Source organism: Anolis sagrei, chromosome 4, assembly GCF_037176765.1.
Source record: "Anolis sagrei isolate rAnoSag1 chromosome 4, rAnoSag1.mat, whole genome shotgun sequence".
Taxonomy (NCBI): Eukaryota; Metazoa; Chordata; class Lepidosauria; order Squamata; family Dactyloidae; genus Anolis; species Anolis sagrei.
The window spans coordinates 212,633,223-212,705,311 of record NC_090024.1 but is presented as its reverse complement, the minus strand read 5'-3'; positions in this window follow the sequence as shown (position 1 = coordinate 212,705,311).

Genomic DNA, 72,089 nt, shown 5'->3' with positions numbered 1-72,089 from the left:
TACATCCCACCTCAGACTTGAGATCATCCAAGGAGGCCTTGCTCTCAGTCCCACCTTTTTTGCAAACACGTTTGGGGGGACGAGAGACAGGGCCTTCTTAGTGGTGCCCTCCCACCTCTGAAGCACATTGTAAGCCACCTTTGGAGGTTGAGATGGATGGGGTACAAATGTTGGAACTAAAGGAAACCTCAATAACTCTACAGAAGCATTTCCTTCTCCTAAAGATGTGTATAATTGCTTATTTCACTTTAAAGGAAATGGTGGCTAATTTCAATAGTTCCTTCCTACTGCGAAGAGTCCTCAAAATTGCAGCTTTCTTAGCTTTCTCATAGTTCAGAAATGTTTGATGCAAAATCCTCACTGTTTTTGCAACAACAAAAAAGCCTTGTATTTTCTGAGCAGAATATCATCTTTTCTACAAAGATGACATGAAAGAATCATTCTCGTTGAAATTTCTAGATATTTGGGAAACCCATTTTTTGGACTTGGATCAAATATTTAAAGTACTGTATTGTCGAAGGCTTTCATGGCCAGAATCACTGGGTTGTTGTAGGTTTTTCAAGCTATATGGCCATGTTCTAGAACAGGGGTCTCCAAACTAAGGCTCGGGGGCCGGATATGGCCCTCCAAGATCATTTACCCAGCCCTCTCTCAGGGTCTACCTAAGTCTGAAACAACTTGAAGGCACACAACAACAGCAACAGAACCCTATCTCATCAACCAAAAGCAGGCCCACACTTCCCATTGAAATATTAATAAGTTAATATATGTTAAAATTGTTATTCATTTTAATTATTGTATTGTTTTTAAGTGGATTTTTTTTTGCATTACAAATAAGACATGTGTGGTGCGCAAACCATCTCTTGCATACCTCCACCCTTAATTGCTTTCACCCAAGAACTCTTACTTACAAACTACTCAGCCCTTTAGAACCAAAACTTACATTAACCCTTCCATCAACAACTGCTAGGTCTACCACCACCAACCACCATCAACTATGGAACATATGACACCTGGCCCTCTGTTTAAAAATGTTTGAGGACCCCTGTTCTAGAATATGGCCATATAGCCCAAAAAACCCTACAACCACCCATTTCAAATATTTTTTCATCCTCATTTTGTATGTGCAGGGGTCATCCATACTACGTCTACTCCATATTACCACATCTTTCTTAGTTTCAGCTCTTTGTTGAAAAGTTCTGTTCCTCTCTCTGAAATGTGATTCAGTAAATCTCTCTTCACGTGTAAGTGAACAAGATATTGCTTTCTCGATAAGGAGAAAATGAACTGTCATTGGTCCTCCACCTCCTGCTGGCATGTTTCAGCCCATTGCTCATGGCTGAAATTCAAGATAGAAAAGAAGTCTGTTTCCTTGTTCCAGTTTTGTCCAGTGACAGTTCTGTTACGACGGAGAATGAATATTTATATGTATAGGCAAGCCATTCTATGTGTGGCTATTGTAAAACAGAAAAAAAGAATGTAGAACTAAAGCCAGTCCTTTTGCCTTCTCCTGCTTCTTTTTTCTCTTAGAATTACTTTAGCACTGCAATTGCATTAGATTTCTCTGTGGCTTCCTTCACACCAGTTGTTTTTAAAGGGTTTTTTTTTTCAATTTTTACTCTGCCACAAACTGACATTTCATGCTGCCTCAGTATTCAGGTACTGATTGTGTAATTCCTTGAAAAATATCTAGTTAACCATTCCGTCTTTGACAGTTCACTAGTTCTAGATGGCTTATGAAAGAGTGAAAATATTGCTTTTTTCACCATAAAATTGGTATCTAGATTTGTCTACATGACTTTCTGGAATTTTTCAAAGAAGCAGAAAAAAATATCTTGTTCAGAATTCTAGTTATTTAAATCCCTTGAGGGATTAAATAACTAGACAAACTACATATGTCCATATAACTATTCCCACTTTTACCAGCAAGTATAATGTTTTACAAAATGGGAGTCAGCATTAGATTATAAGAGACAACCAGAATGTCTGTCTGTCCATAACCTTTGAACTGCACGGTTTCATGAAATGAAATGATAAACAAACAAAATGTATATAAAATATATTTACCACATAATTTAATTATTTGTTGAAGTACGGCAAAATATAACACTTTTAATATTTAAATGAGAAATCATTTGTGGGACTTGTTTCCAGAAGAAGCCAAATCCACCTGTACAAATTTTACTAGAATTGAAAAAAATGTGCTGAAGATATGCATTCTTTTGCTATAAGATGCAATTTTCCAAGCCCTGTACCAAAATAGTTTGATACATTTTGATAGTTTTGATCTGCACATATTATTCTACTCCTAGCCAACAATGTGCTGCTGCCTACTTTCTTTATTTCTTTTCTTTTCTTTCTTTTCTTTCTTTTTTTTCTTTTTTTTTTCTTTTTTTTTTTGGATTTGGTACCTTTTGGAAACAAACTCCACACTTGCATCATATTGTATATTGAACAAACCACTTTCACTATTGTAAGTGTAAGACCAATGTCTGAGAACAGCCTTGTTTGTCAACCTCAAATTTTTTTGAAATCCATGCTGTTATATACACATAAGAATATCTGGAAGCTTCAACCCAAATAAGAAACTGGGAATAGAGGAATGTATATACAGAACTGCTATTTATGTGTCTTCAAGCCAAATCTGACTTATGGGAACCCTATCACAGAATTTGCTTGCCAAGGTTTATTTGAAGAAAGTTTGCTATAGTCTTCCTCTGAGGATGAAGCAGTAGCCTTGCCCAAGTTCAACCAGTGGAGTTCCTTGGGCAACTGGAAATTTGAACACTTGTCTTCAAATAGTTTACTCTAACACTCAAACTACAGTGGTTTATTTATTTATTATAACATGGATTTTATAAATGGGGGTTTCTTCAGCTCAGAGTTAGAGCTATAGAACTGAAAATAACCGTTTACCTGTAGCTTTCTGAAAATGTCTACTTTTGAATTTTCCACTCTTAAGAAACTTAGCAATGCTGAAAGATGCATTCATATTTCATGCCAGGTGATGTGAATGCTCATGAAAACAAACAGAAGAGAGAAGTTCAAATCAATCATTTTCACAGGTGGAAAAATGTACAATAAACTGGAGACAATCTGGTATTTTTATTCTAACAAGCATGTTTTTTTTCTACCACAGCTGCATGGGAAGCTGGTCACCTACAGTAAAAACACCAAAAACTAGAGAAGTGGGGGGGGGGGGAGGAAAGAGTAGAAGAAATAGGACATGGAAAATGTCTTCTTAGCAGCAAATGTGTGCAGAGCTTTTCTGGCAAGATTTTTTTTTTAAATCCCTGCTGGCAAATGTAACGCTTCCTGAATTCAAGGGTTTTTTTTTTTCACTCTTTGAAAGCTTAAAAACCATATTATCCTGAAGAAGATTGCAAATACCTAAAGTAATTCATGTGAGTATAGTGACTTCTTTTCAGCCAATGTACAATCTACCTTTGACAGGCTAAGGACTAGCATTTGACTGTTTCCCTTGGCCAACAAGCATTCTCTGAAAATTCAGTTAGATTAAATGGTTATTTCAACCCCCTTCAATAATTTTCAGCAATAAAGGCAGGTCATCTCCATGGCAGGAAAATATTCTTTTCTGCCTTGGTCTCTCACTGGCTACCATTTGCATCTATATTTGGAATTTACATTTTCAAATCTGCAAATCTATACATCATAATCAAATTGGTAAAGTTATTTGTTTTTGTTATTATGAATACTTCTATGTATCCAGTTCAAAAAGAATGACTACTTAATAAACACCTGGCATCCTACATGGACATTTTAAGCTGATTTTAATTTCCTTTGCTCTTACATTAGAACTACTAGCAGATGTGATCTAGGTGGTATCTTGCATATATGATTGTGTTAGAACTCTATCACAAGTCAAATCCTCCAGGAAAGGGCTCTTAGATAATAAATAATATGTACATGAGGCAGTGCTGCAATTGTGTATATTCAAATGTGGGTAGTCATGATGCAGTACCCATAAGACATAGCCCCATGTAAAAAGCTTTGTTGATCCATATAATTATTTTTTTTCATGATTCAAACTTCAGACATCAAGGTTACTCAATAGAAGTAACTGTTCATCAAAAGGCAGGCAGTCTTCCATTCGAAGAGAGTTTTGAGGTTTTGACTAGTGAAGGCATATTTCAGGATTCCTGTTTACAACTGGCAATGATTCATGTATTACCTGAAACCCTTTCATATCAAACAATTAGAGCATTATTGCATTTTAACTGCTCTGGCAATAGCCCATAAAATATTTAAGTTTCCAGTTTAGTGATGTATTTATTTATTTATTTATTTATTTGCTATATTTCTACCCTGCTCTCTCTCATCCTGAAGGGGACTCAAAGCAGTTAACAGTGACAAATTTCCATGCCACATTACAAATACAAATACATAACTATAACACCTCTACATAAAAAAATAAAAACAGATAAAACATATACAGTTAAAGTATTAAAGCATAACCTTGTCCCATCATCATCATTCATGCTGCTACATTTATCTTGGTTCCATATTGCACTACTCCCCAAATGCCTAGTTCCATAGGCAGGTCTTGATTTTTTCCTTGATTTCCCCCCTGAAAACCAGGAAGGAGGGGGATTATCTGATATCACTGGGGAGGGAGTTCCATAGCCAAGGGGCCAACACTAAGGAGGCCCTCTCTCTCATCCCCACCAGTCTCGCTTGCAAAGGGGGTGGGACGAAGAGCAGGGCCTCCCCAGCAGATCTTAATGCTTTTACAGGTTCATAGGGGAAAAATATGTCAGGTAAGTTGGGCCAGAGCTATTATGGCTTTCTAGACTAAAGCCAGTACTTTGCATTGTGCTTGGTAGCAACTGGCAGCCAGTGGAGTTTACATAACAGAGTGATGTCCACTCCCTGTATGCTGAAAATTTACAATTTTTTGACATGGAGCTATATGTCCTATGAAACTATAGACCCCAGTTTTCCATAGGATAAAGCTATGGCAGTTAAGGTGGAATCATAGTACTATGGCTGAGAAGAAGATCACACTTTGCACCCAATAATGTCTGAGATATTTTCTTTTACAGACATTCTAGAATATGTAAGCCTTGTATTTAAGAATCTAGGATTGCTGTAGCTGGTGACAATCTCATTATTTAGAGAGCCAATGATTATTTCAAATGGTACTGCCATGAGCCAAGCCACTTGTTTACCTCCAGATGTCTTGGGCTGGACTCTGCAGCACTCAGAGATGCTGGCATGCACACTATCAGCTCAGACTCATGCATCTGGATCTCAGTATGGATTTCAAATGTCAGCCAGCACAGAATGAAATGGCTGTTAATCTTCTCCCTAGAAAGAGCTGATTTTTTGCTTTACTTCTCTCTCCATTGTCTTGTTCCTTGCACCAACTAGGAGAAAAATAATGGTTCATTTCCTGCAGATTTGTAAGCCAATAGACAAGCTGGACTGAGTTGAATATTTCAATACCTTCTCACATCAATGGATTTTGGTGCCAATTTAAAACTTGGCTTTTTAGCAAAGCCTTTGATGCCCAATGATTTCACTCTATGTGTACAGATACTCTATGAGTACAAGTTTCACATTGTTTTAATACTGCTTATTAATTTTGCATGGCATCACACCTTGGATTGTTTGGTATGTTGAGGATCATTTTATTTATTTATTTATTTATTTATTTATTTATTTATATACCGCTCCATCTCCCCGAGGGAACTCAGAGTGGTTCTCAGGTAACATCACAAAACATACAAAGTAAATAACAACATAACCATAAGATTAACAAAACAAAATATAAGCATAAAAATTGTCACCATAACAAACATATATTAAAAGAATCCTTCCTGTTTAAGGCAATTTGTATGATCTGTATTTTAATGTATTTTTGTATTAATGTATTATGATGCTATTATGTTTATTCCATATGTGTATGAATTTTCTGCTGTTAGCCGGCCTGAGTCCCTCTTCGGAAGTTGAGAAGACCGAGTTATAAAAGCTCTAAATAAATACATAAATAAATTTAAAAATTTAAAAAGGCCGGGCCAAGATTTGTGCAAGCCCAAAAATTCTAGGGGGCCCAGGAATGAAGTGCAATCCTATGGCAGGCAACAATAATATTAGGTACGGGTCTGTGGCTGTTCATTCTGGAGCCGCTTAGAGGAAATGATCTGGGTAATTGGTAGGAAGAATAAGGCTGTATTCAACAATGTGTAAGACTGAGTTAGAACTGGTCATTTTCAAAGGCTTGTTGAAACCACCAGGTCTTCAAGATCTTACAAAAAGAGGGGAGGGGTGGGGCCTGTCTTATTTCCCTTGGAAGGGCGTTCCAGAGGCAGGGGGGGCACAACTGAGAGGGCCCTCTCTCTCGTCCCCACCAACCACGCTTGAGAAGGTACAGGGACCGAGAGGAGGGCTTCCCCAGAAGATCTTAGAGCAGTGGTTCTCAACCTTGCTAATGCTGTGACCCCTTAATGCCATTCCATATGTTGTGGTGACCCCCAACCATAATATTGTTTTTGTTGCACAAATACCCAAAATGCCCAAATGTGAATGCTAGTGGGGTTGGGCGGGGGGAGGATTGATTTTGTAATTTGGGAGTTGTAGTTGCTGGGATTTATAGTTCACCTATAATCAAAAAACATTCTGAACTCCACCAGCGATGGATTTAAACTGAACTTGGCACAAAGAACTCCCATGACCAACAGAAAACACTGGAAGGGTTTTGTGGACATTGACCTTGAGTTTGGGAGTTGTAGTTGACCTATATCCAGAGGAGCACTGTGGATTCATGCAATGATGGATCTTGACCAAACTTGGCATGAATACTCAGTATGCCCAAATGTGAACACTGGTAGAGTCTGGGGGAAATAGACCTTGACATTTGGGAGTTGTAGTTGTTGGGCTTTATAGTTCACCTACAATCAAAGAGCATTCTGAACTCGACCAACAATAGAATTGGGTCAAACTTCCCACACAGAATCCCAATGACCACCAGAAAATACTATGTTTTCTGATGGTCTTTGGCAACCCCTTTGACACCCGCTCAAGACCCCCTCAAGGGTTCTGACCCCCAGGTTGAGAACTGCTGTCTTAGAGCTCCCTGGAAGATCTTAGAGCCCCTGAGGTAGCACTGGTGAAAACACCAGTGCTACCTCAGGGGGCAGCTATCACTTGCCACTACTACTTGCATTTTCCTGCAAAGGCATTACAAAAGGCCAGAAGCTGAGTTGCAGTAGAGAAAGTAGAGGAGGGTCAATGCTTCATATGCATTCTCCCAGAATGGTCTAAGCTGTCACATCTTGTCATTCTACTAAAAGAGGAAGGTTCCTTTTTTGATAAGGGTTAAGGTACAATACTTAAAATGAGCCATTTATTGACCCAGGTCTTGCTCAGGTCTTGGAGACTCAGAATCATTGCTTTCTTGATAGAATTCATCCATCTGAAATATTGTCTCTCTGTTGTATATATTTATAAGTCCGGAAAATCAAACTGGAATATTTTTGAAACTCAGAGGTCATATATGTTATGTTAAATTAATCCAAAGTCTGTCATCAAAGTCACTGATTTCATTATAAATAAATACATCACAGTCTTGGCCATACTTAAACTTTGCTAGCACTCACTATCTGGAACCAGTCTTATTTTGCCAATACTGATTGCTACATTTAAAGAGGCAGCATTTTCATCATAAAAGGAATACTAACCATGTGCCGTTTTTATCATTCTATTCACTAAACCGGGTGCCATTTAAAAAGAGAAAATAGGCTTTCAGTTTGTACTAGATAAAATAAAGAAAAAGATAAGACAATTAAAGCACTCAAAAATGCCTTTAGCAATTAAGCAGGACAGCCAAAACTCCTCTGAAAGCCCAAAGCATGCTGAAAGCCAAATCTTCTGAAAAATGGTTAACGACTCTTTTCCCTAGACAGTGTTGGCTTTAGTGAAGTACAAGCTGTTCAATTACTTAGTGTAGTTCAAATTTTCTGCTTCCTAACATTTGTAAATTTAGATCAAAAACTGAATGTTGATCTTACCCCTAATGGTTAAGAATTCAGTTCACCCTTCCCCCCTCTTATAACATTCAATTGGATATCAATAATTTCAATATGCCCTTTTCATTTCTTAGTAATTCCACTCAGTCATTCCAGTGGTGATTATTTCCAATTAAGGTTAATTATAGACTGCTGGTCCATATGGAGATAACAAAATTGAAATATCCTATTCCTATAAATATAGCAGCTCTATAATTATCTTATGCCTATTTCATTGCACATGTGAAATGAGGACAATAACATATTCCTTCATTACTATTCAGAAAGATCTATCTCTATACACAATTTAACCCTTGTTTAATTCAGCCCCATATTTTATCAGGCTTCTTAAAGAAAATATTGAAGCAAGTGGCATAGATCTTCTAGATATCAAACTTTTTTTCATATCAAAAATCAGCCCTACCATATTAAATAATGATGTCCTTGGCTGATATAAATATGTTATATAAGGAATACGAGATAATATTATGCATTCCACACTCAACCTAATCTACAGACTATAAAGTTGAATTTTGAATTAGGCTGCAGTCCCATACATATTTTACAATGCAATCTTCTGCAGGTTTATTGAGAAGCAAACTCCACATTGTGTCAATGTGTCTTAGTCTAAGACAAAGCTTGGGAAAAGTTACCTTTTTGACCATATCTTTCAGTATCCACTTGTCAGCAAACCACTGAGAGATGTCTTGTTCTTAAGGGACACTTTGAAAGCTCTACTCCCAGGAAAACATAGGTTAAATCAATGGGATCTGAATAGTGCACCTGTGGACAAACACATAGTGGGATCCATGAGTGACTAGACCTGCACAGGTATGAGAGCTTTAGATTTCCAAAATTTAAAATTAATCCAGGACTGTAACATGTCAAGATCTGCAACAGATGAGAGTTTCAGATATCTGCCCATATTTTGTATCATTTCTAAAAATTATTTTCAGAGGAGAATGACTATGCTTATGCAAATGCAATGACAGATACAAGCAGGAGGTTGTGGCAGACTAAGGAAGCCATCGAGTTAGCAGAAGCATTGAAAAGAAACTTGAGGAGGTGGAGGGAAGGGGCAGAACCTGCGTACACCAAGCAACACAATGTCAGCTAGGCATGTTTAGATATCACAGAATGCTGTTTTCAGGAGTAAGAAAAACAGATGGAAGATGGAAAACAGTCGAATGATTGGAAAGAGAGGACACAGTTTTTAAAACTGCAAGAGGATATAATAGTTTTCCAAATAAGCCACTCCTTGTAGCCTTGAAGTGAGAGTTGCCAGTAAGAAATCAATTGAGAAATCTATGCTTTTAATGTAGTTGGGAGACAAGAGTTCCTAGTCTTTAAAACTACTTATCTCATGCAAAAGCTTTGTAATACAGTTCCTACCGTTAATCCAATCAGTTTACAACTACCCTGCCATATTATCAGGAGTCAGAGCCTCCATTGTGGCTTGGGCTGAAGTTACAAAAGTAGCTTAGAACAACACTGCAGTTGTTGGCTAGTTGAGAATTTATAATCTACAGTACTTGTGCACTCGGGAATGTTTCCCATCATAATCCCTACTTTGGGTCCTAATTTAGAGGATATCCAGGACCCATGAAAATCTTAAAAGGAAGCAAATTCTGTTCCCCTGTTGATTAGGAAGCAACTGGATGATGATTCCCATCACCTCCATAACAATAATCTCCAATATAAGAGGGAATTGTGACAGGGGTCCTGTTTCCACCTCTCATACTGGAAATGGTTCATGGGAAGTATTGGGATCATCAGCTGCTTCCTGGTTGACAGCAGGATGACCCCCCAACAATCACCGCACATGCTACCCAATAAGTGGGGTTCAGAACAGGAATGGCTGCATAGTACTGTAATGGTGGTATTTATGCATTTGTAACTCATGAACAGGATTCTGAACAGTATCTTTTGCTTTTATGCACATCCTGCAAGTTTAGCTGAGAAAGTAGCACACAACAATTTGTAATATGATTCATTGTTATGCTTATGTTACTGTTTGAGAGAATAAGAGGGAGTAAATTATTCATACAACTAAGTTGTGGAAGGAAGGAAAAAAGATCTCATTCAGTCAATATAAGAGACTTTCCCTCCCTGACACAGTTTGAGGGTGAGAGCAATTTGCCCCTTCCCCCGAAAAAGAGAATGGTTGGTTCCATTGGAACTATCCAGAGAGGGGGGTGGGCCATCGTCAAGTGAAGACGTCCGGCTCAGCTCTCCAGGTCAGATTTGGGACAGGCTGGGGAGGAGGGAAGGTCCCCTCCTTCCCACCCTTGCCCTTCGAACACGTGGCCTTCGCCCATGGTCGAGGCTGGCTGGGGCCTTTCCTGCCCTGCCTTACCTTTCCAGGGTCGGGTGACAGCGTCACATGCTTCCGGCGGGGCAGGTTTGCCCTGTGCCTTTGGTGGCGTGGAAAGGTTGTTGTGCCGCCAGGTTGTGCTCTCTCCAGCCTGGTGGCAGTGGGTTACCTGGGTGGCCCCGTCCTTCCCTGGGTTGGGGGGTGCTCCAGAGAGGGCGGCGGGTGGCATCTATTCCCCTCTCCTTGGCGCAGGGCTTGGGCATCCCGGTGAACTTACCCCGCAGCTTCTCTGGCGGGGTGAAGCAACGTGGTGTGTGTTTTTCTGCTCTTCCATGAGGATGTTCCAGGATCCCTTGGTAAGGGCGGGGTGACTGCTGCGCCGCCTGGCGTCTTGCCGCTGGAGGCTTTTGTCGCCCCACGGCTGCAGCAGTGATGCGGCTGCGGCCTTTGCCTCCCCTCTTTTGGGCTTTTGGGTGGGAGGCTGAAAGGTTGGACTTCTCTGCACATTCTCAGAGATACTATAGGCCCAAGGCTACAGATGAGGCTCACTTGTGCGGCGAGCCTAAGGTTGGGCTGGCCTACAACACATGGGCCTCTCCTCTTTTGCCTCCCTCCCTCCCTTAATTTTCTCATCTCATTAGACATGACGATTCCTTATAACCATTAAGGGCTTGCCACGTGGCAGAGGTCATTTTGTGAGGTCCCTGGGAGCCATATCGCCATGTGGAGGCAGCCATTTTGGGGTTGGCTGCCCGAGGACAAAAGTCATGGAAACATTTTCAAAGTTTATTACCAATACTTAATAAATGGATAGGTAATGTATATGTGTGTGTGTGTGTGTGTGTTTAATTATATCAAGATAGACATAAGTCTATGTGTGGATATGTTGATATATCGTATATAGATTAATATATGAGAAACCATAATACAAACCACAATTTATTATAGTAAATATATTACTAAATATTTACATTATGTAATTATGTTAACGTATAATGGGACACTAGGTGTCTCTATGTATATATGCATATGAGTGTATATGTTGTAGTTGAGTGTCCTAGTAACGTTACCACTGATGATAGGAGTAGTAGAGGAGGAAAGAGAGGTGCTCAGAGTTTGGATGAGGAGCAACAAAGAAAGAGAGTTAGGGAGATAGTCATGTCTCCTACAGACGATGACTCATTCGAGGGTTTCTCAGAAGGAGAAATGGAGGAGGAAGGAGATGAAAACAGGGGTGTAAAACGGATTACTCGGGAGCAGGAGGCTGACAAAGAGCATCTGAGGAAACAGATCTGTGATATACTTACTGCTTCAACTGAAGTAGAAGATTTTATGGGCTTCACTGGAAGTGATGGGTCTGGGAGTAGTGACGAGGAGGAGGATGGGTTGGATTGGACTCATGTGCAAGAAGTTAGAGATGTGTGTACACAACCTACGTCCAGCGATACTTATGAGGGGTTTTCTGGGGACTGGCAATCTGGTGATACATGAGGAGATCGTTGGCGTTCAGCTGCGGAAGCTAGAGCAGCTGATAGCGATGAGGAAAGGGTGAAGGACAGTTCATCAACAGATAATGAGTTGTAAGATAAATGTAGGCACTGGAGTAATGGGACTTTGCAGGAGGCAAAGTGTTGGATTCGTACCTGGGTCTTTGTCACTGCCGTTTCTCTTGTTGGGTCCTGGAACTACAGGTTGCTGCTTTCTCTGTGTATCAACTGGCTTTCAATTCCTGTAAGTGCTGACTTCCCCTCTTTTGACTTCGGATTGCCTGGACAACGACGCTGCTTTTTGGACTCTAATATCTTTGACTTCGGACTGTTTCTGGACTACGGCTTTGTGTTCTTCCACCTTGTTTACTTGCATACTTTGAACTCTGTGACTTTGGAGTGTTTTGCTCAACCTTTTGTTTATCCCGGATTATATGCCGGTTTAATCCGGTTTATTTGCCAAATAGGTGTATATGTATGCATCTTTCTATATATATGTATGTGTGTGTGTGTGTGTGTGCATTATGTATATATATATACAATAATAATAATAATAATAATAATAATAATAATAATAACTAGGTCACTTGCAGTCACCCAAACATTATATTCTCTTTGACCAATATAAGCAGTGATGTGTAGCTTCACCTTCTGGGCTACTACCCATTGGGCACATAATTCTGGCCTCTGGGGTTATATTCATGTATGTGTGTTCCTCTTTTCTTTACAGGATGCCTTCCAGGAAGAATGTGGGTGGCCCAAAATGAGAGGGCCCTGCCATTAAAACTGCCACAAAACGCCCCCTCCCACCTGCTGTCTCATCATTGGAGGATAAGGGCGTCACATCTGAAGATCTCAATGCCCTTATAGCATGGATTAATAAATTGGAGAAAGAAAGGGGTGTGGCTACCCCCAGTGCCAGCTCACGGCCAGCCCAGTGGGCTAACAAAGAGCTAATATTTAAATCTCTTTTATCCTGTGTTTCTGTTTTAGAGGCTATCCCTGTTACTGCGACACGTGGTGCCCAGAGAGTTTCAGAGGAATCAGCAGTTCCTGGACCCAGTGAAGCTCAAGCCCCTGTCTCCTGTGATGTTAAAGGGCTTAAAACAAACATGGCACAGGGTTTGTCGGTCACAATATGAACAGTTGCTGTTCCATGCTGCGGCTTTGATGGCCTTTGATGGTCCCAAAGCGCACTGCTAATTTCAGACATAAATTAGTTACAAGAAGACATTGAAATCTTTATCAGATCGTCTAAAATGGACCAGCAAGACAAGGACAGTGTTATTAAGTTATCTAGGTGCAGTGACACTGACTTATGTCCAGTTTTAGCTTTGACACAATTCAAAGTGAAAAGGGACAATGCACCTGGATACTTGTTTTGCCACCAAGGCTCCTCCCCTTTGACAAAATATCAGTTTTGGGCAATCACAGACAAAGCACTTAAGATGCTTGGTTTAGGTCACCGAAGATTTGGAACCCATTCCTTCCGTATTGGGGCGGCATCTTCGGCTGCACAATAAGGCTATGAGACTGAAGCCATTAAAGCTATCGACAGATGGAAGTCTAATGCCTACAAGCAATATATTCATTCTCCTCTGTTTTAATCTTGTTATTTATCGTTTCAGACTTGGCCGCGCTGGTGCATAGATGGAGAATTCTCATATGTGGACATAGTTATGTCCACTGGGCCGAGACACATGCCCGAAACACTCCCTTTGGCCAGCATCTTGGTTTTTCCTCCATTGCTACAGTGGAGTGGAAAGGCATTAGGGGCCTTCGTTGGGACGGTTTGATCCCTTGTTACTGCAGAACAGAAGTCCCCCCCCCCCCCCCCGATGTTTTGATCCTCCACTTGGGAGGTAATGATCTTGGCCTACTGAAAGTTAGGGCCCTTTACTTACAAGCACATGATGATATATGTAAATTACGGCAGGCATGGCCCCGGGTTCACATCACTTGGTCGGCCATCATTCCACGCCTCAAGTGGCCTGGAGGCAGTGACGTAAGAAAACTTGAAAGGGCCAGAAAGTGGGTGAACCAGCCATGCGCACAGCTCTTACACGTGGCAGGGGATATTACATTCCTCACACCGAAATTACACATGAAAAAAACACATTACTACCGCTTGGATGGGGTACATTTGTCAGATTTGGCTAATTCTCAATTGGTTTTAAAGGACTTGGTGGGGGAAGGAGGCAAAATAGACATTTGTCCTCAATCCGTGACATAAATAGCTTAGAAAAAAATACACCCAAGGCACCCCTTAAGGGTGTGGGCCATTACACAACACTCACCTAGATGTCATTAAATGGGTGAGGGGACATCACATGGCCCAGAAATGCGAGAGTCTGGTCTCAATAATTTGAGATAGGCTTCTCCAGACATTTACCTTAGAGGTTGCCCGGGTTTGGATCCCAGGGGACCCAGGTGTTACGCCCTGAATAGCCGAGGGGTAGACCGCATCAGGACGCTACCTCGGCTTTGCCACCAAGTTCCAAGATACATCGTTTAGTTCAGTTAAGAGTTAAATAGGTAACATTTAATAAAGTTGCCCAAATTTTGAATCCAAAGCTATTGTTGTCTGGTCTCGTCATTTCGGGGGTTGGAAGGCAAGTGCCTACATACATAATAATTAAAAAAACACAAAGGAACAAAAGAATCTGAGATGTTTAATAAACTGAGCATAAACATCATCCAGTACAAAGTTCAAAAATGGAAGAAGAGTAGTTCACATATTAATGTCACAATATAAAAGGGAGGAAAATCTGTAGTATTCCAGCTGGTAGAACCTGGGATGAGCAGAATTAGATAACCACACTGTTTACAACCACATCAACAACATCACTTGAAAAATAGAGCATCTTTGGGTCTTTGTTGGTCTTAATAATATGGGTACCAATTCAAAACTCTCTGTGTTATGATATCACAATAGCAATCATCCCTGCTAGTATAACATTTATTTTAGGACATGGACTTGAAGCCTGAGTGGATTTAGCAAAATGGTGTAGATAATAACCATTATGATGAGTTAATTTCTTCATATATTTAGAACTCCAAATGGCACCAATGATACAAACTATTTTGCTCTCTGTCCTCTAATAATCTGAACTATTGTCACAGCGGTGACAAAGCTGGGCTGAAAATAACATAAACGACAGAAAATGTTGGAAGAGCGGAAGGTCATCAAATAAACCCCTCTATCTGCTTCTATGTGGAAATGTCAAAGTCTATTAAATTTAAAGATTACATCATAAGAGCCCATAATTAATGTTTGTCATTTTGACAGGGGTTGCCAAATTATTATTAGCAAATCTTTTGTATTTGAAGAATAGAGTGTGCAAATCATCAGGAAATTATGTACAATTATGTTGTTAAGAGCTGCTGGCTAATTTCACCTATTAATTAACACAACTTTCATAAGCAGACAGCTACAAATATAATTTTAAATATGTGTCGTGCTTGTGCCAGATCTTTTATTTGAAGACTGGAAAAATGCCAGTTTAGATGCTACATTTGAGACTTGGGAAAAGAGGAAAGCAAATGTTTTCCATGTGTATTTGTCTATGCATATGCATGAACACACAAACACATATATGCACACACATGCGCCAGCAGCAGAAGTGGTATGCTCCTTGTTACTTTCTTCATTTGAAGGTTTTTTTCTGACTCTGCCCAAAAAGCATATTCCTATTTTGAAAAATATATTTGTAATAAATATCTAATGTTTGTTTATTTGCCTTCAAGTCACCTATTGATTTATGATGACTCTATGGATTTTATTCAGTTTTCTTAGGCAATGAATACTGGCTTTGCCAGTTCCTTCTGAAAATATAGGTCATATTTATTTATTTATTTATTTATTTGCTATACTTGTATACCGCCGTTTCTCAGCCTAGCTGGTGACTCAACGCGGTTTACAACAACTTATAACAAACAACAGTATACAGTTTAAAAGCATAAAAACACGATCCACAATACATATATCAATAAACAATCCAATTCATCTCTTGACTAAAATCGCGATCCAGTTTCGTCGTCCAAATTGCCAGTCCTTCAATCATTACACTTATTGCACTGAGTTAACCGAACGCCTGCTCGAACATCCAGGTTTTTAGTCTTTTCCGGAAAACCATCAATGAGGGGGCTGATCTTACCTCCATGGGGAGGGCGTTCCATAGCCGCGGGGCCACCACAGAAAAGGCCCTGTCTCTCGTCCCCGCCAGCCGCACCTGTGAAGCAGGCGGGATAGAGAGCAGGGCCCCCCCAGAAGATCTTAGGGTCATAGAAATAAAGAGGAAAGCTTTCTATCTCTCAAATTGGGTTATCTATTTACAAGGAACATCTGGCAGCCCTGTGTATAAGGTACACTGGATACAGGGACATGGATGCATTTGTAACATAAGAACAATCCTTAAATTACTGATCATGGAAGTTATTTAACTGCATTCTGCTCAACATGTTTAGTGATCCCCATATATCCTGCAGAATGGTCTATATGGGGCTCTCTAAACATGTTGAGCAGAATGCAGTTAAATAACTTCCATGATCAGTAATCTGGGTTTATTTGCTTTTAGAGATGTAACCGCTTTCAGCCACATGCAGATAAAGACCCATGTGCTCAGTCCAAAAGGCCTTTGTGCTCAATCCCCAAGAATTCCAAAATGTTCTGTTGGTTTTTACAGCAAAATACATATGTGTAACAATATTTTGTCACCCAGTTTTGACAAATAAAAAAAGTCCTATGGCATCTGTCTGCCCACCTGTTTGTTTGTCTGTCTGTCTCTGTGTTTATGTTTCTATATTTACCAGACAAAGCAATGGGATATGGAGGGAGTCTGAATGATTCAAGGGCAAGGCCCTGAACTGTCTGAGAAAAGCAGGGTCCTCATTTTTATGATCAAAAGTGGCTCCAGTCAAGTAGGTCCAAATATTATTTTCAATGCCCCTTTCGGTTGGACTCATCACAGCTTCCATGTAAATAGCAACAAAGACTTCAAGAATAACAAAGTTGGCACACAAAACATTATGGAAGAGTGCCATGGAAGACTTCACTGCAACTCTGGAATCTTTCAGGGTATGTTGTTGTTGTTGTTGTTGTTGTTGTTGTTGTTGTTGCTGTTATGTTATAAAACCTTGGGATAACATGGCCCTTCATACCTATGAGGTCATAAACACCACTGCTTCTATTTAAGATTTCTATTCAAAATACAAAAATAAGGACTTATGAAGTTATAACATCTATTCTTTAGAAACATAATTGTCTGAAAGACAGGATGGATGGTATATCTTTTGTTCTCTTTTTGAGTGTCTTAAAGCTATTGCACATTCTGGATTCAACTTTCATTAGATTAAGAGTCATTCCTTTAAAGTAAGGAGAATCTAGTTATGCTGTGCCTGTATCTGAAAATTCAGACATCCTTGTTTGCTCAGACTGCTGCCCTTTTGCTTTATTCATTACTCTAATTAGAAAAAAGAAAGAAGCATCTTATATAATATCCATAGATCATGTCGTGATGCAGTTTCCCTGTTTTAGATATTTCCCCACCTATCTGCTTTCTTCTCTCTCTTTTATTTTCAAATGGCAAATTTTCAGCATTATGTTACCCACACAATGCAATGTCTCCCCTATTTTCTAGTTTTTTTATTCATTTCCATGCCTTGCCCTGAGGACCCTGTCATTTCATCTAGTTTATAGTCACAGATGAAGTAGTCTCATGGAAAAACTACCAATAATCACGCAATAGCTCCTAATACACTACTAAGTAGTATACTGATGGTGGAAAAATAATTTGTGCAACAAAACAAAAAGAACTCAGGCCCTCTGCAGCCACCACAAGTCATGAAGACTGACTCTCAATCTAAGCTGGCATTTCTGCCTGGAAGTTATGGAAGCAAGACAGTGAATTGTCTGCTAAACATCCTCAGGGAAGGGCATTCAGACACCAGCAAGTGTCTCTCGATGTGCGTGTATGTTTGCATTCTGTCTTGATAAGTCAATGGCAGAAACGACTCTGATATGATCCTACTTGCAGCATTCCCTCTGGGCCAGCCAATACTAAGAAGACTGTGATGTGATGAGAACTGAAAAAGAAAGTCCAGGCTTTGCAGGTTACCTTTTGAAATTACTATGTTGCAGGCAAGCTTTAAAAGTCAACCTAATAATAGGGGTTTTTTAAATAGAAAAAGCCGACATTTGTCGGAGTTCTATTTTTACTCCTTCTAAAACAAACTATGTTTTGTATTCCTGGTGTCTGCATGAAACGACGCAGGAGCAGATCACTGGTGCATGTCAGGACATGAGCCACAGAACCTTGCTTCATTACACACTTGAGTGTTTGGGGTTCAAATTATAGGCCAGAACACACAAAAGAGACAGCACTATAATTGGGATAAGGCCTCCCAAGTGGTGAATCACAACACAGTATTATACATGAGTGAACTATGAAGAGTGGAGGCAGTCAAAAGGCAAGAAGCCATATAAAGTGTTATGGCAGAGAGTGGCTATAGCAATTGTGTGAATTATTTCACATCTCCATGTATCTGTTTCATTTTGCTTTGTTGCCAGGTTCTTTGAAGAAGCATAAAAGTTTGGGGTTATTTCGGGCTATAGAACCTTAATGTGCCTATCACAAATGCCAATTCTTCAGTAGAAAAACTGCATCAGATCCAACAATCCTTCTAGACACATCTGTTAAGAGTTTTCCAGCACTTTGAAACTTATTATTTTTAAAATAAATTTCTTACTGTTTAGTACTTCACTCCTTGAAAATCAGACTGTGCAATTATTTAATTTTCCTAGGCTTTTAAAACTCAACTCTTTCCCATACTCAATATATGATTAAAAGGCTACAATATGTCACTATAAAATAGTAGCAAAACAGTAGCTACTTTATGCTCCAGATTTGGGACAAAGGTGTCATATACAATAAGATAATAAAGGAAGACGGGGGGAGGGGCTGGGAAACTGGACTATGAAGCCATTCAGAATCTGAATAATAATAATAATAATAATAATAATAATAATAATAATAATAATAATAGAATCTTTGGGTAGAAAGAGACCTTCAAGGGCCATCCAGTGCAGCCTCTTCTGCCATAAGGGAGAAGCACAAACAAAGCACTCCCGACAGATGGCCATTCAGACTGGATAATAATAATAATAATAATAATAATAATAATAATAATAATAATAGAATCCTAGGGTAGGAAGAGACCAAAGGCCATCCAGCCCAGCCCTTTCTGCCATAAGGGAGAAGCACAACGAACACCGGTGGAGTTTGGGGAAGACTTTGACATTGGGAGTTGTTTGGATGTATAGTTCACCTGTAATCAAAGAGCAATCTGTGGGATGGGCGGGGGGGGGGGGGATTGTGAAGAGAGGGGTGAATAAATGAGTGAGTGAGCGAGGGAGGGAGGGCAGGAAAGATAGCAGCCATGGTAGAAGCAGGAGTCTTGTTGCCTCTTTCATGCTTCTGCTCCTGCTTCTGCTGCCGGTGCTGCCTTGGCCGCTCACCTTCCCTCACTCAGTCACTCACCTGCCCTCACTCACTCACCGGGCCAGGTCCTGGTGGCAAAGGCAGCAGCAGAGGAAGGAAGGAAGGCAAGAGGGAAGGAGAGCTGAAGAGCGACAAGGGGGCGGGGCCAGGAGAGTCTTTTGCACACATGTGCTGCGTCCTCTTCTTTTTAGGATTTTAAGTCTTTTTGCAGTTTTTTTGCTTTTTATTGTTGGTCACAGCTTGGGGCATTTTGTGGCCAAATTTGTTGTCATTTGGCCCAGTGGTTTTGTTGTTTTTAGCATCCTCACGATGAACAGACCATTATTATAGATTTAGATGAATTGTTAGTGATCATTCATTACTTACGTAGGCAATCCCTCTTTGGACTAGTAAGATAGTCTTCCAGGATCCGTATTCTTGTGAATCCGTAGGTGACTGTGGAGCCCTATTCTTGGCCTGCATCTTCTCCCACGGTGAGGGCATTGGTTTCCAGGTGGAAGACAGTCTCGGTCGGGGTTGGCTTGACACACCTTCCTCTTGGCACATTTCTCTCTTTCACCCTCCATTCGCGCCTCTTCAAATTCTGCAGCACTGCTGGTCACAGCTCACCTCCAGCTGGAGTGCTTAAGGGCCAGGACTTCCCAGTTCTCAGTGTCTATGCCAGAGTTTTTAAGGTTGGCTTTGAGCCATCTTTAAATCTCTTTTCCTGTCCACCAACATTCTGTTTTCTGTTCTTGAGTTCGGAGTAGAGCAACTTCTTTGGGAGATGTTGGTCGGGCATCCGGACAACGTAGCCGGTCCAGCGGAGTTGATGGTGGAGGACCACTGCTTCAATGCAGGTGGTCTTTGCTTCTTCCAGCATGCTGACATTTGTCTGCTTGTCTTCCCAAGAGATTTGCAGGATTTTTCGGAAGCAGCGCTGATGGAATCGTTCCAGGAGTTGCATGTGACGTCTGTAGACAGTCCATGTTTCACAGACATACAGCAGGTTTGGGAGGACAATAGCTTTATAAACAAGCACCTTGGTATCCCTACGGATGTCCCAGTCCTCAAACACTCTCTGCTTCATTCGGAAAAATGCTGCACTCGCAGAGCTCAGGCAGTGTTCTATTTCGGTGTCGATGTGGACTTTGGTGGAGAGGTGGCTGCCAAGGTAGCGGAAAGGGACAACATTTTCAAATGTTACACCATTAAGCTGTATCTCTGGCTTTGGAGAGGGGTTGGCTGGTGACTGCTGGAACAACACTTTGGCTTTCTCAATGTTCAATGACAGGCCGAGCTTCTCGTATGCTTCTGCAAAGGTGTTTAGAATGGCTTGTAGATCTTCTTCTGAATGCGCACAGATGACATTGTCATCAGCATACTGGAGTTCTATAACAGATGTTGTTGTAACCTTGGTTTTGGCTTTCAGTCTGCTGAGGTTAAACAGCTTGCCATCTGTCCGGTAGATGATTTTCACTCCAGTGGGAAGCTTCCCACCAACAAAGTGAAGTATCATAGCGATGAAGATGGAGAATAAAGTTGGGGCAATAACACATCTCTGTTTGACACCTGATTCCACCTTAAATGGGTCACTTTGGGAGCCATTGCTGTCCAAGACTGTTGCCATCATGTCATCATGGAGGAGCCGCAGGATGTTCACAAATTTGTTTGGGCACCCAATTTTTTGGAGGATGGTCCAGAGAGCGCTGCGATTCACTATGTTGAATGCCTTTGCAAGGTCGATGAATGCCATGTATAGAGGTTGATTTTGTTCCCTGCATTTTTCTTGGAGCTGTCGTGCAGTGAAGATCATGTTCACTGTTCCTCTGGAGGGGCGGAAGCCGTTCTGGGATTCTGGGAGGGTGTCTTCTGAGAGGGGCAGAAGGCGGTTTGCAAGGATTCTTGCGAGGATTTTCCCAGCTGAAGTTAGAAGGGAGATACCTCGATAGTTTCCACAGTCTGTTGTTTCCCCTTTTTTGAAGAGGGTGGTGATGGTGGCATCCTTGAAATCTGCTGGGATTTTCTCGGTCATCCATACTTTTTCTATGAGCTGGTGGAGTTGTTGGGTCAGCTCAGGTCCTCCCTCTTTAAAGATTTCAGCAGGGATCCCATCAGGCTGATGGCATTGCTGACTTCTTCCAAACTAGGCAGTGCTGCAAGCTCATCCCTGGTTTGTTGTTGTGGGATTTGTGAGAGAACCTCTTTGGCCACATTGGAGCTGCGGTTCAGGAGGCTTTGGCAGTGTTCTTTCCAAAGTAGTGCAATTGAGTTTTGGTCCTTCAGGAATTTGGTTCCATCTGATGAGCGTAGAGGCTGTACGCCATGGTTTCTTGGTACATAGATGACCTTTGTGGCTTTGAAAAATCCCTGAGCATCATGGGTATCTGCCAGGTGTTGGATTTCTTCAGCCTTCTTTGTCCACCGGTTGTTCTTGAGTTCTCTTGTCCTTTTTGGACCTCAACTTTTGCACTGGTGTAGATCTTTTTCTTAGCAGCACAGTTGACATCTCTTTGCCATGTTTGGAAGGCTTTCCTTTTCTTGTCAATTAGCTGTTGGATCTCGTCATTTTTGTCAAACCAATCTTGATGTTTCTTGGTTTGATATCTAATCGTTTCTTCGCAGGCTGTGATGATGGAAGTCTTCAGTTTGTTCCAATGTTCCTCAACATTTTCTGGGGGTTCTGTGGGTAGATGGCCCTTGAGTGCTATTTGGAGAAGGGCTCATCTGGAGGGCTTGGGTATTCATTTTGTGCCCTGTCTTTCTTCCTTAGAGTCTGCACTTGGGGACGATCTTGATAGCCATCATGGATCGGATTAGCCTGTGGTCTGTCCAGCAGTCATCAGCACCTGTCATGGCTCTTGTGAGGAGCATGTCACAGCAGTCCCTGGCACGTGTGATTACATAGTCTAAGAGGTGCCAATGCTTTGACTGGGGGTGCTTCCATGATGTCTTGAGCTTGTTTTTCTGGCGGAAGAGTATGTTGGTGATGACAACGTTGTGTTCCGCACATTTGGTGAAAAGCAGGATGCCATTTGAGTTGCTGTTTCCAACCCCATCTTTTCCTATGGTCCTTGGCCACAGGTCGAAGTCTCGCCCGACTCTTACATTAAAGTCCCCAGGAGGATGATTTTGTCCTCCTTAGGTATCTCCAATAGGACAGTGTCCAGCTGACAGTAAAATTTTCCTTGATGTCTTCATCAGCTTCTAGTGTTGGTGCATTGGCACTTATTATGGTTGTCTATTTTTATTTTATTTTTTGCAAGATCAATTCGGAGGGTTGAGAGTCATTCATTGATGCCAGTGGGTGCTTCGGTCAGATATTTCACCAGATCATTTCTGATAGCAATGCCAACTCCGTGCATTCTTTGAGAGGCAGACTATGTTTAGGGCACTTTTTCTAGCCCCTTCCCCATGTGGAGTGAGCAGAGTGGGTCCTAAAAAGGGCTGCTCAGTCATGGATACAGCTACCAAACTACTCAACTGCCTCGGACCTTGAGGTAGAATGACTGAGCCCATATCCACCGCTCATGTGCCAGTCTGTGACTAGGAGCTTCCAGATTTCACAGTCCTGCCCCCGTCACCACTTGCTGATCGCCATGGGACTTTCGTTGGTTTGTTTTTATTTTCTTTGGAAGACTCCTGTGCATGAGTTTTTTTAATGGGTGGAGGTCAGTGCACAACTGATCAACACACAGTCTTCACAGAGTGAGGTTCCACTGGTAGTTTACCACAATGACTGTGGCTTCTCAATCTGTTGCAGCCTTCTTCCATCTTCACAGCCGTTGTAACATGTACCATGTTATCCTCCGCCTGCTCCACCGTTGAGGTCTTTGGGTCTTCGGACTGTGCTTGGTCTGGAACCTCCCCCGCGGGCACTCCTGGGAGTGCACAACTCCAGTCACTGTGCCTGCAGGTTAATTGGAACATGCAAGCCCCCTCACCATGACAAGGTGACACTCCATTGAGGGGGATTCATTAGGATTCTATTCTATCATGCATATTCTTCAATAGTTATTCTTGATGCTTCTTAGCTGACTCAATATTAGCTTTTTAACAATATCCTATCATGATTAAGAATTACCTTTTCAAAGTACTACTTATCATTTGCTTCCATTGTACTATTTAACTCATCCAAATTGTTGTCATTGCATATAACTCTAGCTTTTAAAAAAATAGTGTGCAAGTACAACAGAAAGCCTCAGGGTTCAAATTCTCTGTTTGATTTTATTTACTCTTTGTCTCAAGAACATAATAGTCTGCATTGTAATTCAGTATGTGTAGGACTGGCTAAATTTTTATGGACATTCTAATATGTGTAAATCAAATTCTCTATTTGAATGCACCCTGCCTGCAGCACTTCCCACCCTGCCTCCTTTTTCTCTCCCCCTTTTAAAAAAATACACAACTGCACATTTCAATTACAAAACTTCCTAGCTTTTTAACCTACTGTGATTTTGCTGTCCTCACAGATGTAAGTGCTGACAGCAAGTAAGCCTGGAGGTGGCTATGTTTAAAATGTATTGTTCCCTTGCTCAATGGTGCTGATTAGGTGGTAGATCAAATGAATTGGATGCAGGGCCAGTGATATTCATGGACAAACCAGTTGGATGGCTGATGCAATCAATTCAAGCATCAAAGAATAAATGTTCATTTAGGCTTTGAGCAGTTACTGCTTCTCAGAAGAAATGTTTACCATGTACATGATTGCTTGGAAACTATGGGAAAAAAGGCTTCCATGCTACACTACTTGCACTAGCTTGGTTGTATTTAGTGGAACTTTTTCCCCCAGGAATTTTTGGGGATAATACATTGATCTAAATTCAAATGTTAAGTACACTTGTTGAGTCTAATTACTAGACTAGACACTAGAGAGTCAGTGTGGTGTAATGTTCTGAGTACTGGACTAAGGGAACATTTACACTGTCCACTTATATCGAAGGGCAGGCAAGTCATCTCCATGGCAGCTAAATGATGCACAGAGCTGACTTGGATTAATGTGGCCTTGAACTGCATTAAGAAAAATTGTGGTTTGCTCTGCATTCTCTCTGATCAGGCAGCTCTGGGATGCAGGATGGCATTGTCTCCTCCCTTCTCTTTGGCACAGAGACCAGGGGGACAACATGGTTAGTTGCAATCGTTTGTCACCTGGAGAGGGTCAGAGTGACAATGTGATATTTATTTATTTATTTACAAATAAATAAATAAAGGGGGACTCAGAGTGGATAGGAGATGGAAAGGAGGAGAGGAGGGGCAAATCAATCTCTCCTGTCCTCTTGTATCTTTCTGGCACCTGGACCAATGTAATTCCAGGTGATGACTGTCCAACTCTAGCCATGTCAAACGTGCTGGCTACTGTGACAAGGAGAATGCTAGGGCAGCAGTAACAGTACCTATGGACAGTCATGATTCCCTGCCATCTTTGTAGCAGCTAGGGGACTAGTGGTCTAAACCATTATGGGGCTAATCTGGCTTTCACCACTCTGGATTAGCCCCGGGATAAGTGATCATTGTGGATATGCCCTAGAACACTGGGAAATCAGAGTTTGAATCCCCACTCAGCCACAGAAACCCACCAGGTGGTCTTGGGCAAGCCACACTTTCTCACCTTCAAGTGAAGACAAGGGCAAACCACCTCTGAACAAATTCTGTGATAGGGTAGCCATAAATCAGGAATGATTTGATGTCACAACCAGCAGCACAACAATGCCACACTCATATAAACCCAATGGTTCAATGGATCTTGTTGGGACTAACGATGGATTTTAGTTTGTAAAGGGAGGGAAAATCCAGAAAGGGTCTTACTAGCTGTCTAGTTATCAGAAGACTCTGGGAAGATCCTGACAACTTCATCTGGGGATGCAGCTCATTGCTCATTGTGACAGATGATTCGAATCATGACCTGAATCATGACCTAAATCCAAATTCCTATATTTACTACTACATTTTAAGCTAAGTTGAATTGATCCTGATAATTCACTCTATTTCTATGTTACCATTCCTATGCTACTATACAGTACTATCCACTTTATTGGCCACCTTATTCTTTAACTAGTCCTTCATATTGGCCCCCTTTCCCCCCAAAAAAATGAGTTATGTTGTTGCTTATGATGTTTGTTTATTATTGTTTATGCTGTTTTATGTTATTTTAATATTTTATTGTTCCATTTTAACCGTATGTTGTTTTGGGCTTGGCCCCATGTAAGCCGCCCTGAGTCCCCTCGGTGAGATGGAGGCGGGGTAGAAAAATAAACAACTTCTTCTTCTTCTTCTTCTTCTTCTTCTTCTTCTTCTTCTTCTTCTTCTTCTTTCTCATACTGATCTCAAATAATTTGCATGTTTTCCTGTTGATAACTAAATGCTTCTTGAAGCAATTGCTTACCTTGAAATGCTACTCTTAAAAAAATGATGATTAGGCCCACATTATAATAACTTTATTTTTATACCCCACCTCCATCTGCCCGAAGGGACTCAGGCCAGCTTACATAGGGCCAAGCCCAATCATACAGAGTTAAAAACGTAACATATAAAATATAACAACGATATAAAACAGCATAAAATATTATAACAATAATATAACACACACAATAAACAACAACTAAGGACATATTGCAAGATGTTAGGCTACTTCAAAACTGTTGCAGTGAGATGGGGATGGACAAATGTGAAAGATTCTCACAAATTGAAGTAAGTTGAGAGCAGTGAAATAGGGCTGTGTAGAAAGTTTTTAGAGTGTGCTGTCCTGAAGTATACGTTTAGTTTAAAAGAGAGAGAAAAGAATGAAACTGGTAGCTGAATAATATAAGTGAAAATTATTGATAGGATGGCTATTTTTCCTAGAGAGTGGGCCAGAATTTTACTGTGTTAAGAGCTTACTTGGTTAAGACTTTTCCAAAATCTACACATTTGTTAATGTATGTTAATCCCCAGAAATGTGTGGGAGAAATCAAAACTGATTTATTCATACAGCCATGCAGCATTAAATGTAGAGCTGTCAAAGACTGACTTTTCAATATTCAACTATGTTTGTGGGGCTGTATTATGGTTCATATTATATTCCCTCTGACAGACTTTTTATCTCTAAGAACTAAATGAAAGGCAGATAGGACTTTAATTTTGTTCAAATAAAAAATAATGGAGCCAATCAAATTTTCCTAGTCTAGAAGGGGAGGAATTCTTCAAAATTTTAAAAGTTCTTCAAAGATTGTCAAAAAATAACTTTTGCTTTTTATTTGTTAAAAATATATAGTGGGTGAACCAAAACTGACCAGAATAATCTGTTCATTGTAAATCAGAAATGGTATGTAAAGAAGCAATCCCTACCCAGTTGTTTCCTAAAAATACTATACTATCTTGGGCAGTCATCTTGCTGTACTGTATTATAGAGAATAAAGTTTCCCTTATTTTACACTACAGAATTGTAGTAATTTGGAATATCTGAACTGGAACATCTAGTTCTTCAATGACCTGGCCTGCTGACTAAGAGCACATCCAGACCGCCACTTTATTGCAGAAACTTCTGCAATAAAAGGGGGCTGTGTAAATTATGTCCTAGACAAACCCCAGTTAATTTGCCACAAACCAGGAAATCGAGCACTTTCTGAGGTGTGTGTAGATGGGCTCCCAGGAACATCCACCTTTTTAAAACACGGATGCTCTTGGGATAAAGGCTTGTTTGGAAAGGCCCTTAAGTGTTAATGATAATGTTTTCAGAGCTCCAGCCATACTGCCACAAGAACATCTGAGACTGACATCTCGTCCTTACTCAGCTTAATTCATGCTTCATTCCAAAGAAGAGCCTTGATGAGACTTTGGAGTTCAGAATTCTGCTTACAGATTATCTAACAAAATGTGTATGAGAACTCTAGAAAGAGGATGTGAGTTTAACAGCACTCCTCCCATGTAACTCATCAATTAATATGCAGAGCCTTTAGTGATGGAAGGGATTTATATAATCCTTAGTCACAATTGATCAGTTTAGTAGCCATTCATTGGCTGTGGGTGCTACTGTTGGAGAGATATTCCAGTATTTTGGAATGATGATAAGCATGTCTCCTGGGCAGATCTGTAGAAATCCCCTCATTACTTCAGCTAGCATTAAGCTCTGATTCCCACACAGAACATTTCATTCAACAACACCTCTTCAACAAATAGCCAGTTAGCAAAAGGCTGCTTACAGAAAGCAAACCCTTTTGTTGGTGTTGGAACTGAGTATATATTATGTCTCATGGGTGTATGGGTTTATTTGCTGGTTTATATTTACAGTAGGTCTTATAAACTGGATCCATACACAAAGAGCTATTCCCAGCTGTCCTATGTTCCAGTCATCATGTATCCCAGGAATCAGGTGGTTAGAATGCAAGAGTTGTTGAGCAGTTAATTCAGTCCAGGTCAGTCACAGGGTATCCAGAAGAATGAAGGGAGAAACAAGCCAGTTCAGAACTTTCCAACAGACCTCACAACATCTGAGGATGCCTGTCATAGATGTAGGTGAAACCTCAGGAGAGAGTGCTCCTAGAACATAGTCATACAGCTCAAAAAACCTACAACAACCCAGTGATTCCTGCCATGGAAGCCTTTGATAATACATCATTCAGAAGTTTTTCAGCATGTCATGTCATTTTATTTACTTTATTTTATCCCACCTTTCTTCTGATATAGGGATTCACAATAATAAGAAGCACATCATTGCCAGCCCAAGGTTAGGAAAACATCAATGTCAAAGAGCACTGCTAGTCTCCAAAGAGGCTGGGATAAACAAAACTGCCAAGGAGTGATTGGAAGGTTTACAGGCACCAAGTAGCTAATTAGTTCAGCATCTCCAACTTAACAACCACTGAGAATGATGCAATCTCTCCTTGGATGTTAATGGGTCTTCAGTGTCTGCAGCCTCCTGCTGGGGAGTACCTTCCACCCCTTCAATGTCTGGCTCCTTGGATTCATAGAGCAGCAGATTCCTGGCAGTCTGCATTCTTTCCATCTGAATTGTTCTGCTCTAGAGTGCAAGTTTTGAACCTACTAACAGAAATGATGGGAACTAGCTTTTGCTTATTCCCTTTCCTAGCTTCACTTCTTCTGATTTTGTGTTCTGGGATGGTTGTGTCCTATGGCAGGTCGTCACTCCTTTTGTGCCTACTCCATCCTTTAGTGCCTATCCCACCATTAATGGAAAACTTAAATCATCAATCAATAATTTATTATAATTATAGAACAGGATACAAATTCTTTCTAAACATAATATTAGGATGGAAGTGTTTGAATATAAACACATATTATTACATTTGTTTCTTTTTACCTCCTCACCTATTTTACATACCAGTTATCAACCCAATCAATTCATTTTGTGCTGAGGAATTGATATACACTACACCACAGCAGTATGTAAATCTATGAGAGATATATATATACTTGAGCTAGTCTCAATTGTTTCATCAATACACAGCTAGTAATCAATTAGATTTTGAGCATGAAAACACATGTTTTAATTCTGCTAGAATAAAATGTATATTGGTTCTATTTAACAGGTTTGATGTGGGTAGAATAAATAAGCATACAACCTTTTGATTAACTTTTGAAATGATAAATTGATGTCCTGCTTTATTACATAAGAACAAGAAAGCATATGATAAAGTTAAAAGATGTGAATTAAAAAGAAAAGCTGGGCAAACTCAACCCCCCATTTTACAGAATACATAATTAACCCATGTAAGCATCTGTTTGTCAAACAACAGAATGGGTCAAGAGCTCATTTAAATTAAAACAGATTTTATCATGAACCCATTGCATTGAGAACGCCTGACACTATTCAACCAAAAAAGATTTCAAAATATGTTTTATGCTCCCTAAGTGATGAGACCTACACAGAACAAATTGTTCAGTCTATGTTCAAATAAATACCTCAGTGGTGCTTAAAAAAAGATTTTAAGATTAGGTTCTGCTTTTGCCAAGCTGAAAGCTCAAAGGATACTGGGTGAATTCTTGGAGGAAAAAAGCCTGAGAAACAGGACAAGTTTACAGTTAGTTTCAGGAAGCAGACAATAGTAGCTAATAATAAAGGAAATAATGAAGGCAGATTCAACAGTTCAGCTGCTATAGAATGAATTAGGTGGGCTGTGTGAATACAAAGAACTTGTGGGGTGTGTGCATACTAAGATTGTATTAATGGCTTCTACTTTTCATTTTCCACTCCCCACCCCGCAAACTCAATCATTTGCAAAAACCAAAAACAATGTCATCATTGTATTGTCAAAGGCTTTCATGGCCGGAATCACTCACAACAACCCTATGTCATTATTGTCCCTTTTGGGAAGAGACATTCTGCCCTGAAGAGTCTATAGCAAAGCTTTCCAAACATTTCATGTTGGCGACAGACCTTTTAGAGATGCATCATTTCATGACACAGTAATTCAGCTCTATCAGCAAACTGGAGGTTAAATGAACCTCTTATAAGACATACGGATACACATATAAATTGTAGTCATAAAATACATGGGCACACAGCCTATTTCATGAAAATCTTTCATTCATGTTTTTAAGTATATGATTTATTCCTTATATCACATTGATTCAAAGGTTTTTCATTACATACAACACATCTACATACTGCAGCCGACATACTAATGTGTCGTGTCACATGGTTTGGAAAACCCTGGTCTATATGGCATGGGAAGATGGGCTGACATCTTTCTGCACAACATAAGGTTGATGTGAGTGTTTTCCATTTCGATAATAATTTCATCCGATACAGGAATAAATGAATCCTTGGAAAATGTTCAAAGTGGCTTCAAAATCCACCCATGAAGAAGGACAATTCCTAAGGCTAGCAGGAGCTAATTGAATTTTGTCTAAATATCTCTTATTTTCCCTCCTCCTTTCCCCTCATGGGGGAAATTTTTATCTTTTGTGTCCATATAGAAAGAAACACACACATAAAAACTTCTGATTAAAGGAAGAATTGCTATTATTTCCATCTTCTTTCACAAATTTATCAGCTGTACAATTCCTAGCACCCCTAAAAGCCAAAGTAAAGGGGGTTGGAAGAAAAAGATGAACTAGGGGCCATCCCCAATAAATATCCACCCCAAAGACAGTGATATTTTTGCAGACAATAGCTAATGTTGGGCATAGCAATTGTACCAGGTTTCTGAATTCTTGTTTTTGATGCATTAATTATTTCCCCAATAGGCTTGAATGAGATCTGATATTTTTTAAGATTGTTGAATGTAATTATATTATTAGAGTTGGAGAAGCTGACAGCACTACCAGCTATTCCCTGGGCTGCTGCACTCCTATCAGACTTAATTATCTGTACAGAGCGATGGCTTGCTTATGGCCCTTGAGGAAGGGTACCAGATGTACCGCCTAATGTCATAGTCAGAGATTCACCTTTATGAATGGATTCCCCACCACCACCACTACAATAGAGTGTTATTTATTTACTCCGGAAGAAGTGGTGACATTTAACTCCTATATAACAGGTTTCTGGAGCAGTAATGGCTTTGAAGGTCCATTGATCAGCTTTTCCTTTTACTTTTTGCAATCTTGATTTTCAGAAAATTCCTTGAGATAAGCCAGTGTCCTTTAGTCATTGTTAGTATCAATAGGCCACAATGTTGAGCATGCCCTGTGAGAGCACAAGAATGAATGTATCTTTGGACAAGTTTTCTATGTGTGAAATAAAGAAAATACCCTTGTGAATTCAGTAATTTGCATTATAACTAGTATCTGCATGCTTAACATTAATAATAGTCATGTACTTACTGCTGTGGTTCAGCAGTGATAAATTGGATCTTTTCTATAAGCATGGAGATTTGCCAATGAAGGAGGGAGCTAGGGCATCTGTGATGTTTTTACCCAGGGCGGAAATATATTCAGAAGTTATAATAAAGTAACATCCACATATTTTCTACTTTTTCATATTTCAGCATTTGGTAGGAACCTCCATACCAACAGCTGCAGTGAGGCAGTTTTCTCAGGAAGTAGATGCTGGGAGGAGACAAAAGGGTCTTGAAGGAAAAAGTTGAGTTCTAGGCATGCTACCCTGTACCTCCTAGCTTAATGTGCTGTCTCCAAGTGTGATGGAAGAGGCTTTTGAAAATGATTTGCAAGTCCAGTAGACTTTTGTGTATTCTTATCCTTCACCTGAGCCAACATTTTTTTAAGATATCCCAAAATGAATGTTATAATTCTTTATATCTGTCTTCCATTTTGAGCCTTCTTTATACAAGCCTGTTAACATTACTTTAGTTTTGCAATTAAACTCATGTATATAATACTTCACAAACTTTGCTTGCATAGAGAGAGTAAATGTGCCATTAAGGTTTTTAATTTATAGTGTCTGTTATTGACTAGAAATTATATTTTGGTGTTCACATGTATGTACGGCATTAATTTTTGCCACTATTATGTTGGAAATCACTTTGAGTCCCCTCAGGGATGAGAAAAGTGGTATATAAATGCAGTAAGTAAATAAATAATGAATATGTACCTGAGATTGAAGGTAGATGTTCATTAAAAAGAAATGAACACAGAAAACCAGATATCAAGGAGGAGAATTCCAGTCATTCCATGTAATCGCTAGTTTTTTGCATGCAAGGGTACATTTAGTTCATAGGCAAGAACATGTCAATATGACATCCTAAACCAAATCTTATGATATCATAATATCTTATATAGTATGGTATAGCGGTTTGTGTGTTGCATCAAGACTCTAGATCTCTGTGGTTTTAATCCTTGCTCAGCAATGGAAATGCTTTAGGTAACCAGAAGTCTCAGTTGACATGAAGACACATAACAATATTAAACATTACAAACACAAAATGCTGCATAAACTGATTGAAGATTTGACCATTGTTGCCCTATCTCCCAGTCTGATGTTATATACAAAAATAAAGGAACAATCTCCACCCATTTTAGTGAAAGGCCGTTCCAGGTAAATGGGCATAGGATGAAAACTTCCTAAGGAATGAATCAATTTTAGCTAGATAGTTATATAGTTCTATTCCTCTAAGCAGGTCACAAGTATGCAATTTCAGCTCCCCTATTTCCATGAATTCTATTACAACATTGCAGAGAGAAAGATTATGGAAAAGACGGAGCCAGAGGATTGTTTGCTTTATGACAAAGGGTGGAAACCACACACGTACACAATTTATTTTTCATTGCTCCATGATGAATATGAATTCAATTACATGCTGAAGAGAACTGTGTGGCAGTCCATCAGAATTATGCTCAGCTACTAGTGAATATAATGGCTTTTAACAAGGAGAGCTTATCACTTGGATTCAGACAAGCTTGAGACCATGTTGCACCAGATGAACCCATGAAAGGGGATGATGCCAATCAAGGCAAAGGATTAATGTGGCTTTCTTACAGCCCAGAAAGGGGAGGAAAATGCTAATGGAGAACTCAATCCTCTGTAAATACATAATGCCGTGATTTCCTATCACAGAACAGATGGCCAGTCAACATTAGCTATGAAAATGGTGATTTGTCATTTCTATTGACACCTTACAATAGAAAGAAATATATACAGCTACAGTATATCATGTACTGGAAAAATGTATACCATAGTGTGTGGCATAGGAAGGAGTCATATTCATGAACCTAGAAAAGCAAGAGTGAATATAATGAATGAATGAAGGTAAATGGAAAGCCACTATGTGACCGTGGACCAGCCACACTCTCTTCGACACAGAGGAAGAGAGCCCACCTCTGAACATACCTTGTCAAGAAAACCCCATTATCGGTTCACCATTGAATCACAAAAAGTTGGGAACAACTTGAAGGCAAAAATCAGCAAAGCCAAGCAGAGGCATACAATTAGGTATTGACTGGAGACGTTATTAGGAACACTCATTACTCAATTGAAATGGCCATCGATCTTGTATTATTGCTCTGTTTTGCTGCTTTTAATTGCACAAGGATGGAGTCTGGCATGCGCCATCACACGATATTCCTACCAAAATAGAGAAGAAGCGCTGAAAGGAGCTCCTCACACTCTCCTCACATGTGATGGCAAAAAGGGCAGTGGAGCAATGCACGTTGCTGCCCTTTCTGCCATCTGATGAGGGGAGGGAAAGGGTGCCAAAGCACCCTCTCCTATCCCCTCCATGTGATGATGGGAGGAGGGAGGGTGCGCTGGGTGCCCCGTGTGCCTTCCTTTCACTGGTGATTGCTGGCACAATGGCACGGCCCAAAAGGCCCATGTGAAGAGGTCAAAAATGATGTATGCCACACAATCTTTCTAGTCCCTCTAAATTACACTGCAATCCCAGGTGTGGCGTAAGATGTTCAAGTTAAGATGTAACTGTGCATCTAGTTAGCTTCTGTATGTTATCTTCTTCTTCAAATGCAGCAACATATCTTGAGCTGGCCATATTTGTCTCCCATTTTATTTTGCTTTGTTCCATGCATGCTGGAGATTTATTTCATTTGTCTTCATCTTCACTACCACCACCTGCTACTACCACCATTGTTTATTGTGAAAAGATCTGAGGCTAAGTAGCTCTCTATATCAATGTAGAAACTATGTCCAAATGGAAGATATGAACAGCATGATCCAGTGCCTAATAAGAGAACTATACATAAAAAGGGGCTTTTAAATGAGTATTACCCCTTTATCAATAACCATCTTTATCAGGAGCACTTTATGGAAAGACAACAAAGAAGATTTTCAATTCTCTTCCCTGGCATATTTTAATTCAAGAAGTAACATTTAACCACTTTCTTAAAAAATTAAGAGCAATAATTAGGCCCCCAAATTACATCATGGAGAGATCAAAGTTTACACACATGCATGCAATATATAACAAGTAAACACTTCTGAAAAACTTCTAAAACACTGAATGTGTGAGAATATAAAGTTGACCTATTTGTTCATCAATATTTGCCACAGTCTCTTCGGTCACAATTTAACAGCCTGCCATTGACATCAGTTCAAAGAGGATCTATTGCAGTAAAAAAAAAACCCATTCAAGTTATTGTTTGATGAGGGAATAAGATGAGCTAAAGCACTGAAGACTGAATTGTACATGCATGTTAAGTCCTTTTTGTACTCCATGTTTGATGCCACATAGCAAAAGGTAGCTTCTATTTCCATTGAACACTGCTATTTTTGGTGACCTAAGGTGATCTGAACATTTTATAGTGGTACCATTTTGATTGGTAACCATATACCATCACACACCCCTGAGGGCTGAACATGTGCAAACCAGTCCCAGTGAGTTAATTGCCTCTGTTCAACTCTTGGCAAACATTTTTAACTTACAAATTGTTGACTGAAAATGCCAACCTGAATCCAACAAAGTTTTAGATCAGAATATTTTATTAGTGACTCATTTTATGACACTTTGAAGAGTGTCTTATCCAGCGTTTTACTATTATTACTTGGTATAATTCGATGACATTAACAGTCTTTAAAAATCTTGGTAAATGGTTGCGGAAGGATTTTTCCCCATACAGCACATTTTTCATTTGGAGATTATTTTAAAATGCCAACCCACCCCCTTGAATTGACTATTGTTTCCTCCTGCTGCTGCTGCCTTTTTTTTTTCTGAAATCACATTTTTTTTCTGTTTCATTGGCACCCTACTATTTGAACCCTTCTAAAGTCTTATGTAAAGCACAATTTTAATCCTGCTTGGGAATGAAAATAAAATGTGGGGATGATTTTTTCATCATGTCTTTAAAACCAAATATGGTTAATTAGCAAGCCAACACTAATATGGCCATAACTTCTGATACATAACCATAGGAGTATCAGTTTAACTTAGTGCATAGAAGAGTTGATTCCCTGTATTTCAAAGCCCTTTAAAACTCCTTTTATCTGTAAATTTACTGCAAAAATACGCTGAGTAAAGTCCATCTCAGGCAGGGACAGATTTTCAGTTCTATTTCATACTAACAGTAAGATCAACAAATGGGACCAAAAGTCAGACACCATCTGTCCACACTTGTCATAGATGTTCTTTTGTGTCTTCACTAAAACCAAGCCATGAAAACATTTCAGTTGGACACACACAATCTGACTTACCAACAAAAAAGAGGAGAGGATAGCAAACCAGTTACAAATCATAGATGGCAGATGTTCAGTTCACTCCCCTTTGGCTATCAGCGGTGGCAGATTCAGAGCTGTTGCAGAGTATTAATGTGCTGCACATGAGTACTTAGCTTTGGGAAATCCCAACTGTCTATTCTCATTTTGCTCTCTAGTTACCATCTTAATTCCTTTTTAAGGCTGCCTTTTGGCTCTCCACTTGAAGTCCAGCAATCAGGAGGATGTCAGAAAATAAGCAACCTTATGTTGCATCACTGAACCTGCTTACTCTAGTAGAGCCTGATCAATTTCAGTCAGTTTCCTCTGAATATATGGCTTGTAAAATTAAGTCTTTGGATATATCTACAAGTTTTATGCATAATATAGAAAACAATGGCCTCATTTTTTTCAGAAAGCAAACCTTGTGATAAGCAGTTTACTTAACGTTTTCACAGTGTTCTATTGTATTCCTCTGTGGTTAGGCCTTGCATCTTGCCTTGGGTAATTTTTTACACTCATGGGAGTCATCTATCCATATGAGCAATATGACAACATATGACTGTATAATAGTGTTGGATGTCAGCCATCATAGCTCTGCAGACATATCATGTTTCACAGTTGTACTTCAGAAACACTGAAACTGCAACGAGATATCATATGTAAGGACATTTGATTTTGCTAGACATGAAAAGTCACTGGAAGTAGAAACAAAGTAACAAATTATGAAAATGTGAGCACCCTTTAATATATTTCCATTTATCTATATATCTATATGTAGAAGAGTTTGTGCAATCGATTGAGGGGACATAGTTGTTTTGGTCTGTTGCAAAAGAAGAACAGAACTCTCTCTCTCTCTCTCTCTCTCTCTCTCCCCTCCCTCTCTCTCTCTATATATGTGTGTGTGTGTGTCTAACATCAATGTGGTCATCTTTCACAAATATAAATCTCAGTGTGAAATAGTTGAATAACTCACCAACAGGTCGACTTGTCACTCCTTTCCTTTTTTGTATTTCTAATTGCAACTTTCATTTTCATTTCTTCTTTTTCTTCCTCTCTCTTTCATTTGTGATCGTCTTTCAAATATCAGGTATATGATATCTCAGTTAAGTCAAAACCATGTATAATGACCTATTTCCTGTTTATATAGTCTTCAATAACCATTTATTTTTCAAAACAAAGTTCTTGGGCAAATTTTGATAAGTCTGGGATAGTGCTTTGCAGTTTTAGTTTGTCTGGGGACAGAATCCAGTGCTTCACCTCCTAATGGGAAAAGATTATGATGCTGAAGGATGCAGCATTGGTCCAATCTCCACTGCTTCAGCCTAACTTCATAGTTTTGTCTTCCCGGATGACATTGACTACAACTCCAAGAATATTATGACCATTAGCATGCTGTTTCTAACATCTGAAATAAACAGTCTACAATAAAGGAAATATTATGATAATTCAGCAGCAGAAGAAATCCACCTCAGATGTCTGATTAGAGCTCTTAAAGAATTTGACCACTTTTTTTGTACATGCGGTGTGTAACAAAGAGATGTAACAAAGGCTGATTAACATGCATTTTCGTGATACCACAAGGAAAAAGGGGATCGACTGTGATATTCTAGTCATGTTGGTACTTTGCTGGAGAAAGTTCATTTTCATAAAATACACATGGTTTTTGCATGTAGAAAACATTTTGGGGCAGGAAACTGTGGTGACTTATGGTAGTAGGGAGTTGAGAAGCACTCATATTCCCATGAAGCAGAGATAAATTTTGCCATCCAACCTTTGAAATAACAAGACCACACAACAATATGAGATTAACTATGGGCAACTTTTATTAATGGTACCTACTTAAACTTTTGTGACTTACAAAACATTTCTAAAAGGGGCATGAACTTGGTGTGGATTAAGCTGAGGCAGTGGCCATCTAAGACTTACTCCTCAGCTAACTTGGCAAAACACCTGGGTCCCCAGATGTAATAGACTGTACTGTTTCCAGGGCTACCAATGAGGGGAACATAATGGAGAATTCTGAACCAACTCAGTAGGATTTATTGGTGCAAAAACTCTTCCCACTCCAAGGCCATTTCTGTTCACCCTCAGTTCGATTATTTAAACCACGGGTGAGGGTTTTTGTTCCTGGGCTACACCACAAAGGGTGCCTTAGGTCCGCCCTTGCTGTCCCAGCTCCACTGGCTGCCGATCAGCTACCGGGCCCAATTTAAGGTGCTGGTGCTAACCTACAAAGCCCTAAACGGTTCCGGCCCAAAATACCTTGAGTACCGCATCTCGGCCTACGAGCCCACGAGGACCTTGAGATCATCCGGGGAGGCCCTTCTCTCGGTCCCGCCTGCCTCACAGGCACGCCTGGCGGGGACGAGAGAGCGGGCCTTCTCGGTGGTGGCCCCCCGGCTGTGGAACTCCCTCCCTGCTGAAATCAGACAGGCACCTTCCCTCATGGCCTTCCGCAAGGGCCTGAAAACCTGGCTCTTTGAAAAGGCCTTCAGCTAGTGATATGTTTTTTGGAATGACCACCGGAATGGACTATGACTATGAGACTGGCTATGACCCAAACTAGACGAAGCGGATTTTTATATGTTGTGTTATGGTCTTATGCTACTGTAAATTGTTGTCTTTTTGTGTTATGTACACCGCCACGAGTCGCCTTCGGGCTGAGAGTGGCGGTTAACAAGTGCAAATAATAAATAAATAAATAAATAAATAAATTAGGTGTACACCTAAATGTAAACCCATTGCTGTTTTCCATCACAGATTAAGGGCATCTGCTTTGCCCCTATCTCCCACCAAATCCTCCAAAATGGCCCTATTGCCCCTTTGCAAGTCACAAAGGAATTGGTGGCTGCCTGCATCCAACAGATGGATGCCATCAGCCTGGAAAAAAATCCTGCCAAACATGTGCCATGTCCTAGCAGTGTATGTAAGAATCTATAGTGTCGGCTAAAGCCTTGTTAATAGCTCTGCTTACTCTCTCTCTGGCTCCATCGAGCCTCTTGATGTCTCTGCCAACTTGCCATTTTAGTCTTGGTATGATTACGGACAATACAATAAGGGTGTGAGACCATCCCTCCTTAACTCTGTGGAAGTCAGCCAATGCCTGAAGAATCACAGCTCTACCTTTGAGTAGGCCCAAGTCATTACCACCCAGGTGGATCACTAAAATATCAGGAGGGGGCCCTTTCCCCAAATCCAACAGCAAAGGACAGAAACCGTCCCAAAAAAGGTCTCTTCATCCCCTCCAATCAATGGTGGAGCACCATCTTGGTGACAAAAAAGACAACCAGCCAAATTACCCCGAATGCCAATACAGTGCACCATAGCCTGGACTGGACAGAGCCCCATCACCTGGCAACCTGCGGGGAGAACAGTGCCTCTGCCCATTCGCAGAGCAAGGAAGGAGGGACGGGCCCTGGGAGGTGGAACTCCGCAGGTTATCTAGCGTCCATGGCGATAGCGCAGCAGGCTGAATGGGAGGGGGGAAATTTGCTCCCACTAGCCCATGTCTGCCCACTCCTGGGGCCAGAAGCAGTGGCAGTCTGCTGCCTCTAGTTCCCACAAGTGCCCAAAGGAGCTGCAGGGTGGGTGGGAGGCCAAGTCAGTCAAGCCCACCAACCCTATCAACTTACAGACTTTGGAGCCTTGCTGTCCGGGTCCAGAGTTGAGTTCAGAATGAGCTCCAGGGGAGGGCTGCATGCCTATGCCAGTCATGGTCCACTGGAAATATTTCTAAGTATCTCCTAACAGAAGAGGCAAATCGCCCCCACCCCTAACACATAGGGAGAGGGAAGTTGATTACTGATTTTTTTTTTGTTCTTACATGCATCCCTGCTGTTAGTAATCTTGAAATCAAAATTTAACACAAAGCAATTCTCACATACACATTGGTTTGTTGGCACTAAAAGGTGCCATCCTCTTTCTTTTCTTTTGGAGCACCAGCCAGCTGAGAAATAGGTAAGCCAAAGGGGGAAAATGATGAATCCTTTCACACTGAACAGTTATAGCACTATAAGTCCATTTTAGCTGCCAGGGCAGTTAAAATTTAGTGTTCTTGGCTGGAGAGATGTATTGCCTTTGCCAAACTATAAATCCCAGGATTCCATAGGATGCAGCCATAGGGATTAAATTGGAATTCTAATGCCATAATTGTATAATGTGAAAAGATCTTGGGTTTTTTACATTGTATAGTTTTGAGTTGGCATTGGATATTGAGTAATGGACTAGATTTCCCATTGAAAGGAAAAGAAGAAAAGAAAAGAAAAGAAAAGAAAAATCAGGTTCTTGACTATGCTTTATGTTAAGTTCCGGCCCACTCAAAGAAAGAACTAAGGCAGAAATTTTGTGGGTGGAGGATTCAACTCAAAAATAGAATTGAATCAAAGCTTTTTAATTGGACTTTTCAATTCATTTGGGATCAGACTGACTCAGCAGAGAATTCATTACTCAGAAATCTCTGTGTTTAATTCATTCTAGCAACATTAAATAATTCACCACCAACCCTGAGTCTTACACACACACACACACACACACACAAGTTCTGTTTTGAGGTAATTGATTAGATATGTGTGTGTATATATATGTGTGTTGTTCATTAGTTTAGTCAGATAGAAAAAGAAATGTTTTTTTCCAGTAAATTTTCAATCCCCATTAATTATTATAGCAGCATATAGTGTAATATTACTATGAGACTCTTGCCATTTTAATTCCAGAACGTCCCTCATTGCCCTCTGTACAAAGGATGCTGATCGCTCATCATCCTAATAGTGGTTGAGGGTTTACTCAGAAATCCCATTTGGATACTCTTGTTATTACACTGATAACTGGTATTACTGTACATTCCTATAACAATGTTACTTCCCATGCAAATTTTAGTTGCAGGGATTTATGCTCTTCTTGCTGTTGCTGGTATAAATTGACTGCTGTTGCCAATCTTGCACTCGTGTAAAGATGCAGAGGAATGAATTGGAACACTGTCTGCATTGTGATTACATCATTATCTGTGTTTTATATGAAAAAGCAAAGCAGCATCTCATCATTTTTCTTCCCAGAGTTGCATTAAACAAAGCATCACAACACCAGCTGTTAGTGTTTGCCCACATTTGCAGGTGGTGTCATGCCTCTGCCAAATGAAAGCAAAGTCCTAAGGGGCGATGTTTCCAGTTGTGTGCCTGGGGTTTTCATGTGCAGTTGGTGTTGTCTGTAAATTATTTTTACACAAGGACTTCTTTTGGAGACACAAACTGTGTGTGCGTGTGCGTATACGCACATGTGCTCTCATGTATCCCTATATATATTTGGGATAGTGTTGTATTTTTTTCAGTGTAGTTCACTTGGCAATCAGCTTATAGCAAACAGAAAACAAGGGTGTGCCTTGTCTCAGGAGGGAAACAAAATGGTCACTGCTCATTTACATGCTCAATATATTTAAATGCATGCAAAATGAATAATTGTTTACTTGCCAGTATTTATATTTATCTGAATTAGATGTTGTGCGTTTGTGTGGGAGGGAGAGAACATCTTTCAGTGGGGGCAAGAGGAGAGAATGGAGCATAACAGATTTAAATATATGTTCAAGTGACAAACTGTTACAGAAAAAAATGTACGTCTATAACAAACTTTCAGAACTTCAAACAGTTCAGTGCTCTTCTTTGCTTTTGTATAATGCCTGTACTGAAGACCATGAGAAGCAGACTTGTTATAGAAACCTTCCATGCTCTTACAATAGGCATATCTCCATTGAAAACTCAATTTTCCCCTGTCTTTATACCATGAACAATGCTATAGCTATTAAGATCTTAAGTCTAGATTGAGAGACAAGCCCTGTTCAGGTATTATATTATGTAGTCAAAGTAAGTATACATGAAGGGAAGTGTTTAGCCCTGTCCTTTCTGTTGTTGCTCTTCATTGGAAAGAGTAGAGTCTGAAGGGCAGAGCTCCTGTATGGGAGGAAGCTCTCATGTCAACAGGAACCATGATTGTGTGAAATCCCTTGATATAATGAAGGAAGCAACATCAGAGGGCTGGGATCAGCACCATCCTTTCCTTATGCACCCATTTCATCTACATGACATAATCCCTAAATAAGACCTTGGGGAAAGGAGAATCCTAACCCTAACCCCAGGCTAAAATGTGTATGGGGGAAAGCACCCTTACAGAAATTTAATGCTAATGTCCAGAATGATAGAAGACTCTAAATGAATTCTCAAAGTAAAGATAGCAATTAAGAATATTAAATATTAATTTGGCACACAAAGGAAACATTGAAGGCAAAGGGCAGGCAGGCTACCTCATACAAGCCAAGAAAAACAATGTTCTCCATAACCCAAAACACCATGGATGGAGGACGGTTTCTGGAGGAGTTTGGTGGTGGTGGTGTGTGGGGGTATGGGAAAATGAAAACATTTATCCTAAACATGACATCTGCTTCCCAAGTGAAGCTTTTCCTCAATCCCCACATTTGTATCATTGCAATTACTCAAAACTTTAGTTAAGCGGTAAGAAATGCTATTTATACATTCAAAGAAAAGTGATAGTCAAAGTAAACAAGAACATGTGAACACGTAAATCTGCCAATTGGACGGATATTTATCTGGGGAAACAGAATATTTATTTAAAGAGGGGATGCCTCTCTCAGCAACTCCATATAGATTATGAGCAACATATACACACTGATTTTGAAAGACAACTTCAATTGCTGATACACATTCTAAAGTTTTATTTGATAGATCCTACCTAGGAAGAAATGTAATTAGGCACATATTCCCCAGATTTGATCTTATACTCCTGTGTTCCTGAGCTCCTATGTTCCAAAGCAGCTATTTCATTTGTTTTAATTGGTCTGACCATGATTATCTGTACCAAAATTAGCAGGAAACTATGCAGCTTTGTAAGAATACTTGCACTTTTATGACCCCACTGGTCAATACCCACTAACATCCTTGCTGCATCTTTCTGGAATATTAACAAAAATGTCTATAAAACATTCAAAAATATTGCAGTGGTGAACACATTGGAGTATTGCAACATGAATGTAACTGAGTCCCTCCGAGGAGAGAGGACGGCTTATAAATAATTTCTTCTTCTTCTTCTTCAGGTAAGTTCTAATCTTCTCAGGAATTGGCACGCTAATTCATACACCAGCACAAACCGATCAAACATTCACTGATTCATAGTTCATAGCTGGTCTTCCAGATGCAAAGCCAGAACCATGAGGTCCACAAAATGATGAACTGGATTTATCAAGGGAAGTGCTATTCTGTCCAAAACAAACTCACTTCCTATTCAACCTGATCAAGACCATGTCTGCCTAGTCTTGGTGTAAGCTCCAATTTAACAATCATCATTTAGTCCACTGTTACCTAGAAGTACTGACTCAAGGCATCAAAGGGAGCCTAGTGTGTCATGTAGAAGATCAAGAGTTGGTGTTATCTCTATAATAATGACAATGTACTTCAAATCTCTGAAGAGTTTCTCTCAGCAGCTTCCATGGGTTGTTTCTTCAAAGACAAACAAATGCCAACACCAGTTACCAAAGTTATTGAATGAATGTCTCATAACATTCATGCCCTACCAACCCCAGAGATCCCTCCGTTCTGAGGACCAAGATCTATTGGAAATTCCCAGTGTCAAGACCTTGCATCTAACAGCAACCAGGCGCAGAGCCTTTACAGCAATCCCACCATCACTTTGGAATACTCTGTTACCTGAAGTCCATGCCTGGCGGGACTTATCAGCTTTCTGCAGGGCATGTAAGACATACCTGTTTCGACAGGCCTTTGATAGTTGATATTGCTGTTTTTAAATTGTTTAAAATTGTTTTAAAATTGTGTTAGATTTTAGTAATTCTTGTAAGCTGCTCCTAGCCCCAGGGGAGTGGCGGCATATAAGTTCGAATAATAAATAAATAAATAAATAAATAAATAAAAATACCACTTCTGGAGCTGATCCTCAATGAAGGGGGCATTTCGAGAAGAATTGCTATGGGACTTCCATTCAATAACCATTCAATAACCGGTCAGTGAAAACATGTGAGACAGAAAAACTGGCTTCTTCTATAACCTACTCCTAACATAAACAATAAACCTCAAGAATAGAGGCTTTATTAAAATGATACTATTAATGCGAAGAGCTGTTTGATGGTGTATTTATTTATCGTGTCAGGCAACCGAACAGTTGTATTACATTTTTTGACAGAGCATGCTGCAAGTCACTTCTGGTTGCTTCTGGATCGAGAGAATCAGCCGTCTACGAAGACGTTGCCCAGGGGACGCCCGGATGTCTTGCAATCCTGCGAGGAGGCTTCTCTCATGTCCCCCTTTGTTTGATGGTGTAATATACTATCTTGGAAGGTGGTAGGCTTTCCTTCAGTAATAGTTTTTAAAGAGTTCAGGCCTGCTTTTGTAATGGTTTTTTCTATTGGCAGAGATTGAGCAAGATTGCCCTTGGAATACCTTCCAATTTTTATTATTCAATTATTCTATACAAAGACATTCTAAATATCATCCCATAATAGTAACACTACTATAATTGCAACTATTTAAGAAGAAATTGGCAGGGCTTCCAATGGTCAGAACACCAGACATTAGTGCAGTACTATTTAACCTCTTCCATAGCAAATGTTTCTTGTTCTCTGTCCCTATAAGCAGTCTAACTGAATTTGTCACCCCCTTCCCTCTTTCTTTGTTCTGATGCATTCCTTGCCAAATTTTAAGTCTTTGAAGTTCAGAAGCAGAATGAGCTAAACTGTAGCAATTTTACTTAAATGATGCAATAGATTCTGATTATAGATTTTGGAGACCCTGGAGTACACACAGTCTCAATTTTAACATTCTGAAACACTCACTATACAGGCATACCTAGAGCACACTTCAAAGTACTGTGGATTGTCCTTTCTCTCCTATTCTTCCCCTGCTGTTCCACCCCCACTATTCAGAGATTACCAGAAATCCTTGGGGAAACATGTAATATCCTCTGCCATTCTGTTCATTTACGTGGTGCTAAGAAATGTTGAGAGCAGTAATGATCCTGACAGTGACAAATGACTTGGAGCAGCCTGGCGTTAATAAAACATATTGCAAGATGTGGCAGCTACTGTTAAAAGTATCTGTTTGCATGTTTAATATACAGTGTTTTCAATGTGTTACTACTGAAAAAAGCTCCAACCCAGCTAATGATATCTAATGTCTAATGCAAAAAAAGAGAAAGTGATTTTTTTATTTTGCTAAATTTCAAGAAATGCCATTTTGAAATATCAAGTTGGTTGTCAAAGTGAAAGTAGTAGAAAGAGAAGTCAATAAGAAAGAAGAGTGGAAATGATCATAGGTTCTTAATCCGATTCAAACACAAATGAACTGTAAATAAAACAAGGAAATGGGCAACTATAAGGAAGAGAAATGTACAAAGAAAGCTGTATGCATTCAGATAATGTCATATTTGGTCCTCATATATTAACAAGGCCAAGATGAAGGAGGAGGAAGAAAACAAGATAAAGGAGGAGGAGAGAACAAGATGGGATGGGAACAATAATGGCATAAACAGAGGTTAAAAGTTCTGGCCAAGATTTCAAAAATATCTCATCCAACCGTCTTTGGATTACATTTCCAGAAAAAAATGGACAAGGTTGTCCTAATGACCTTCATGTGGCAGATATATGCAGTAATGTTGGGTGGGCTTCTAGGTATGTAAACCTGAACTTCTTTTATCCAATAATAACACAGATATATATATATATATATATATATATATATATATATATATATATTTGACAGAGGGTTCTGCTAGTGGAGTAGCAGCTTCCGCCCTTCCAGAGGAACCGTAGACATGATCTTCACTGCACAACAGCTCCAAGAAAAATGCAGGGAACAAAATAAACTTCTGTACATGGCATTCATCGACCTTGCAAAAGGCATTTGACACAGTAAATTGCAGCGCTCTCTGGATCTTCCAAAAAATTGGGTGCCCAAACAAATTTGTGAGCATCCTGCAGCTCCTCCATGATGACATGATGGCAACAGTCTTGGACAGCAATGGCTCCCACAGTGACCCAATTAAGGTGGAATCAGGTGTCAAACAGGGATGTGTTATTGCTCCAACTTTATTTTCCATCTTCATCGCTATGATACTTCATCTTGTTGATGGGAAGCTTCCTGCCAGAGTGGAAATCATCTATCGGACAGATGGCAAGCTATTCAACCTCAGCAGACTGAAAGCCAAAACCAAGGTTACAACAACATCTGTTATAGAACTCCAGTATGCTGATGACAACGTCATCTGTTTGCATTCAGAAGAAGATCTGCAAGCCACTCTAAACACCTTTGCAGAAGCATACAAGAAGCTTGGCCTGTCATTAAACATGGAGAAAACCAAAGTGCTCTTCCAGCAGTCACCGGCTAACCCCTCTCCAATGCCAGAGATACAGCTTAAAGGTGTAACATTAGAAAATGTTGACCATTTCCACTACCTTGGCAGCCACCTCTCCAACAAAGTCAACATTGACACCGAAATTCAACACCGCCTGAGCTCTGTGAGTGCAGCATTTTTCCGAATGAAGCAGAGAGTGTTTGAAGACCAGGACATCCGTAGGGATACCAAGGTGCTTGTTTATAAAGCTATTGTCCTCCCAACCCTGCTATATACCTGCAAGACATGGACAGTCTACAGACGCATGCAGCTCCTGGAGAGATTCCATCAGCACTGCCTCTGGAAAATCCTGCAAATCTCTTGGGAAGACAAGCGGACAAATGTCCGCATGCTGGAAGAAGCAAAGACCACCAGCATTGAAGCGATGGTCCTCCACCATCAACTCCGCTGGACTGGCCATGTTGTCCATATGCCCGACCACCATCTCCCAAAGCAGTTGCTCTACTCTGAACTCAAGAATGGAAAACAGAATGTTGGAGGACAGGAAAAGAGATTTAAAGATGGGCTCAAAGCCAACCTTAAAACCCCTGGCATAGACACTGAGAACTGGGAAGCCCTGGCCCTTGAGCACTCCAGTTGGCAGTCAGCTGTGACCAGCAGTGCTGCAGAATTTGAAGAGGAACGAATGGAGGGCGAAAGAGAGAAACGTCCTAAGAGGAAGGCGTGTCAAGCCAACCCTGACCGGGACCACATCCCACCTGGAAACCAATACCCTCACTGCAGGGAAGATGCAGATCAAGAATAGGGCTCCACGGCCACCTACGTATCCATCCCCCGGTTACCACTCATTGGAGGACCATCATCCTCTGACTACGAGGGATCGCCTAAGTAAGCCTAAGTGTATATATATAATTGAGAGAGGGTTCTGCTAGTGGAGTAGGGACTGCTGATGATTATGCTGAAAATCTGTATATTTTGTGAATGTCTTTTGCATATTTCTATAAAATTTTATATTTAGATTTGAATGTGATAAGTATTCCTTCAAGTTAAATTAGAAATATTAGATGGGAGTTTGATGTCTATTCCTTCCTGTACAGTTGTTATTCTGTGTATTTGCTTAGCTTCACAGAGAAAAGAGATACAGTAGAGTCTTGCTTATCCAATATAAAAGAGCCAGCAGAACGTTGAATAAGTAAATATGTTGGATAAAAAGGAGGGATTAAGGAAAAGCCTGTTAAACATCAAATTATGTTATGATTATGTTATGATTTTACAAATTAAGAACCAAGGTAAAGGTAAAGGTAGTCCCCTGACATTAAGTCCAGTCATGTCTGACTCTGGGGTGTGGTGCTCATCTCCATTTCTAAGCCGAAGAGCCAGCATTGTCCGTAGACACCTCCAAGGTCATGTGGCCAGCATGACTGCATGGAGCGGTACCCGCCGGAGCGGTACCTATTGATCTACTCACATTTGCATGTTTTCGAACTGCTGGGTTGGCAGAAGCTAGGGCTGACAGCGGAAGCTCACGCCGCTCCCCAGAATCGAACCTGCGACCTTTCGATCAACAAGCTCAGCAGCTCAGTGCTTTAACCCACTGAGCCACAGGGGGCCAAAGCATCATGTTTTTCAACAATTCAACAGAAAAAGTGGTTCAATACATGGTAATGTTGTGTAGTAATGACTGTATTTATGAATTTAGCACCAAAACAGACAAGGGTTCTTTCTTTCTCCCATCCTGGACTGCATTGGATAATACAGAATGTTGGATGAGCGAAGGTTGGATAAGTGAGACTCTATTGTGGTACTTTTATGCATAGAAAAGTGTTTATGCAAAGTATATTGTGTGCACATTGTGGAAATTACCGTGGAGGAAGCCATTTGATGTCTGGCTCGCATATTGACAGTGAGTTCTCTTGAAAGGGTTGGGCAATATTTAAAGTTTTATTTTAAGGTGTTAAAACATTCAGTCTTGACTAAAATATGTCCTGATAAGAAACATTAACAACCTCAGATATGCAGATGACACCACTCTGATGGCTGAAAGCGAGGAGGAGCTGAGGAGCCTTCTAATCAAGGTGAAAGAAGAAAGCGCAAAAGCCGGGTTGCAGCTAAACATCAAAAAAACCAAGATTATGGCAACAAGAATGATTGACAACTGGAAAATAGAGGGAGAAACCATGGAGGCCGTGACAGATTTTGTATTTCTAGGTGCAAAGATTACTGCAGATGCAGACTGTGGCCAGGAAATCAGAAAACGCTTACTTCTTGGGAGGAGAGCAATGTCCAATCTCGATAAAATAGTAAAGAGTAGAGACATCAGACTGGCAACAAAGATCCGCCTAGTCAAAGCCATGGTATTCCCTGTAGTAACCTACAGATGTGAGAGCTGGACCTTAGGGAAGGCTGAGCGAAGGAAGATCGATGCTTTTGAACTGTGGTGTTGGAGGAAAGTTCTGAGAGTGCCTTGGACTGCGAGAAGATCCAATCAGTCCATCCTCCAGGAAATAAAGCCCGACTGCTCATTGGAGGGAAGGATACTAGAGACAAAGTTGAAGTACTTTGGCCACATCATGAGGAGACAGGAAAGCCTAGAGAAGACAATTATGCTGGGGAAAGTGGAAGGCAAAAGGAAGAGGGGCCGACCAAGGGCAAGATGGATGGATGGCATCCTTGAAGTGACTGGACTGACCTTGAAGGAGTTGGGGGTGGTAACGGCCGACAGGGAGCTCTGGCGTGGGCTGGTCCATGAGGTCACGAAGAGGCGGAGACAACTGAACGAATGAACAACAACAAGATTCCACACACAGAGAAACTTCTGTTTTTCTCTGTGGATTTTTAAATACGGGTGAAATAAAGCTCAGAGTAGTATGTTGCATTTCAGGATCCCAAGTCCTGAAATAGGGATTATCACACCTTCTCACACACCCCTGGGCAGCTGTAGCTTTGCAAGCACTATTTGAGCATTAAACCCTGGACCAAAAGACATCAGAGGTTGGGAGAGATGGCCTTTCCAACTATACTTTTCAACCCAACATAGATAAAGATGTAAATACTGAAGTAGAAGAAAAGTGAAGTACATTTTTTACTGTTCTCCCTTTTTGCTGCATCTAAGCTGAATAAAATGACATGGTCTTTAATTTACCTTTGCTGCCTTGGCCCATTAGGCATGGATTTTTCTAAAGCTACAATATCACATGCCAACCAAAACACCCCTGTCATTGCAATTTTTCACAATTTCCTTTGTTTGTACATCTGTGAACACTAATTGCAATGCAGGCTCATATCCTTAGTGCACTTTCATATGGAGCCAAATTCATTTATAGCTATGAGTAAAGCTGAGTTGAAAGTTCTTAAGATTAGCTTTTGGGCTCAGATGTGGGGTGGGTATGAAAATTATAATGATATCATGCCTCCTCCACTGTTTTTATTGCTGCCACCTGCTCCTGGATGAAATCTTTGTTGCTGATGCATACTATGTGTCTTACTACCCAGATGACAATGCTGAGGTGAATCTGTCATGGGGTTTTCTAGAACTGAGAGTGTGCAGCTTGCCCAAGGATACCTGGTAGGTTTTCATGGTGAAGCAGGGAATTCAATCCTGGTCTGCAAAGTTGCAGTCCGATGTTCAAACAACTGCTCCAGTTCAATGTTTTGGTCTTTTCCCCTTTCTGAATAGACATTCTTATTATTATAAGAATACACTTCCATATGTATTTTACACATATTTCTTAATGTATTCATTCTAATTTGAATTTTTCCATTGCTAAAGCAGTTATTTCTAGCCATTTTACTCCTTTTTAAATGGTATGGGTTGTTTTATGTGTATTTTATTTTTCAAAGATACAATGCAAGGTCTATACTAGTCCTAAAACCTGAAGTGGACCAGAAGTCACACCCAGATGTCCAGATGATATTCAGGAACTTCCAGCTCTTAATATGGGGTAAACCAAGGTGAACAAGTTTAGCTCCATACCAAGGAAAGTGCTCTGGAGTTTTGCTGAAATTTCAGAGCAGCCACACTTTGGGCAGTGTGGGGATAGCAGGCTGGCTCCAATGCGAACTGGTCTGCTACATGGGGCAGTGACAACACTCTGCTTTCTCTCAACTCAACACTCTGGAAAACTCCTATTCAAGAGAGCATCCTGGCATCAGGAAAGGTGTATTCATGATCAGGGTCATGATCGTGATCAGGTGACACAAACAACAGGCGCTTTAAGGATGTCAGTCCAGCCAAACCATGTATACTCTACCCTACCACTGTCGCAAGTCAGGGGTGGAGGTTCTGAACTCCTCCACAGCCTCCGGGACTAGTCAAGGACATTTTTTGCTTTGAACAAGTTCTGGTGGCTACAGAGATATTTCTCCTTTAGACTAGCTTTCGAATAATTGGTTGCAGCAGATAAGTTCTTAACAATGAAAATTCCATATACCACAAATAAATATGGGGTGTTTTTTTTCAGATTTGCCATTTGCTATGCAAAAAATAAAACCAAAATATTTGTAAACAGAATAAATCCTGAATCCATATAGAATTCTCTGAACTAGGCTTTCAAAAGAAATCTGTTTATTGACTGTTTCCCACAATTTTTCCATTTTTGCTCTATCCCCTATGAGGAAGGCTTCCCATGCCAATCATGGAGCTCCATGTGAGCACATGGCCACTTATTTCATCTCTGCAGACATAAAAGCAGAGTACCTAAATGAAAGGAAGAAAGAGGGTATCAGTCTCTCACATTTCTCTATAATTTTGTGGGCAACCTATTCTGACTTCAGCAGAGGCAACTGTGGTGGATACTCTAGAACAGGGGTTCTCAAACTGTGCTCTGTGGAGCCCTTGGGGCTCTGCGGGTGATAATGAGGGGCTCAATGGTGCCATGCTGCATCCTGACAACTCCTCTTTCCTCCTTCTGAGAAATGCAGGGAAATTAAAGGTTTGAGCTGCTGGAAACAGCAGCAATAGCAGAAGCAGCATCTTCCTCGAACACAGGCCCTTTCTCCCCACCTCCCTCACTGCCCAGACTCTTTTCCTTGCCACTCAGATCCCCCCTTTCTTTGCTTCCAAAACCCTATTTTCCTCCCACCATTGAGGGGGTGATTTGATTGTGTTTTTATGCATGGCAGAAAGAGGTTGGACTGGATGGCCCCAGTGTTCTTCCAGTGAAATACTGATAGGTTTGTGCTAGTTAAAATTATTCTTCATTTTAAATATTGTATTGTTCTTTCTTTTCTTTTTTTGCACTGTGTGAATTAGTTTATACAAACACTCTCCACCCATCTGCTACTGGCCCAGCCCATGTCTGATACACATACACACACACATTATATATACCAGTAATGTAATATAAACACATTTATTAGAGCTCCACAAGAAACCTTTGCTTCAAAAAGGTGTCTGTGTCTGAAAAGATTTGAGAACCCCTGCTCTAGAGTTTGCAGTGAAATGAGCATGATCAAGTTGTTCAGATTGTCCTAAAGCCTTGGAATACTCCAGAATTTCAAAGTCTGGAATATCAGCTGACTTTGCCTACATTGGGACAAAGTCAGACTAAAGCAAAAAGACAAAACAAAAAGAGATAATTACTAGAAGAATTATGAAAAGAGCCAGTGGCCTATTCGCAGTGAGTATGGGGTTTATGGCCCATGTAGATGAGCCCAGAATGGTTTTTTAAAGCAAACATATAAGTGAGCTGCTTTTTTCTTAAACCAAGCTTCCTGGGATTGCCTCATATCTCCCCAGTCTCCATTATGTATCCATTTTTTTTTACTGTAGTAAAAAAAACTGACTCCCTAAGCCAGTGCCCACAGTGGCTGAGATATTATGGGAACTGCAGTCCAAAATTTAACTTCCCTCTGCTCTGAACACATCCATGAGTCACTTGGAATTCAAGCTATCTAGCATTCTCCTTTAGATTTTCTATTATTCCACAAAATATGCATTATACTGTATCTATGCAACAAATGTGTGTATGAATGTGTGTGTGTTCCCCAAATATACTTCAAGATCAAGGATAAAGAGGGAACTGTAGAGAAAATATATTGCACATTTTTCTATTTGCTGTTATAATATGTATTAAGGCATTCATTGTAGTTTGGTTTGGTTTGGCTGGTGTTCTTCCACTATTTTTTATGCAACATTTTGAATAACAAATGATTTGTCCCAAAAAGGACAGCCAAAAGCCAAGCCACACTATTCTCTGATGTTATTTTCAGTATTGCCCAGCAGATGCCACAGGGAAAGGAGATGAGCAGCTGTGAGTAGGCACTGTCACAACTTGCTATGGGTCCAACTGTTAAAGTATGTCACGGTATGCATGAGACAGACTCCAGTAATCATACCAAGCCACTATTTGTTAGCCCCTTGAGGTCCTTTGACTTTTCATTTTGATTAAAGATTACAGTGAGTGATAGCATTAACAGTGTTGCAGCACTAATCTTTTTGGTTGTTCCAGAATCGGTTGCCTGGCTTCCTTAGGGCTACGAATTAGTGGCACCAGCTGCTAGCCTATGTTCTAGGGCCAGGAACTATTACACACAGACCATTAGCTTTAAAAGGCACTTGGAAGTTCTGTGTTGGGGATCGTGCAATCTCAGCATACTGTATAGCCATATGCAGCTTGGCTGGCCTCCCTTGAAGCCATTTCTCATCCAAAAACCTGTTGAAAAAGAATGTGGCAATGCAGGAAGAATGGCTATAAAGTTCAATTGCAGTTTGCCATAGAGAATTTTTCTTTTATATAAAAAAAGTATTTGCTTCCTAATAAAAGTGGCGAAAGGAATAGCATATTTACAGAAGTTTCATACCACTTTAACTGCCATGGCTATTTCCTATGGAATCCTGTGACTTGCAGTTTAGGGAAAGACTTAAAGTTTATCTACCAGAAAACTATAGTTCAAGAGAGTGCTGGTGAATGTTATGTACTTCACTGAACTACAAATCCCAGCATTCCATCAGAGAGAGTCAAGACAGTTAAAGTTGCATCAAACTGATTTAATTACATTCTGTGAACATTGAGTTCTATGGCTAGAATTCTCTATGTACATGTATCCTTGTTCTCAATGAAATTCTGGAATATCATTTCATGAATGATATTCATGAATATCCTCTATATTCAATCATTTGTGATTATGCCATATGCCAAGGAATATCCACTATTAGGGCGGAACAGAGGATACCTCTCATTTGATTTGGCCCATGCAGAGGTACATATAACAAATGAAGTGCATAGTTTGGTGAAAACCTTGCTGGGCCACTACTGTAGTGTAGTGAACAATCGATGACAAAAAATGTGGTCGGATTTGTCATTCACCTCCAGCACCATCAGCCATTAGCCCTCCTTTCGGCTTTGAGCTAGCTGCATCATCACATCTGGGGCTAGTTGAACTTATCCTCTGTTCCTCCCCAGTAGCATTTTGACTATCCTGGGAGTCCCACTGGAAGATGTATCACAAAGTTATTCTGTGGGAAGTCAGTGAAACATGCCCTCCCCCCCCCCCCCCCACCACCATCCTCCCACAACATTCACTTTCCTCCTCTACAGCATATTGATGCTGTTGGAGGGCAGGGCATGGGAAGAATCTTCTGGGTATGTGATTGTACCTGATGCACAACAACAACATCATCTCCCAAAACCTCCAGAGGGCCCTCGGAGGCCTTGGAAGGTGTCTTCAGCAATACACATTTGATTACTGATCCATAGCTAGATATATCTCAGCCATGTTGGTCATTGTGTGGGGGAAGAAGGGAGTTTCAGCAAAAAAGAAAAGAAAAGAAAAGGGGGGGAGAACCACACCACAAGAGAGGCTTGGAGAGGAGGTACACCCATACTGTGTAATGAGAGAATCAATATGCATATATAATAGATAATATACATATTTAATTTGTTTAAAACTATTCACTGATGTAATAGCTATAATATTTAAAAGAACAGGTGTACATTGGATACATGTTTGCTAATGCTTATGTCACAAACAATATGCTAGCCAGTTTGTTGGAAGATAATTGATCTGTGTACAACAGTGAGATTAAGGCTTTGGCACGTTTTTTCTTTTATATTCATATCCCACCCGTATATGGATGTATAAGGGTGGCAGGAAAAGAGTAGATATGCCAGGTGACTGGCAATGGCTGGCATATGCTCTCTCTTTTCCATGCTATGGGTCACATCAAAAGAGAGTCATTTTCTGATGAATACTGATTGCTTTTATTGTCCCAGTGTGCGCAGAATATTTTTGACTGAATATGTGTATGTTATTTGATAACAAATCCCAGAAAAACTAAAAAGAGAGCTGGTGTGGCTGATGTTCTTAATTTATAATTCTACAAAGCACCTGTATGCAAACAGCAGTTTGAAAAGCATAAAGGAAAGCTACAGAGTGCATTAAAATGTGTTGTTAACAGCATAAAATACAAATCAGTCAAGCCGGCTGTTCAAATTTTATCTTCCACTTTTTTTATTCTCAGAAACCAATCTGCGTTCAAGGTAACCAGAAAAGCTGCCAAAATAGGAGACATGCAAAAATATTCAGACTGTAGGCAAAAGAATGTGTGTGTTTTGAATGCCTTTTCTGTACACGTGGAGAATGCATGAAAAAGAGAAGTATCAATCTTATCCTTCATTTGAAACACTAACATGGAAAATTCACTGCACAAGAATATTTCTTCCATAGAGAAGCATTCAAACCCTCAATCACCTAACTATACCCTGGAGTGATATAATCTAGGATGGCTTCACAACCTGATTTTACCAACTGAGTACTGACAGAGCAAGAAGTCCCACCAGCATTGTAAGAGTAGATTACCATTGCATTCTGTTGTGCACATGGCAGTCATTAAAGAGACAAGAAAACTTCTGCCTATACAAGGACACCTCCCAGCACAAACAATAAAAAACTAAACTGCTCACCCAACTGAGCTCTTAACATTTCCACTACTAACCAACTCATGTTTTACTTCCCTTTCCATCATTTCTCTTCCAAAACGAGGAGTGAGAAACCATGACTGGAAACCTACTGGCATCTTTCAAATGTCAATTCCTCAATAGAAATGATGAGTGATTGGATAATTTTGACATTTTTAATTAAAAGTTTGCCATTGTTACACCTGTTGGATATACATGTACATGGTTTCATATCGCATCTCTCACTGTGCAGTATCACAATGGAACTATTGTCATTTAACCACTCAAAGTAGGTCCTTTGCCCATTTTTCTGTGAAGGATTACGTATCTTCTGGGATTATTTTTTGGGGGTGTCATGTAGAATTAAGATACGGGTACCAAGTGTAATGAGGTCCCTTCCTTTTATCTCTCTACATCCATCACCCTTTTGTTCTCCACTCTATCACTTCTTCCTCTCTCTTCATTTATCTATCTCCTTCCATGTCCTTACCCAGTGAGCTGGTGTGGAAAGGGCAATCTGAACTAATCATTAACAGAGGTCTTTTGAAATTATGCTAAAGGTCAAATGTAAACACAGGGGTGCAGGATGTTCACCCCATCCTAAACTGTGACACACTACACAATGATTTCATTTTCATTACTGCTTGTGTGAACAAAAATCATTAGTATGCTCATATTTTTTTATTTTCATATTCAGCCTACCAACATTATGCATGATCCAATACTAAAGCTTTAAGGCTTTTTTGTTATATTCCACCATCTTCTAGTATTTCTATATTAGTTATACCAAAAAGGCCAATGCAGACAGGTTAAGGTCCACTGTGTATTACATACATTCTAGTAAAAGTGTGATGATATACCGGGACCTTCACAACTCTGTCTCTGAATGACATTGTTAAGGGCTCAGCAAAGCCTAGCATGGCAACAGTTTTCTCCTCCCTCCCCCCACCCCCTTTCCATCCCCCTCTCTCTCACTCACTTGCTCACTTGCTCCTCCTCTCAGTAAGACAGCAAGTGTTTTCTTCATGTAAGGGCATTTCCCCCCTGATTCCTCTGACTCTGAAGGAACCTCATACTTATACAGCTGTTGTTTCCTTCATGCCTAAGGAAAGGAGCATGGAAAGCCTTCAACATAAATGTGTCATTTCCCATTACAGACCATCACTGAGGCACATGCTGTGACTAAGCCTGCATGATCTGAGAGTTTTCTCAGGGCAGTGGACTCCAAGTACATGCTGAATTCTATAGGCTGTTAAAGAGCAGTGTCTTAAAATATTCTTATCAACTGAAACACCGTAACTGTTACTGGATATGGCAGAGCAGGGTCATGAATTTCTGTATAAAAGATATGAGGGCATGGCTGACTTTTATTTTGTGTCCTTTCCATGTAAAACAACCATACGGGACACCATTGTACAGAGGGGTTTGAGTAAAAAAATTACAAGCACAGCTGGGATGCTGCTATTTTTTTAAAAAAAGAAAAGTATTCCACTGGCTTATTGTTGCTGTTTCCGATTGCTAAAAGCTTCAATAGATTTACCCAGCCATCAATGAAATAATGAGACCAGACAACTGTATTGAGATAACTATAGACAACTTTTATTAAATTGTTACCTATTTACATTTTCCTCATGAACTGCAATAGCTAAAAGTGGGGGTCTGAATTTGATGTAGTGTAAGCAGAGGCAGTGGGCATCCCAGATCCACTCCTCAGCTTGGGTGAGACACCTAGGTTCCCCACATAACTCACCAGGGCAACCACTATGGGAAGCTGCATAAAGTATTGAAACCCCAAGTTAAGAAACTTCAGAGATTAGAATTCCCCAGCAGCTCCAAGGCCATTTCTATTCACCTCCACCTCTGTTGTGCGAACTCGCTAGTGGGGGGTTCCCATTCCTGCCCTTCACTAAAAAGGGTTCCTTAGGTGCTCACCAAGATGTAACTTGTATCCACATATACCACATTACAGTCTATTTCATGGCTTCACCTAATGCCAATTACTCACGAACCTGAACAGTGTAGGGTAGATGAAACAAACCCTATTAAAGGGGGGATCCTACCCAGTCCCAAAATTACCTATTGGTACACCGCTGTAGAGTAGGAGGATGAGCCAACATTCACTGGTCCAATACTGCATCTGAGAAAGGTGGACACTAAAAGTGTTTGCTCTGCCCCATTAACTTGGTCTCTTCATTGGGTGGGCAAATAGCCCTCCCCATCTAGGCATGGCTGGAAGCGGAAACCCAATTCTCTGTAAATGCTTCCATTCCTTAAACATACTAATACTTTACCTGATAGAGGATTTGCAGCCATGTTACTCATAAATGGCCACATCAAAAGAGAAATGAGTTACAAATCACCCACAGTCCTCTTAGATTGAAGGTGTCCACAGTTGACAGATGGTTTGTCCAATTTCAGTGAAGTCTATCTCACAGAATGTGAACGACATTTGCAACCCAAACTTTCACAGACCTCTAAAAACTGGCCCAATGTATTTCAACCTTTGCTTCACTACAAATTTTCAAAGGAGACATTGCAGCATTGTGGGTTAAGCCAAAAGCCACTGTACTGTAGTGAAGAGGTTTCAGCCAGAACTCACACTACATTCTGTGATGGCTGGCATGAGGCTCCATCCCCAAAGAAGGCCCAAAATGTCCTAGGATGCCTGTTTTGGTAAGTGTGATGAGGTCCTTGGAGCTACATGCATATTTAGTGAACCTTAAATAGTAGCCCTGCAATTGGGGGCTATTGTATATGACAGCATGATTACTTGCAACTGCACCTGCGTGCCTTGATGAAAATGTAGTCAAGTTAAACTGCATAGTGATCTGAAAGGATTGATTCATTTATTCTTCTGCCCCACCCTGATTGTGTCACTTCTGGGTTTTTTTGTGACCTCATCTCCGCCTATGAACTGATGCATGCTCTAAAATCTCCCGAGGAGGAACTCCTCTCAGTCCCACCTTTGTCTCATAGAATCATAGAATCAAAGAGTTGGAAGAGACCTCATGGGCAATCCAGTCCAACCCCCTGCCAAGAAGCGGGAATATTGCATTCAAATCACCCCTGACAGATGGCCATCCAGCCTCTGTTTAAAAGCTTCCAAAGAAGGAGCTTCCACCACACTCCGGGGCAGAGAGTTCCACTGCTGAACGGCTCTCACAGTCAGGAAGTTCTTCCTCATGTTCAGATGGAATCTCCTCTCTTGTAGTTTGAAGCCATTGTTCCGCGTCCTAGTCTCCAGGGAAGCAGAAAAGAAGCTTGCTCCCTCCTCCCTGTGGCTTCCTCTCACATATTTATACATGGCTCTCAGCCTTCTCTTCTTCAGGCTAAACATGCCCAGCTCCTTAAGCCGCTCTTCATAGGGCTTGTTCTCCAGACCTTTTATCATTTTAGTCGCTCTCCTCTGGACACATTCCAGCTTGTCAATATCTCTCTTGAATTGTGGTGCCCAAGTGCTCTTTGTGAGGGAAAGGAAGAAGGCCTTCTCGGCCATGGCCCCCTGGCTCTGGAATGCCCTCCCCAGGGAACTTAGACAACCCCCCACATTAGAGCACTTTTGGAAAGAGTTAAAAACTTGGTTTTTTCAGCAGGCCTTTGTTAATTTCTAGAAAGTAGCCAGAACTTATTGTCAATTACTTAGCACTTTATATCTACACTATGGGCATACAGCTGGGCTTTCTGCCCAGAAGAAGAGTGTCAGTCTAGATGTCCCTTGATGGGGTCTGTACTATGATTTCTGTTCTCCCCCAATTTAACACAGTTTGTGCCACACAAACAAAGTTTTTGGAGTAGCACAACTACTTTGAAAGTAAAGACCACCCAATGAAACAGGAAATAACACTTTTTCAAACCAGGAAGAGATTTTCTTTATTATTAAAATGTTTTTAATAAAAAAAATGATAATTCACCAAAATCCATGGCTAAGTCAAAGGTTATGAAATTTGGTGGGCTAACAGTGGTCTATGTGTTCTACCACTGTAGCAAGTTTCATCACAATTGGTCTAAAAATGAGGGAGGGAGAATCCCCTGGATTTTTCCCAGTGGAAGTGCTGGGGTTTTTTTTCCCTACTGCACATGCATGTCTGCCATTAATGAAGTGATTCAGAAGTTTTGGAAGTTTCAGAAAGTTTTGATTTTTTAAAAAAAATAAATCAGAAGTGACTTTAGAATTGAACCACCAACAAGTTTTGAACCATTTTTTGATCAACCTACTATCCTTCATAACAGTCTGTGTTACCGTTTCTGTGTAGGCATGGAGCTGAAACCTGGTAAAGAATTTCTTGTTCCAGATCAGGTTGGACATTTATAGTTGAAAAAACATTTGAATCAGGAACTGCCTGAAAAAATGTTCTGGCTCTTAGTCACTATATTACACCACCTCTACCATACAGCAAGACAAATACATTTGCTTTTGGCAGCACCATGGGGTGGAAAGAAATAAATCAAAGCAATAATTTATTCTTATCAGTACATCCAGTTTGCTAAATGCGTTGGTCCAAATGACAGGACTGGACTTTGCTTCAGGCAGCAAGAAAAAGTCTTGGGATTGCATTGGAGAGTAGACAATAAACTGTTATTGCATATTTTGACATTTTCTGGGCTCAGTCCATTTGGATCAGGATGAAACATACTGTGAGAAGATATTAAGCAGCTTGCATACCCATTGGCAGGTATTTGGCTTCAGGATATATTAGTATCTTCCTCTAGAGGTTGAAGGAACAATATCGAATATAAATGCACACCACCACTTTTTCTCCTGCCTAGGATTCAAGGATGCTCTCCTCAGGTAACAAGATCTTCCACAATTATCAACCTACTCTACGTTGCTGAGAAATATTCACTGAATACAACAGTACAGATGGCACAATTTCATATTTTCTATGAATGTGCCCACCTGATTAGGGCAAATTGCTCTCATTGCATTAGAATGGGTATAGTGTACAATGAAACTGGCAAAACATTTTGTTCTGAAATTAATTATGACCAAATGCTTTGTAAGATCAAATTCTGTTCATAGAATGTGCACAAGACATTTACTTCTTTCTGTAAGCTATGGGGTTTTTTAGATTGTTTTGGCATCAGGAATGGCATGTGAAAAGAAGAAAAGGATGTGGGACTTGTCATTTTCCTTGCACTCCCACAGACCTTGCCCCAATTAGATCTTCCACATACTATGAATAGAAGATGACCTATTGCCTTCTCCCTTCTCATCTAAGCAGGAAGAGATTTGGATGACACTGTTGATACCAATTGTACTTGAACTTGCTCTGGAGAAAATCATTACTAGGTGCAAGCACCAGCCCAGCTATATAAGGAAAGTACATATAATCTTCAAATGTTTGTGCTATTTGGAAACACTACTGCAAGGGGAACAGAGGGGAAGATGAACAGAAATGCATTTTCAATTCTAAAGGTTACTGTAGAGAGAATACAGACTGAGGTATGGGTTTTGACTTTTTGAAGAATGTTCTCCATTTGAGGAAAGTTCAGAAAGAAGTGATTTCATCTCAAGAGCCTTGTATTTTATAACCCCCCCCCCCCCCAATAGATATAGCCTTGCTTAGGAGTGTGTGTTCCCAAAAGTGTTTAAATTTCTTGCCAAATAAACAGACCCCCACTTTCTCTGTGCTCACAGAAAACATGTTTAGCATGCCCATCTGCTTTTAAAAAGCCACAGAAATAAGTTCAATAGATATAGTATCTTTTGTAACCATATATGGAGGAACAAGGATTATACTGGCTTCAAGAAATGATAAGATGAACTAGCACGATGCATTCTGATAATTCTTCAGCTGGTAAAGCTAAAAGAAAAGCTAAAAGAATAATGTTTCCCAGATTTTAAATACTGAGAAGAGATTAGAAGTGCAGTTGAATTTAATCACTCCCTTTATTGCAGGCAAACAAAAATATTAGAAATGGGGAGAGAAATTTATGTAGTTGTCGTTTTAGTACCATTGCACCAAATTCACCATCTCTGGGCTAGTACTATTCAAACCTCAGTTATCTTTGGTACCTTCTGAATTTTGTTATTCAGTTCTCTGATGAAAGAATGCACACAAAAATATACATAGGCGAGAGTGTATTACTTTTCAAGAGGACATATTAAAAATAATGCCAACACATGCAGATATGGATTTTAAGGATGCATCTACACTGTAGAAGTTTTTCAGTTTATTTATTATTTATCTATTTATGGTATTTGTATACTGCCTTTCTCAGCCCGAAAGCAACTCCACTTTAGCTGCCATGGCTCAGTGCTATGAAATCATGAGTGTTCTAGGTTCAGAAATTCTTTCATCTTCTCTGCCAAATAGTGCTGGTGCCTCACCAAACTACAACTCTCAGGATTCAGTAGCATTGAGCCATGGATGTTTAAGTAGTGTCAAACTGCACTAATTCTACAGTATAGGCACATCCTAGGATGCTGGCTGAGAATTCTAAATAACCCCTTTTGAACTGAGATTCTGTAGGCTGGAAACATGGCATAACTAAGGTAGAATCCTAACAGGATAACTGTGGAATGTGACAACGTCCTCAATCCATAAAACAATTCAGTCATGGTGGGAAGATAAATTGTAGTTTTCACCACTTTTCCTTTTTGGCAAATAGAGATGGGTACATTCAACTTCAAGTTGATTCATGACTTGCCTAAACCTCATTCAATTCATAGTGTTTTCTTAGCAAACCATCATCATCATCATCTTTATTTATACCCTGCCACCATCTCCCCAGTGGGGACTCAGAGCGGCTTACATGGGTCCAAGCCCAGACAACATATTACAGCAGAATAAAACCAAAAACATAGACAACAAACAACATCAACAAAATTACATAGAAAGAAAGGAGAAAAAAATCCAGTAAACACAGTCATGATAACAGTGGGCAGGTCACATGTACAGGATAAAACAATTAAAAGACTCTAATGGGATAAAAATAGGAGCAGGTTGTTTGCAGATATATATATGTGTGTGTGTGTGTGTTCAATTAATGCAGTATCTTTGTGCTAGGTTCTTGCAATATGAATTCTGCAGGATTTTATATCCCCATAGCAGAACTGAAGACACGTGATATTCATTGCAATACATATTTATGCATTTATTGTCCTATATATTGGAAAGATCATTATGCCAAAGAAATATGGGTTCTGTTATATGACCATGATCTTCAGATTCAGCCCAATGCATTGTCTCATGGGGAAAGAGCACATTCTGCCTTATTTTAAGTTTAAAAGATAAAAGAAATTTCTAATAGAATGTATATTTCAGTGACAGGTTTTATGATACAACAGAGCAAGGTTGATTCTCAGTGATATGACAGGTTTTGACTGATGTAAGTTTACATCTTTGTCTTGTCCTGTCTGGCTCTTCTGGAACTTGGCAAAGAGCCTTTAATTAATTCGGCCAGGTCATCTCTCCATTTATAGCCTAAGACTCTGCAGCCAAGAGGACAACAAAAATGTATGATGCTGGCAGGGAGCCAGTTTCAAGCTCTGTCTGTAATAAATGGGGAGAGACTCATGAAATCAAGAGAACAGGCATGCAGCTGTCTTCTTTGCCAAACTCATCACAAAGACCAGCCAAATTATATTTCCCTCATTCCAGTTCCATTCTTTCATGGAACCAAACGCCATGCCAATCATGATTCAATGCCAAATGCAGGCCTGCTGCAAACATACATGGCACAACTGGTTTCATGTGGTGTAACAGCTACTGATACTAGGACCTAGATCCCATGCAGAAAAAAAGTATTTGTTTACTTTGCTTTGCTATGATAGAACATACTACCATGATGTAGTAAGTAGCTTGTAAACCAACACAAAGTAAAGTAGTGTTGAACAGATAGCTGCAGATATACCTGAGATGCTCGATTTAGACTTCCAAGTTACTATTGCCTGCCAGCAGTCTAAAGCTTTGACTCTTAGGTTTGCTGCAAATTCTGCAGCTTTCCTTTTGAAGTAGCTGGCTTGCATGCAGAGTCTGTTCAAAATGGCTTCTGGCCCAAAAAGCTTACCCTCGTGGATAGTTGCTCAAACCATATTTGTTTTCAACTTCTTCTGTATGAATGCATATGGCAGAAACCATGGGAAAGATGCTGAACATCCTGTCTAATGATAAGGATGTTCACCATAAAATATTTGGGAAAGACACTCTCCCATGGATCTGTTGCCCCCATGAGAATGCAGACCAATGTTGGGGAGAAAAACTGTTGCTGGACAAAAAGTTGACTATCTTTCAAAGATACCACCTGCTTACATTCTGAAACCACTTCTCAAAATATTTTCCAAAATTCAGAAAGGTTGGAACCAAGGAAAGCAGTACTAGGACTTTTGACCTTGTCACATAGCCACAGAAAATGTCCCATGTCGCTCTGCTTTGCTAGCAGCAAATCCCATGAAGGGAAGCATGGTGCTCATGGTTCCCCCACCCCATTTAAGTCAATGGCAACATGCGCTGGTTCCACCCTTCTTCACCCATGGAGCTGGCACGGTAGCATCTGATGGGAGCTGGCTGGGTGACCAGGGAGCTTCTGTTATTAGACTTCAATGTCAAAAAACTGGCTGGCATGGCTGATGGTGTTGCAGTGTTGTCTAGGAGTTGCAGTCCAGCATGAAGGAATGGAGCCTCATGCCAGCCATCACAGAATGTAGTGTGGGTTCTGGCTGAGTCCTCAGCCCCAATCAGCATGGAAACATCCTTGGAAGCTTCCCTCTCCCCACCCCCACCCCCAAACACATGGGCTTTCCTGTGCTATGCTGGCTCCCGCCCTTTTTGGGCAACACTTCCACATTTGATGGGGAAAGTTTCATATGGGACAAATCCCCCTGCTATCACCCAGTTTTCAGACCACAATATGATGAAGTCCTAAATCTTTGAAAGCTTTATCAGAGATAGTTATAGATAAACCTGAGTGGGAGTCTTTTTTCTTACTCATTCCCCTTTTTCACTTTCAAATATCTTATCACTTATCATTCCTGATGCTGCAACCATGGGAAAAAATTTATACTAGCTAGTTTTTGTTTAAAAAAATTAAGGTACAATGTCAAACATATGTTCCCCCACTTCTGACCTGCTTCTTATTTCTCTCATTTTCACCTATGTGAAAATATGCTCCACTGTCAACAGTAGGATGTCTGCCTTCATTTTTCTCACTCTTATCCTCATGCTGATCCTGGCATCCCTTTTATGGCAAGAAAAACTATACCTGAAAATCTTCCTTTAACTGTATCCTTCAAACATGCTATTGAAGAGCATCCCCAAGATCCTTAAATAATATACCCCAAAGCTTCAGGGTTGGTTTGTATGGTAGTAAGTATGAAAAAGATAAATTATTATTAATAAATCTTATTCATTTACACAGTGTCTTCACTGTATGACAATTTTTGGACAGGAATTAGCCTAACTGCTTCTTAATCCCTTCTGTGCAGCCCCAAGAGCTTAATAATTTCACTGGGAAAAAGAAAGGAAGTTGTCCTTCCATTTTGAAAAGAAGAATGATAGCTTCAGGCACCAACATTTTTGAGGCAGTAAGAAGCAAGGAAACTCAGCAGACTTTGGAAAACCGTTTTCTTCTTAGTTCCTTCATTGACCTTGCAATAAATTAGAAAAGACATTGAAGTTATTGCAAACATTCAGATATAGAATTTTTTTTCATTGCAAACTATCTTTTTATTAATGTCTAAGAGAATCCAATACCTATTTTATTAGCTGCAGGAAACATGGCCAAGACGACATCATATTCCAACATGATAACGTTATGAGAAAGCTTGAGAAATTGGAACTTGAAAGATAAACCATGGGAGCTGCAAGAAAATGTAGTGTATGCATACTAATAACTGGCGGGGAGGCATCAGACAGTAAAGATATGTGCAACTGGTATATTACCAACTCAGATTAGAATCCTGTTGAGACATTACACCTATATAACTCTGTGTTATGACAGCAGCTGTAAGTTTTTCATGCTTATGTAAAGACATGTCCAGTAACACCTTAATGTAAGTAGTGTGATGTGGATAGGACATAAAAAAACAACCATCAAAATGTTTAGGTAAGATTAAGGAGTATAATACAGATCATTGCCACTATACAAACATACTGTATAAATTCATACTGTGCTGAATGAAATTTTGAACTAAATCTGGGGGTGCATGCTGATATACTATTTGTTTCCTTACTTGAACTACCCATAAATCACATTCTGGTTTGTGATTTGGGAAGAAATCTAATATTTGAGGAAACAGAAAAGGTTCCACATAAGGAGAAAGAAAGATTTAAATAAATGAAATAAATAAAAAATAAAATTGCTCAAAAAATTATATTCTCAGTAAATGGAGGAATTAGCCATTTTAGCTATGTAGTCATATTCAGCGGATATAGATTATTGTATTTTGGAATATATATGGGTCAGAATAATCCTCTAGGGATCAACCAAAATAAAATTAAATACAAAATTTTGCCCTTCATTATTTCCTGCTTCCACTTGAGTTCAGATACAATGCTAAATTAATACCTTTCATGGAGAAAAGGTTGCCCCAGCCACTGCCATTGCTCTGCATCACTGTCATGCTCTTCTAATGAACATCCATTTGATGTTCCTCAGAAAGTGCAAGTTTTCACAAGTGCAAATGAATGTGCAGAGTATTTCTATACATTTAGAAGACTCCTGGTCCTTCCGTGCTTGTCAGAACTCTGAAGGTATACTTCTCATTCCACCCTCGACATGAAATCCTTTCAAATATTTATAGTAAGATATACAAAGGAGCAATGTGAAAGTACAAAAAATCTAGTAATGCCTGACATTGTCGCAAAGCTCCTTCTGGCTTTTCAAAGACCTAAAGCAATACACAATGGAAGCCAATGGATTCCATGTCTGGGTTGAGCTTTATTTTAAAATGGTAAAGAATCTATCCAAGGTATAATATCCCAGGAAGTACCTTGGATAGCTCCTTTATAGTCTGAAATGAAACTGAGAGAGAACTCAACTCACCTCTGACACAGAGGTAAGCTGTCATCACTAGGAAAGTCTGCTACAAGCAGGTATGTTCCCCAGATGATTAAGACACTTTCATGTTAATTGGGTTAAATAAATATACAAAGTAGGGGAAAACACTTACTGGCCCTACTTCATATGTGTTCTGGTACTTCAATCATGTGCTTACAGAGAGGAAGGTTTTCTGGATGCATGGAAGGCTCTTCATGCCATGCACAACACTGGAAGCATTAGGGATATCTGAATACACCATATATCTCGTAAGCATTAAATAAAGACTCACTGCAAGTCCCGGTATATGATATAACTCTTACAACAGCAATTATAGTAATTATTAATTATTAGCTTATTTTAAAACCAGACATAGTTTTAAAATGTTACAAGATATCCAGTTGATAAAAACAATTGAAAGAGGTGTAAAAGTGTTCGAATATTCAAGGTCATATGTAGCCCAACCATGGGCTTTCCTACATAAAACAGCACAATGATGTAAATTTACTCTTAATTTCTTCATTGTACTAGCAGTGCTATGGTCTCTCGCATTTCTTCTTGCATTCCTTCATATCACCAATGCTATTTTTAATAAAGCAAGCTTGCTGTTTCAGCTTCTTTATGTTCTCTTATGCCCTGATAGACATCAGAACACTTTATGACTGTGTGTGTTGAGTGTCCAAATATTTGCCAGCTCAGGTAAAGTTTGTATAAGCTACATACTGAACCTCGACAGCAGAATGTCATATTTGAAGAACTCTGCAGAGCATATCCTCTAGGGACTGTGGCAAATGAAAGAAAACCTGATGTTAGTATTCAGTAACTCAGGGATGAAACTCTAATACAGCATTCTTTTTAAAATAAGCAGTCACATATCATATTTGAAATGCAAAAAATGAAAGAACAATACAATATTTAAAATGAAGAACAATTTTATTCAACATAAACTTACCAGTATTTCAATGAGAAATGTGGGCCTGCTTTTGGGTGATGAGATAGTCAGGTTAATTAAGATTGTTGTTGTTGTGTGCCTTCAAGTCATTTCAGATTTAGGGCAACCCTAACTCTAAAGTTTAGGGCAGGGGGCGGGTAAATGACCTTGGAGGGCCTCATCTGGCCCACAGGGCTTAGTTTGGAGACCCCTGGTGTATATGAAGCATACACGGGCTTTGTTCCTATCTCCATATCTCAATACATGTGTGCCAATATAAATGCAGACAGTCCCCAAGTTATGAACAAGATAGGTTCTATAGGTTTGTTCTTAAGTCGAGTTTTTTTGTAAGTTGGAAAAAGTACCAGGTATACTTTTAAGTATGACAACAGCTTATATATATATATATATAGAGAGAGAGAGAGAGAGAGAGAGAGAGAGAGAGAGAGGGAGCAAAACAAACACCACCCCTGTAGTGTTTGTTTTGCTGTCTGTGCCCCTGTTCAGAAGATTTCACCTCACTTTCTATCCCTGTGATAATTGGATTTTGAAAATGTGGCTTGTTGTGGAAACCAGGATTGGTGAAAAAGCTTCAGTGGAAACACCTTTTCCCCATGATAACTCTTCGAGGCATGAATTTCCCTTCTTAGGGGTAGATTTATCTCACTTCATTTTGCCTCACCCTCATTTGTAACAATGTATTGTTTGTAATTCGGATTTTTGGAACTTGGGAACTGTCTGTATTCCAAAATAGGGGGGGGGGGGGGGTCCAAAATACTTATAGTCCCAAGCATTTTAGATAAGAAATGTTCAACCTAGAATCTTTTGTGTAAGAGAATAATAGCATGGCTTTGTGCAGAAACCATGTTCTTAGCCAGTGTAAACAAAAAATCCCTACCTAAGAGAATATCAAAAAATGCAAAACCTTTTTCTCTTGCAGTGTAACATTCTATAAGATTTGTTCTGATTCCTCTCCTTAGATGCTCCCATGCCACCTGGAAACACTTTCAGGGTGATTTGCTACCTGGGGAGCATGGTTGTATGTCCTCAGACAGCGTACGACTGTATTCCTGCAGCTGGACATCTGTAAATAACATCCTTATAAAGTCATAGAATCATGGAGTTGGAAGAGACATTGTGGGCCATCCAGTCCAACCCCCTTCCAAGAAGCATGAAAAATGCTTTCAAAGTACCCCTGACAAATGGCCATCCAGCCTCTGTTTAAAAGCCTCCAAAGAAGAAGCCTCTGCCACACTCCAGGGCAGAGAGTTCCATTGTTGAACAGCTCTCACAGTTAGGCAGTTCTTCCTAATGTTCAGGTGGAATCTCCTTTCCTGTAGTTTGACGCCATTGTTCTGTGTCCTAATCTCCAGGGAAGCAAAAAACAAGCTTGCTCCCTCCTCTCTATGACTTCCCCTCAAATATTTATACATGGCCATCATGTCCCCTCTCAGCCTTCTCTTCTTCAGGCTAAACATGCCCAGCTCTTTAAGCAGCTCCTCATGGGGCTTGTTCTTCAGCTTCTCATCTCCCTTAAATTGCAGAATTGGACACAGTATTCCAGGTTTGGTACTCCTTCTGGACCTCCCCAAGTAAGTCCAGGGGATAACAGCTTTTTTGTGTGTCCAGCTACTGGAATATAGCCAGATACTGCCAATCAGTCCCTCCTTAGCCATTAAATTGCCATGGGGGTAACCAGATGTCATGGAGATAGGTGGAAAGGCAAGGGGAGATTGTGGAAAGATACTTCCATCCAGAATAACCAAGAAAGGATTCACAGAGCTAACATAATAACTAACATAATTTACCAACAGTACTCCAGCCTTTACTCAATCCCAGGGATATTTTCCAATCACATTTTTGCGCATTTCTATTTAAAGCCCGAAATTTAAAATAGTAACAAGTATTTCTTTATTGCAGGGGCTATTTAAAAAGGAAGAGTATTTGTTTAGTGGTTACAATGTTTAAAGCATCATCCAGACAGATCTTTTGAGCTTGCTATGTGTTGTGTGCGCATGTACTTAACTTTACACAAGAAAAAAAATGCTTCAAAGAGATATTTTGTGCAAATTATGGAAAACAAAATCCCCCAAAGTGCTTGATGTCTCAGTTTCATGGTGGAGAAGAGACCTCCCTGCAGCATTTGGAGAATCCTCAACAGGCTGTCTGTTTGTGTTGAGCCTGTCTCATCATGTTGAGAAAGTTTGTCTTACCCAGAATCTTGCCAACTGTGAAGGATTTTTAAAAATAAATTTCTTTCCATTGCTGACCTCTGTCTTTGATAGGTACTAGCAGATAAAAGCTGTAATGACTGATCGTTTAAGACATTTCCATCCTGACAGCAGAAGTTCCTCTCCCTGTGACCTTTTTTTTCATAAGCCTCATTTGCTGAAACTTTTCTTGAATGATTTTTGCTCTCTGAATTGATTCCAATTCATGTACTTTTATCTTAAAAGCTCAGCTGTTCAGAACAGCCCACTTTCCCAATTGGCACTGAGTTGTGTGAAATAATTACCCTGCTTGTTTTAGGACTCAGTCGGAGTCCAAAATTATGCACTTACACAATTATGGCTCTTGCTATTATTTTTCTTGGCTTCTGTTGGCGCATGTAAAGTAAACGTTTGCCTTCTCCATTCCCCACCCCCTGAAATGCATAATGAGATAATTTCCTAACAACACAAAATAAAAACAAATACAAAAGAATACTTTTGTTCCTTTTGGAAAAAAATGTGCATTTACCATATTTTACAGCATATAAGACAACTGGGCATATAAGACAACCCCCCCCCCCAACTTTTCCAGTTAAAATATAGAGTTTGGGATATACTCACCATATAAGACTACCCCTCTTCCAACACACACCAAATAAAAATTTAAAAAATCATCAGATTTGATTAACTATATCAGAAAGTGATGCAATTTCCTTTGCAGAAGGGCTTTAAGCATTGGGTGGCCATTTCCCAGGATTGCTTTAGCACTGGCAAAAAGACCTCCCTATGTTACTATAATTCCCAGTGTAGCACCTGGCACAAAAGGCATACACCTAAAAAGAAAGAATTTCTGAGTCTAAATCTGCTGTTTACCTCAGTAAGGCTCATTAGAAGACCTTTTTCACTCGCATCTATTTAAACAAAAAAGCTTTACAAGCCACTTCCTCCACATTTCTTTTCCTTGATGGAAGACACAATCAGCTCCTTTCTAGTGCAAACTGGACCAAAAGGTATTCAGTTTTCATTCTTGAATTTTGAATGCATAAAACAGAGACCAGAGGGACCCCGTTGCTGCTGCTGCTGCACCCCTCTGGTGCCGCTTGGCTCCCCAGGCTCCGCTGCCGGTCTTCAGCCTCCCTGAGGGGCTCCTGTGCTCCATGCCCGCCTCCATTGACAGTGCAGCAGCAGAGGAGAAGGAGACAATACGAGTCTGGGAGCCACTGGGTAACAGAAAGAAAGAGGAAGAGAAGCCGCCTCCTCCTCCACCTCCTTCTCTTCTTGCCCCATGAAGGGACGGAGAGAAGGAGAGAGAAGAAAGGAGATCCAAGCCACCCAGCCACTTCTTCCTCAGCCTGTCACCCTCAAAAGGGAGAGGGAGATCCAATCACCACAGCCTCCTCTCCAAGGTGGAACAGCTTTGTGAAGGAACAGAGAGAGATCCAAAGGCAGCACAGATTCCTCTTCCTCCTCCTTTCGCCTGCCCTATAAGACAACACCCAGCGTATAAGACAACTCTCGACTTTTGAGAAGATTTTCCTGGGTTAAAAAGTCATCTTATATGCAAGAAAATATGGTAGTTCTTGTTATATGAAAATCTTATGAGAAGTGGGGAGAACCATTTAGGACATAAATAACACTTGGTACACACTTGTATACCGCTAATATCTCAGCCTATACGGCGACTCATAACACATGCTCTAAGTTGCCACGCATGGTCCTCAAGTCTTGACATGAGCTATATAGGAATGAGAGGACAGCTGTCATGGAAACTGGCAAGACCTGCCTTTCTAGATATGGGTTTCTCATCAGACTTGACTTTTATATCGATTTTGTAGTAATACATGTGCACACATACAAAAACACTTCCAAAATCACATTTAGCCATTAGGTGTAGTAACTACCTGAACACAAGGTTTGTTTTTAGAAGGCAATAAGCAATAATGATAAATCAATGCAGTCAGAAAAGAAAAGAAAAACAAAAGACAAAAGCAAAACAAGAACATAGTCAACCAAGCATCACAAACATTGATTTTAAATTTAGCTGTATCTAAACATGGTTACACGGCATCTCTTTAAAGCCATAATTTTATTAAAGAGATAAAGTGTACAACAGAAAAGAGAGGATTAGTCATGGAGCTCCCAGAATTTTCCAGTCAGCATGGCCACTGGGAGCTGTAATTAAGATGAGTAACTTTTCCAAAATATAGTCATACTTTACTCTACAGTGCCTTAAGTCTCCTTTCTGGAATACATATAAGTGTATTTTTATAGGTGAAAAGATATCTACTTTCCTCAGTGTCCTCATACTTACAGAATGCCACGCACAAGTTGATCGGGACAGCTTTGTATTCAGTCCTCAGTTTCATTTTTATAAGAATTGTTCAAAAATTGCAAAATGTATTCACACACACAGTGGAAAGGGCATGTGATTTAGCAAGTTTTCAAATGTAGGAGAAAGTAGAACTGACAGATTTATCTATTTAACCAGCAGGCCTTGAATGCTTCATTTTTAAAACTCTGGTTTTGTATTCCTATCTATTCAGTCAGGTTAGTGCTGCAGAATCAGGGTTGCCTTCCATGTTTTTCTCAAAAGATTCTCATCTTTATCAAGTGCAGGGAAGGCAATTAAAAAATTGACATTCTCCACAATATTCTCTATGATCCCTTTTGTGCCCTCAGATGACGCAACCGTACCTCCGGTAATCACTCTCCACCCCCCCCCCCATCACAGAACTAAAGATTATTGCTAATTGGGCTGATCTGTAATTACAAAGAGAAATCATAAAATTAGCAAAAGTAGCACAATGCACCCATTATTTTGTCTCAACATGACATGTGATGGGGTCCATGACAGTCTCCATCCCATTTTGGAACTTGGCATGGTGAAGAGGGGCATTCTGATGGGTGATCCTTAGAGCAGCAAGCTATCTTCCCTGTTTATAGAAATGCATGATTACTCCTTCACAAAAAAAAATTTTAACGATAGATATTGCTGAATAGAGCATTAGAGAACTGAGAGAATGGGTGGTTTTCCATTGCTGGTTGGTTTAAATTTATTATTGTTTACTCTTAAGTTATTTAATTGTTTTCCAAAAATTTACTTGGCTTTCCTTTTGCACTCCTATCCTATTATTGTATTTCAAAATGAAATTTGAGGTAAGAGAGTCTGTTTTTATTTTGAGATGTTCAGGTAAAAACTCCAAATCCAAATGGTAATAAATATAAAATAACTGTTTCCTGTTATGATACATATGCAGTCCTGTGTGAGGAATCCTGTCTGGATATTATAGAAATTTTAAGATGTGACTCATCAGTAGAAATACTTTTAAAAAACAAGACAAAACAAAAAGCCCATGGGGGACAGAGA